At 42.6% G+C, this 68,757-nt stretch overlaps 7 protein-coding genes and 3 non-coding genes across 18 annotated transcripts in view; 1 reads left to right on the forward strand and 9 right to left on the reverse strand.

The window, feature by feature from the left end:
• Positions 1-3,757: 3,757 nt before the first annotated feature.
• Positions 3,758-17,674, reverse strand: timp2a (TIMP metallopeptidase inhibitor 2a). The gene is made up of 5 exons (XM_030077710.1): positions 17,183-17,674; positions 12,230-12,330; positions 11,957-12,065; positions 8,747-8,871; positions 3,758-6,094 (listed from the first exon to the last, which is right to left on the reverse strand). The coding sequence occupies exons 1-5, from the start codon at positions 17,310-17,312 to the stop codon at positions 5,897-5,899; spliced, it is 663 nt and encodes a 220-aa protein (XP_029933570.1). The 5' UTR covers positions 17,313-17,674; the 3' UTR covers positions 3,758-5,896.
• A 1,789-nt stretch (positions 17,675-19,463) lies between these two features.
• sfxn2 (sideroflexin 2) lies at positions 19,464-27,369 on the reverse strand. 2 transcript variants are annotated; one of them, XM_030077161.1, is made up of 12 exons: positions 27,288-27,369; positions 25,132-25,421; positions 24,392-24,562; positions 24,161-24,259; positions 23,482-23,557; positions 22,417-22,502; positions 21,250-21,310; positions 21,050-21,116; positions 20,870-20,919; positions 20,728-20,777; positions 20,586-20,633; positions 20,357-20,456 (listed from the first exon to the last, which is right to left on the reverse strand). In XM_030077161.1, the coding sequence occupies exons 2-12, from the start codon at positions 25,284-25,286 to the stop codon at positions 20,357-20,359; spliced, it is 963 nt and encodes a 320-aa protein (XP_029933021.1). In that variant the 5' UTR covers positions 25,287-25,421; positions 27,288-27,369. The 2 variants fall into 2 exon arrangements, with proteins under 2 accessions (XP_029933020.1, XP_029933021.1); XM_030077160.1 differs by lacking the exon at positions 27,288-27,369 and having other exon boundaries at positions 19,464-20,456; positions 25,132-25,286.
• Positions 27,370-28,152: 783 nt separating this feature from the next.
• arl3b (ADP ribosylation factor like GTPase 3b) lies at positions 28,153-31,844 on the forward strand. Its single transcript, XM_030077162.1, has 6 exons — positions 28,153-28,248; positions 28,826-28,969; positions 29,113-29,229; positions 30,198-30,248; positions 30,357-30,542; positions 30,656-31,844. The coding sequence occupies exons 1-6, from the start codon at positions 28,246-28,248 to the stop codon at positions 30,701-30,703; spliced, it is 549 nt and encodes a 182-aa protein (XP_029933022.1). The 5' UTR covers positions 28,153-28,245; the 3' UTR covers positions 30,704-31,844.
• Positions 31,845-35,401: 3,557 nt separating this feature from the next.
• Positions 35,402-44,151, reverse strand: trim8b (tripartite motif containing 8b). 2 transcript variants are annotated; one of them, XM_030077159.1, is made up of 6 exons: positions 42,667-44,151; positions 41,399-42,126; positions 38,447-38,542; positions 38,072-38,337; positions 37,819-37,934; positions 35,402-37,657 (listed from the first exon to the last, which is right to left on the reverse strand). In XM_030077159.1, exons 2-6 carry the CDS (start codon positions 42,002-42,004, stop codon positions 36,960-36,962), a joined length of 1,782 nt encoding a protein of 593 aa, XP_029933019.1. In that variant the 5' UTR covers positions 42,005-42,126; positions 42,667-44,151; the 3' UTR covers positions 35,402-36,959. The 2 variants fall into 2 exon arrangements, with proteins under 2 accessions (XP_029933019.1, XP_029933018.1); XM_030077158.1 differs by having other exon boundaries at positions 41,399-44,151.
• A 4,650-nt stretch (positions 44,152-48,801) lies between these two features.
• On the reverse strand, positions 48,802-48,918 carry LOC115378454 (U5 spliceosomal RNA). The gene has a single exon (XR_003930128.1). It is a non-coding gene; the product is annotated as a U5 spliceosomal RNA (small nuclear RNA).
• A 2,154-nt stretch (positions 48,919-51,072) lies between these two features.
• On the reverse strand, positions 51,073-51,187 carry LOC115378453 (U5 spliceosomal RNA). The gene has a single exon (XR_003930127.1). It is a non-coding gene; the product is annotated as a U5 spliceosomal RNA (small nuclear RNA).
• Positions 51,188-51,992: 805 nt separating this feature from the next.
• LOC115378450 (U5 spliceosomal RNA) lies at positions 51,993-52,107 on the reverse strand. Its single transcript, XR_003930124.1, has one exon. It is a non-coding gene; the product is annotated as a U5 spliceosomal RNA (small nuclear RNA).
• Positions 52,108-55,511: 3,404 nt separating this feature from the next.
• LOC115377613 (alpha-N-acetylgalactosaminide alpha-2,6-sialyltransferase 1-like) lies at positions 55,512-59,928 on the reverse strand. The gene is made up of 8 exons (XM_030077475.1): positions 59,806-59,928; positions 59,350-59,512; positions 59,069-59,231; positions 57,532-57,670; positions 57,277-57,380; positions 57,008-57,091; positions 56,792-56,891; positions 55,512-55,907 (listed from the first exon to the last, which is right to left on the reverse strand). The coding sequence occupies exons 1-8, from the start codon at positions 59,893-59,895 to the stop codon at positions 55,695-55,697; spliced, it is 1,056 nt and encodes a 351-aa protein (XP_029933335.1). The 5' UTR covers positions 59,896-59,928; the 3' UTR covers positions 55,512-55,694.
• A 704-nt stretch (positions 59,929-60,632) lies between these two features.
• mxra7 (matrix-remodelling associated 7) lies at positions 60,633-65,535 on the reverse strand. Of its 3 annotated transcripts, XM_030077477.1 has the most exons (5): positions 64,776-65,535; positions 63,941-64,181; positions 63,720-63,828; positions 63,010-63,083; positions 60,633-61,258 (listed from the first exon to the last, which is right to left on the reverse strand). In XM_030077477.1, exons 1-4 carry the CDS (start codon positions 65,040-65,042, stop codon positions 63,050-63,052), a joined length of 651 nt encoding a protein of 216 aa, XP_029933337.1. In that variant the 5' UTR covers positions 65,043-65,535; the 3' UTR covers positions 60,633-61,258; positions 63,010-63,049. The 3 variants fall into 3 exon arrangements, with proteins under 3 accessions (XP_029933337.1, XP_029933336.1, XP_029933338.1); XM_030077476.1 differs by lacking the exon at positions 63,010-63,083 and having other exon boundaries at positions 64,776-65,511; XM_030077478.1 differs by lacking the exon at positions 63,010-63,083 and having other exon boundaries at positions 63,941-63,974; positions 64,776-65,507.
• Positions 65,536-66,287: 752 nt separating this feature from the next.
• Positions 66,288-68,757, reverse strand: part of srsf2a (serine and arginine rich splicing factor 2a) — a 4,096-nt gene continuing 1,626 nt past the window's right edge. For 2 of the 5 annotated variants that reach the window (XM_030077481.1, XM_030077480.1), the window contains exons 2-3: positions 68,365-68,683; positions 66,288-67,388 (exon numbers count right to left, since the gene is read on the reverse strand). In XM_030077481.1, coding sequence (XP_029933341.1) covers positions 68,389-68,683 — 295 coding nt within the window. In that variant the 3' untranslated portion in view covers positions 66,288-67,388; positions 68,365-68,388. Of the gene's footprint in view, positions 67,389-67,677; positions 67,981-68,364; positions 68,684-68,757 lie in introns of all 5 variants that reach the window. The other 3 variants (XR_003930060.1, XR_003930059.1, XR_003930058.1) reach the window with 3 other exon arrangements.

Consider the following 68,757-nt stretch of genomic DNA (forward strand, 5'->3'; position numbering starts at 1 on the left):
CAGAAGGTGCAACGACAGTCCTTTCTCCTGCTTGTAGGTAAGAGACAAGAGTGTGCCATGTAACACGTTTTAATGATCATTCAGCGGCGCTCCTCTTGCTTGTTAAGGACTGTGACTCTCTTGCTGCGTGTCTCTGACTTTGTGGAGGAGAAAATTAGTCCACAGTCACTTGAAGAGCTCAGGCAAATGACTGAGTCCAGCTTGAAAATGTCAGAGGAGCCAGTGTACTCACTTGTATATGCAACTTAAATTATCTATGTGATTGTAGAGGCTCTAGGTGATGTGGGTGCAGTGATGCAACCCTTACTGTCTCTTACAACGTACACAACAGTCAGACTCTCTGTCTTAAAAGAGTGAAAGTTGAACCCACATTAGCTGGAAACTTCAAATGATGGTAGCCGATTATTTCTGTAACAGTTATATTTAGGGGGTGTGATGATATGGTGGCAAAACCAAAAACCGTGATCCTGTAGTCCTCAGTCAACAAAACCAATATATGTATGGTGAACCTGATTTTCAAAGACGATTTCGATATTCAGCAGCATCAGCCCTTAATTAACTTTTTTACAAGCTGCATACAAAGGCCTTCAGCTGGTACATTGCACAGTCCCATTCGACATTTTGGGTTGAATTCTTGAAATATGTAGAAATAGATCATTCCTGGACACTCGTCTCTTACTCCAGATACAAGTTTTTTCCATTGCGTTGAACTTGTTCCTACACATCTGTGAAAAAAGAGCAGGTGTGTGAATATAATCTCATGTTGCATGTGTTTAAATGAAAAAGGAAGAACTTGAATGATGAGTTCATTTCTGACTCATTTCATTTTGGTTAATTTGTTATAGCCAAAATGAACAAGGGGCTAAAAACCATGGCACAAACTGAACAGTGGAAAAAAATGAGCCATAATCTTTATTTATCATATAACACCCCACAGGAATAACTGTATTTACTCTTTAAATCTCTAGGAAGCAAACTGGATATATAGCCACTGTAGTATTAAGCTCAAGGAAAAGCAATTTCTACTTCAAGTTTGCAGTCATCCATGTCAAAGGCTTTATTATTTGTGCTTGTGGTGTTAAGATGTAAACTATAACAATTAACATTCAGCATGATATTTTTACAAACTCATTCAAGATTTTTTTAAAGCTATGATTCAGGATAAAGTTAAAGGGTTAAAGTTACTGCACAACAAACCTCAGCTTGCTCTGCTCCTCTGCAGGGTAATGACAGACTGCTGTAACCACTGGCCGCCACTGGGTGGCATCACAACTTCAGTGCAGTGCACTGGAGTCCATGTTAAGTATACTGCATTTGAAAATCTGTGAATTATCTGAGATAACAGGTATGTGACAAAATGTAATCACATTAATAAATACATTTGAAATTCAATTTAATTTGTGAATTTGGATTTGTGACTGTTTTCTGGACCTTCAGTCAGTCAGATTCCAGTAAGGGACATGTTGTGATTTTGCCCCATCAGATAAGAAAGACATGTTTTGTATCATAACTGTGATACATCAGATTTTATCAGAGGAGTGTGAAATCATGCGGCTGCTCCTTTGGTGGTACGTACTGAGAAACTGAGACACTAGGCAGCTGGAGGGTTTGTAAAAGAGTTTGTAAAAAAAAAAAAAAAAAACATGAGAACCAGGCCAAATCTTGACTTCTGAGGCCTCCTTTGAAATAGGCCATTTTGTTCTCTGGAAACCCTTTTTCTTTTGGCCTGCTTGTATGTGTATGTCTGTCTATCTTGTTTAACTGGGGATGTGGAGCGGTGGTTTCAACATCAGCCGTTTCACAAGAGCTACCCAGTGGGCTTCAAACACTCAGACAGAGGTCAGCAGCAGAGGTAGGCTCAAGAGAGCGGATCGAGGACAGAAAGCACATCCTTTGGCTTCAAATGGCTGGCTTTGCATCGGTCCACTTCATCCAAGTCCAGCCTCGACCGATTCCTCAGCCTCCCCTTGTGAGCGATAAGCAAATCTCACAGGGGTTTGAATGTACAAGTAAAAGATATGCAGAGGAAGAAATTAAATCACCTCTGACACCGAGTGAATATTATGATCCTGTTTGGCATTATTTAGAAGAGAGAGCAAAGAGATGAAAAAACCACTCGGTCTGGGCTCAGTCTGCACATTTCTCAAATATTTTCCTAGCTGAGTCGATCACCACATCTATTTAAGCGTATTTGTCTGCCCCTCGTCCGACACAGACTCTCAGCCACTCTCTCACAAACACAGCATCAAAGTCACACACACACACACACACACACACACACACACAGGCAATCCAGGTGGGAAATTAACACCAGTCAGCATGAAAGGGATCTGCTTACCGCACCAGCAAAACAACCTTTAGGAGGTTCTTTTCTGCTTTAAAGGGGAACTACGCAAAATTTAGACCCACGTGGAATGAGTGCATAATTTTGATGGTTAAATAATTCACCAGTGGGCTCGAGCAAATACTCAGAATAATGTGCAAACCACTGGCCCAAAGCTACAGTCACTAAAGGTGCATTACACGCAATTATAGAGGGCTGGTGTAAGTGAGAACCTTTAGGCTCAGCTGACACAAAAAAAAAAGTCTGCAATTTTGTAGTTGAGTCTACATGGTTCTCATCATAGGCATGGGTTCTTTACCAGTTGAGTCTAAAGGGTTCTCACCTTAAACCAGCCATTTTGCATGGCACACACATAAATAAGGTTGTATGTAAATATATAAATACAAATAAATGAAGGTTGTGCACACTTCTCCATGCAAAGTAGGCTATTTATATCAGGATTTAATTTTTTATTTTTTTTCCATTGAGTGAGTGAAGGTCAAAATACATTACATTTATATTCCCACAAATTACACACTCATTTTGTCTTTGATAAGTCAAATTTCATACATTTTCCCTTTTTGAGGTGCTTGTCCTGTACAGTTACAATTGTCTCTCCACACACACACACACACACACACACACACACACACACACACACACAGACAAGGATAACATATACCTATTCCTGTCTCTCACACACACACAGATGCACCATTACCCAACCAGGCAGACAGACATTGACTATTGATTTATTTGAAGTATAAATATTTTGTATTTATTTGTTTTATAGACTTTACTGTAACCAAGTTACAGTAAAGTCATTTCAGTGTATGGTGGTTAATTTTTGTCTTTATAAATATTTTAGGATTTATTTTCATGGACAACAGTGTGCAACCTTATTTAATTATTGAGTGAGCATGGTTTCCATCACCTACCAGACTCACTGATTCATCATCAGATGATTCACTCACTTAACAGGCAGGTTTACATAGTAGCCCTTTTAAAAATCAGTCCATTGGAAAGAATTATAAAACATCCTTCCAAATAATCTGCTCTGGGATTAGAAATTGAATGCATCTCACAGTAATTCTCTATTAAACACACTTGCGGTGGTTCAGTTGGCTGTCAGGCACTCCCGGCACCTGAAACATGACAGGATTAAATCCAGCTCAGGACCGCATTGTTTCACGGCTCAGGCATCTGTCAAACTGTGCGAGGTTATATTGCACATTGTTATAAAATATGCACTATTATGGGCATGAAATTGTAACATAAAGTGTGGAGCGGGATGCCAAGTATGACAGTCGTATCAAAGCGATCTCTTCTGTTGGTGGGAAAGGCCGCCAGCCGCCAGCACCACATATCATCAGGACCGCCAGCCAAACTCCTATCAGCAGCTGCCTCCAGCCAAATAACTCACACAAGACAGGGTTTATTCTTTCAAACGTTTGGTTTTTATTTGATAATACTGAATATTCTGTCCTTTGCCTGGACTTACACAAAGCATCAAACACATGCACAGTCCTCTATTCACACAAGGTTCCCATTTCTCAATCTCTACTGTGTCTCCAATGGATTAATCTCTCTCACTCTCACGTTACTCCAGCGCAAGAGGACCTTCTCGACTCAACACTACAGCTAGACATCATAGACGAAGACAGCGAAAACACACACAAAAAAATAAATCATGACAGATAATAACACTGAAAAAATACAAAGTAATGGAAAATGGAAAGAGTTTACTTTTAAATTATGCCTCTAATACTCCATCATATCTTAACTCGTTAATGTAGCTTGAGGTGTATAAAACAGCACTGTAAACTTCAGTCGAGTAACTTGCTTTCTAGGACAGCTATAAAGCTTTCGTTAATAACTGGAAGGGACAGGAAAGACGAGTCAAAAAGCAGTACGCTAACGTTAAGCATGTAAGGACCCGAGAAAGGAACGGCCCGCGAGAATATATTGGCAAAAATCGTGAAGTCGCTGTTTGCATTTACAATCAGAGTTTGACAGATAATACAAAGACACTGAATAACATCCCATAAGCTCTTTTTGTATCTCTTTCACACACAATTTCTGAAAAAAAAAAATCCCTCATATCCCTCTCACACACCACTGTTTTTTTTTATAATTTTTTTTCATCTTTTCTTCTTTTTTTCTTAAACTGAAACTACTACTTTGTCTCTGCTATGACAAAGATAGCGCGAATAAGCTTAGCAATGCGTTTATGGGTAATTATGGATCACCAACAGCACTCAAATAGGCAAAATCTGCACCTGAGGTGGATCTGTCATTCTGGGGGAACGATTATAAGCATCACATCCGAGTGTTCAGGCTCTGTCTTTACTGGAACTCATCCTCAAAAAGTGCAATTCTAGTTCTAATGCAGTAAATAATAATTATCAAATAACAACAAAAGTATATGCATAGGTACTGTACAGCTACATAGTATGGATAGACGAGGGTGGGGCTAAGAGAGGCGTAGAGGAGGAATGGAGAATGGAGGGGTGGAAGGGAGGCGGAGGAGGCAGGAACTGGGATGTTTTCGGATCGGGGTGGGGTGCAGGGGTGTCGTCTTACCTGCACGGGCAGGTTCAAATTTAGATAGCTCATCTTCACTTTCACACAGCATAGACTGGTCCAGTGAGACCCGACGGTCAAATCTAGCTTTACAGACTGCAAGAAAGGATTTTCAACCAATGAAACACATTTGCTTGTTTTTGTTTTTTCCCCAAGACAAGATGAGCCATGTAAGATGAATCAAAACAAGCAGGTAAGGGAGCATGTCTTACAACTACCATGGGTGTCCCACCTCACCAGGGGCCTAATGGTTCCCAGCAGAAAAAGATGTGAGAAGCAGTTTCTAACAATATTGAACTTGTTCAGATAGACAGAGAGAGAGACGGAGGGAAAGAGAGAGGGAGGCGATCATAAAAAAGGCAACTTGGAATTTGGCTTTGGAATAAAAATGGAGAATGAGGTAATAAAATATAGTATAAACACGATGGGTAACGAATGATCATCCATAGATCAGAGATCGATTGGTGTAGTCTGAGAGCAGAGCCAAGAGCGTTGCGGGGCAGGAAGTGCTCTGTCTCTTTGAGTTTTTCCACATCCTCCTGACGCCAGCCTCAGGAGGAAGTTACATCATCACTTGACCAGTCTATGTCTCATGATGCTATTTTTATTTATTTATTCATTTATTTTTTACAGAGACGAGCTGTGTCTGAGAACAAGCGCGGGGCCTTTCCTCTTATCAAACTCTGGATCAAGCGGCACATGTTGAGCAATACGGCCAAGGTTCTCCAAACCCCACTGGAAGTTGTGGGTTCAAAGCCCCCCCCCATATTGCCTCATCGGACTGAAATGCTCATTGACAACAAATACAAAAAGAGGAAGGCTGAAGGTTGTTCTCAGACCAGCAGTAAAATTTCACTCAGCTTTGCCTTTTATCAAAAATTTCTTTGCCTGTTCACACAGATGTTGTTAAACTTAATTTTAATGGAATCGTTTACATTTATTCTCATCTGGCTGTGCAGTGGGCAGTCAGGCATGTGGCCGGCCGAGTGACTAGGGGTCCTCCGCGTCCAGGAACTCCTTCTTGGGTGGCGCGACGCCGCGGTACCAGGAGCAGGAGCCATCCGCCCGCTTGACGCAGGCGTAATGGTTGGCCTGGCGTCCGTAGACCTGCTTCTCTATCATCAGGTCTGTCCACAGACACTCCTCTGGAGCGGAGATCTCACAGGGCAGAGAGGGGCAGCGCACGATCTGCAAACACACACACAGCACAGTTTGACTGAGTGACGGACTGAAACATGACCCAGACCCTCTTGTTGATTTACTGACACCTCCTAAACTCATCACAGAAATCATACTAGTAATGGTAATAATACCAGTAAATAAAGTAGCCATAATGATAGTCGTGTAATTTACAACATATATTAGGGATGTAACAATCAATGACGATTTATTGTACTGATGCAGTGATTATAAATTTTGCTAATACAACTGCATGAAACAGAATAAATAGTAATTTAGTCCTGAATCAGTTGGAAAAGTTTTCATTCGTGAGTTTCAAAAAATAAATAATAAATAAAAATTGCTTTTTTATTTAATCAATATAAAATGTGGGATAATCACACTGAAATCAATAATGACAGTCTTGGTTTATAAACTCAAATTAAATTGAACTGTTCCAAAGAAGAAAAGAGAGGTCACAGTATCGGGTCTGATCCAAACGTAACTCACGGATCGGATATCGGACTGACGTTACCGATCCACGTACCAATGCGTGACAGACACACACACACACACAACATCGCCTGCAGTATTCCTATAATATTTTTAATAATACGATTATACAACTATTACCAACAAAATAAAATGTATAATCAAAATGTGTCCATACTGTGGGCATTTCGCTCTCAAAATATAAATGTTTTTTGCTAGTATTCTCTCCGTTTCAGCAGAAATACATGAGATCTGACGTTAACTAGTCCTAGTCAGCCAGCCAACTTGGGCTTATCATGTTTTCTAGACATCGTGATTTCCCAAAACTGAATAAATACCACACATAGCAACACAAAACTGCTTTGCTAGCTCAGTCATGTTGTAACTAGAATATCCGCTGGAAAAAAATATTTTTTTCATGGACTGATAGTTATACTTCTGCCGACTTCTCAGTCATTTTTAACCTAACAGGTGCCGTGACAACGACTCACCAGCACAGCTGATCTGTACCTACAACCAACTCATATTAACAGTTATATTTAAATATAGGCTACTGCTTTCCAGTGTCGGTGCCAGAAAAAAAACATCTATTTTTTAATAAACTCACTGGCAGATGTTTTATTTCAGCTGGGGGTGTGTCACTCCAAGTTAACGTCAGCTCCAATTAATGTTGCTAAGCAGCAAAAGTAACAACAGTAAGCAGTCACATTAAGGCTGAACAGAGTTGTATAATTTCAACCCCACCTTTCGGAGCTTTTGCTAATCACCTTTTCGGGCTGTTATCAATTTACCTCTGAAATAAAGACGACAGTTTTCACAGATGCATTGATTTATTAAATGTTCATTTCAATGTACAGATGTAAACAAATTGACAAATTAATTAAATCAATGGCCCAGGAAAATCATAAAGACTAAATAAATTATTAACGATTAACAGGCTAATTAATAACTGATAACATTAACACATTAATTAACAAGAACAAAGTTATAGCCTGCACATCTCGGTGGAAAATCTTACAGGTACTGTCCGTAGTGCTGAATCTGCCTCAGCAGGAACTGTCCGTGGTGCTGACTCTGCCTCAGCAGGTACTGTCCGTGGTGATGAGTCTTCTGAGGCATTTCATTATCTTTATTATAAAAATTAAAGCTCAATAAAATTCATGGAGGATCTTGTTTAGCTCTTATTTACTTAGAGTTGAGAAATCAGCTGTTTGCCCGGTGTTTTTCAGGTAGTCTTGTAGACATTTGACGGCCCAAGACGTTGACCGGACAGCATTGGCTTCATTTCCTGACCTCTCCAGCTGATCCAGCTCTTCACTCGTCACTCTCGCGTATCTCGGCTTTTTCTCTTCTGTCTTGTCTTCCTCGTAAAGCCATTTATCCAAACTTAGGCAACAACAAAACGGTCCATTGTCAACAAAGTTGACAGCGGCTTTTGATGCGGGTTCAGTGAAATGTTTCGTGGTGCCATGGAAACCACACAGACTTGAGCAGTAAGATATAGGCGGAGTAATATTTTCAGTGATGAGTTATTTTTCATTTGAGCACCGCTAGCCGTGCTGTCATGCTCATTTGAGCACATTCTACACGTCTGATTGACCAATCAGATTGCTCTTTTGGATCTACGTGTTGTATAACTGTAGTTAATCTACTGCTACTGCCTCCACAACAGTCTGTTAGCCAGGCTGTATCTAGTGAACAAAAAGGTTTTCTTCTTCCTTCCCGGGATGCATTGTGCTGATTACACTATAGCGCCACAGTGGAGGGTGCCGGTACTGCAGGCAAATTCTGAAATTCTACTGTAGCGGTCATTACCAGGAGCTACATCTACAAATCTACTGTAAGCACTGATAAAGCATTGCTGTGCACTTGATTAGTTAAAGTTTCTCAAAACATGATAGGAGTTGTTGTAGCAGTTTGCACTCATAATAAGACTTTTAATAAGACATTTTGAGTATTTAACTACAGCCTCATGTAACTTTGCACATGATACCAACAACAACATTAATGATAATAATCATCATCAAGAAACAAGAACTCTGGTATCGAATTGATATTCGGAATTAGATTGGAACTGAAAAGGCATGGATCGGTCCATGCCTAGTTTTTATCCCAAGAAAAGAGTAGCTGCTGTGTTTTTTTCTGGAGCTCAGATAAACAAACCAATGGGACAGGCCTCCATCACCTCACCTTGCAGTCACAGCCCATCTGGTAGCGCTGGCTAAGGCTCTTCCTCTGGGTGGGGCTCATGGAGTCCCAGGGCATGATGTAATCGCACAGGGTCACATGCATGCGCCCGCCGGCCTCCGCCTTGCCTGTAACAGCAGCCAGACGGACAGATAAGAGTTTAGCAATGACAGACATTTGACAGAAAATCCATGTGACTCGAAGACGACGAGCTCTACGGAGATTGTTCCCGCAGATAGGTGAAATATGTAGATGCAGGAACACACCGATACCCCAAATAAATTATCTCAGTGTAAATAAGGTCATCTACTCCAAGCAGGGCAGAAAACAGACAAAACAGATAAAGCCGTCTGTTACTCTCTGGACTGGCACATGGACAGAGGGACCGATGCAGACCACCCGTCCATGTGAAAACCAGAGTTTATGTTTTCCGCGCCGGTGGCACCAGTCAAAACAAGGACATATTTCAAGTTCAGTTTACAGATCTGCTGAGGCTGCGTTCTCATCACGTATCCATTATCTGTCTGTGGAGCAAACCTCAACATGTCGGGAGTCTTATCTCCTCCCAGACGAGACTGACTCACGCTTGGCTTGGCTGTAACCCGTCCCAACTGTGCACTCCTGAAAATTAAAAACACAGGAGAAATGCAGCAGGAAGGGCTGAACTGTTTTTTTTTTTTTTTGTTTTTTTTAATGCCCCGAATGGCAGAAAGCAGATTCTTCCCCTCTCTCTCTCTCTCGCTCGCTCACTCTCTCTCTCATCTTCAACAAAATCTGGAGTCCCGGAGAAGGGAAATGCTGTCTTCAGCAGTTACAACTCTCTGTAATTAAGGGCGAGTGTTTGCGGGTCCATCTCTGTCTGCAATGGGGAAACCAGAGCATGCATGAGATCATGATCCTCTGAGTCTCTTCTACTCGCTCTAATGTGTCTCTCTTTTCTGCTACTGACTGATTGTTGTGCTTTCGCTCCCAACACACCCCGGATTTAGCACACAGCTGTGAGGGTTTCCAGTCTTTAAAAAATGACGATAAAGGCTTACGCAACCAACTACACAGCGGTGGAAGCAGGATGACATACTTTAGCCAGATAAACAAAACACAAACTTGAAATTTTGGACTGAATTTGTGAGACTAAAACTGAATCACTGAACACTAAAGGTTAGTATTTATTTATTTTGTATTTTGTATTCAATAATCTGTGCATTCAAATAGTACTAGAATATGCTCCATTCAGGGTGCTGGCATTAAAAGTAAAATCTCCTTGCGTTTTCCTTTGCGATCACCTGAGAACAGAGAACGAGATCCACAGTTTCCCGTTCTCAAATGCTCAAGCTGTACAAGAAAAGGCAGATAAGGTCACTCCCAGTCTCCGCAGGGCTTAGTCAGCAGCATATCATTACTCATAATAACATAAACAGTTAATCCTCCAACACACGAAATGGCCTGCCTGTCTGTCTGTCGATCCACCTTCGTGCTTGTCTGCCCCTGTTGTTTACGCCCTAACCTGATGTTTCTGAGTCTGTCGACCTGCACTGATGCACGCCTTGTTTGTCTACTTGGATTTTTTTTTTTTTTTTTTTGAGAAATGAGAGTTGTTTAAGGTATAGGAAGGATCCACCAAAAATAAACTTCTCCTAAAATTACTCTCATTCTTTTTTTAAATTACCAAGACATGTAATTAAAATCCCCATTATACACTGTGTAAATAGCACAGCTTTGGAGCTGCTTTAAAGTTTATTTTTTCACTTTGACGGAGCCAGGCTAACAACTCCCACAGAATTCAAGTCTTTGTGCTAAGCTAACATGGAATGCTACCCATAGGAACCAAACTACTGGACGTACATTATTGAACAGCTCGTCTCAGTCTGGGTAAATCAGAAGGTGTATTTTGCCCAAAACATTTAAGTATTCCTTAAACGCGACCTTAATTTATCCAGGTTTGTCCTGTTTAGACTGTAGATCTCTTTAACAAGGGACACTTAGCGAAGACAGCAGCAGTATATTTAAAAGGAATACACCAAGTTTCGATGAAACTAGCCTGATAAGGCGCAAGAACAAAATCCAAAATAATTCAGGCAGATACTCGGCATGCTCTCGATCTCAATAAATTACTATCACAATATATTAACCACAATAACGATGATATTGCGATACAGGCAATTTTGTGATATGCAATATATTGTAAAATAATCCGGTATGATACATCACGACATCTGTTACTGAAGAAGAAAAAAACACATTGGAAAAGACAAAATAAATTTTCACAATGCAGGAATCAATCAGTATTTAATATGCATAGTGAGTGCAACATGAACGTGACAGAAAAGGTCCTCTGAAAGGGAGCAAATCAGCCTCACAGGAACTCACATGTTGCAACAAGGCCTTCCGATTGCACCTTCATTGCACTATTGTGGACATGGAGTTTTTTTTTTGTTTTTTTTTATGTCACCAGTGATTTGTGTTGCAATGCAGAGAGTGTTTTTACTGGAAAACAATTTCCCCATGCGGATGGTAAAGATTCTTACCAATGTGCTACTTATGCAAATTAAGTTGAAAAGTCAAATTTCGAAACCTTGCACAAGTGTATCAATAAAGTCTCACAAAAGGACGTATCGAAATACACTGCATTATTGATTTGTTCCAGAAAACTGACCCGCTTATTATCCTGCAGCATGAAGATTCATACTGTTTTGAAGTGTGATTAATTCAACACAGCTGATGTAGCCAGGCTTATTTTTGGAGCTCTTTCTGATGAGTAACTGTGTACTCATCTGCTGCACAACATGTTCACCGCCTACAGATAAAGGGGAAGTACTCTCTGGTAGCTCAAAACAATTATTTTTATACTAAATTTCATGGTAATGTTAGCAAGCTGAAACAAGTTCTTATTTTCTTACTTTAGGGATAATGCTAGTTGCCTCCGATCAGTTATGGAAAGACAGGCGGTTTTATTGGACGGGAGGGGCAGGAATGTTGGTGGCTACTTCGGCTGTTTTTTTTTTGTTTTTTTTTTAATTCTTGCCTTCTGGTTCATCTTTAGGTCAAAGTTCACAATACACTGTTTTCCAGGAAGTACAGATGATGCCGTTGCTTTGCCTTGTCACTCCATTGCGACTTTAAAATGGACAAGCTCGCAGAATCTTGGTGTATTCCTTTAATCACAGGGAGGAATAAAAATAAAACCTCATGAGTCATTTCATTAGTGATACTGACCTGAGATCAAGTACTCCTTCTTGCCACTGGTATCCAGGGTAACACCACACACAGCAGACACGGGGGCAGTGAAGACGGCCTCGATGTCCTGGTTGGGCCCCTTGAACATCTGGAACAAAACCACAGCGAGGGGTCAAAGGTCAGCACGAAGAGGCCGGGGTCTGTGCACCAGACCTCTTCTCACTTAAGTGATGAGAGGTACCCGGTGTGTATTTTGCCCTACAGATGAGTGAAGAGTGAAGCGTTCAGATGTATTGATCAGTGCATTCTAACCTTTATCTGTTTGATCTCATACTGGATCCTCTTGATGGGGTTCCCATAGATATCATTCCCAGAATCCACCTCTTTCTCTCCCACCACCTTTGCTCGGATCACTGTTGGGGAAAGACATGAACGTGGCGTCAGAATCTGGCACACAGGCGCACAAAACAAGGGGCAACAAAACAGAAAACCATTGCAAAAGATGCATGGATGCTTGGGGAGAAAGTGCTGCTAGGCAGGTAGGTAGTCATGGATATGATGAATGAATGCCATTATAAAATTCACTCCCAAAAAACACATGAACCAAGGCCACTTGTGAAAAAGCCTGTTTTTTTTAGGCAGTCTATCTGAAAATCAACACCAAATAAGACCCTGTGAGTGTCTTTTTTTTGTCTGGACGAGGTGCAATACAAAGCACGTTTTCTGAAAACACAATAAAGAACAGCAAAACCAACAAATGCACATTAATATCCTTCAGCACCGAGCTTCTGTTTTTAATTCCCTCGCTCCTCCACATCGCAGGCTCGCAGACTGCAGATGGAGCGTGGCCAGAACAGCCTCTACAGATGCCTCCAGTCTCGAGTGCGCATACCACATCTAGGCACTCTCTCTGCAACAATACGAGCCACGGCAGCCAAACCCAGCTCGGCTTCAGCGTCTAGCCCAGTCAATGGAAAGCCCACCATGCCAATACTGTGTATGGACCAGACACATTAACTGACTTGGCTTGCTGCGCTGACCTATGTGGTTCCGCTGAGGGAAACATGAGAAGGAAAACTTCAAAGTAGCAGGAATGGATTAAGGACACGACGAATACAACAACAACTTCAAAGCAGATATGAGAGAAAGTGCAGGCCAGATGCAGGTTTCTCACAGTGTGTGTGTGTGTGTGCGTGTGTGTAGTGTGTTTTAATGGCCTGACTGTCGACATCAACCTTCAGCTATGCTCAGGGCATTTATTCAGAATGGAAAATATGAGCAATTCACAAAAAAACATAAAATAACCAGGAACAGAGGACACGTACACATAGATAAAACCCGCACGGGCGTGCACACGCACACATACACACCACCATGGGTAACTGCTATTGCTCTTACACCCTTGGGTTCATTTTATGGCTTGGAGCAGACACAAATATGGGAGTTCACGGCTCCCGGAGTTAACAACGTCTCTCGTTCTCCTGCTCCCTCCCTCTCCACCTCCCATTCCCCCGTCTCGTTCTCTCTCTCCGGTCCAAGGCACATGCTTTTCTGCACATGTAACCACATCGTAGCATTTATCACCGGGAAAACGACTCGGATCTGTCTGTGGCGGTAGCATCCTATAGAGTTCTCTGCAAAGTCATTTATCAGAGCTCTACAGAATGCAAACCCAGCTCCCCACAAGCAAACTTATGCATTTTCGTTCCCTTCTGATGTTTGCACAAATATGCATGAGCAGCCAGAGTACACACATAAACAAATACACACACACACACACACACACACACACACACACACACACACACACACACACACACACACACAGCAGTATACCTGGCTGGCGCTCTCTCCTGCATTCCTTTCAGTTTTTCCGCTCTCATTTCCTGACCTCATTCTGAGCCACAAACTAATGAGCAAAGAATCAGCAACAGGACACAATACTCAGGGAAATTACCCTGTTATTCAGAATGGATTGCTATTATGGGAGCTTATCTGTCTCTCTGTCGTCGGTTTCTGCAGACATGTTTACTTCTCTGTTCTTTCCCTGCAATAAAATAAGGCAAGGCAGACGAGCCTTTGCAGTCTAAACAGTGTCTTGTGTAGGAAGCAAGACTGCACAGCGTGATGCTCAAACCGGTAAACAGCTCCGCAGCCGGGCCAGCTGTCGGGCCAGATACGCTGCAGATTGATGCCGCAGTCGCCTGATGACCAGCAGTCCATCAGAAGACAAGACTCCCCCCTCTTCCTCCGAGTAAACCACCAGCTGACCCACATTTCGACTGTTCCCTTACCCTCCCGTCCAGCGCGTCGCTTAATGACTTATACATGCGTATCAGTTGCACTACGCAATGTTTTCCATGCAAACCCCATATGAACACATCACCACATCCTAAGTACCCCCCATTCAATCCACCGCATGACGAGCCATTTTCTTTTTTCATACTCCAGTGACCACCAAAGTCATCCCTGACTTTCCTCATGTGGTTTATTCAGCTGCTCACTGTCCAGCCACATGAGGGCCTTCTCCTAACCTGTCACTCTCAAAGCAAGACGACCCACCCTGACACAGAATTCACCCAATAATAGTTAATGATACTTCACATTGTTGGCAATCAGTTGTAGACACATTGACTGTGATTGTAAGTGATAAAAGCTGAAATATCCTCCTGATCTCTGATTCAGTGTCCATTTTTCTAGTGTTGAGTCTTTCATGTTGATAAAAACTGAATGATCTAAGCTATTTCCTATTTTCAGGTGATTTTTGGACAAAGTCACATCTTTTAGAGGACAAGTGGACATTTCATCAAGGAAGCTTTTGTATAACCCCACAAAGGGACGTGGGTCCAATCTTTCCCACATCAGTCAGCATGTCCTGTTGCATGTCCAGTGGCGCTGGTCTGCAGACAGGAGGGCGACTCTGGTCTCCCATTAGCCAGCCTCGGGACAGTCTGGCAGGGCAGGGCAAGCTGGGGAAGTTCCCTTTGTGGGCAACTGACTGCATGAAAAGGGGATGTTTGTGTGTGAGTGTGTGTATGCACGTCTATGTATATGTATGTGTGTGAGGTAGGTGCATGACACTGCTTCATTCTTCTGGCTTGCGGTCTGGCCTACAGCATCATTTAGCACGGAAAACAGAAGGTGACTACACACTGCTGGTGCCTGCGTGTGTGTGTGTGTCAGCATGCAACTGTGACTGGGATGCGTCCTCATCAGGTTCAACCATCAACTGGCAGACCACACACACACACACACTTACCATCACCAAATTACAATGCCACTTTGTTATGATTGCCTACGTGGGACATTCTGGGCAACTACACAACAATCTCTTCTGATTCCCTCTTTTTTTTCCCAGTCTGCAACCTCATTTTGACCCTTCATTTGTTTTCTCCACTGTCCTTCCTTCACCTCTGGCTCTGCAGTGTCGTATCTGGGTGTTTCTCCCAGTGGGTGACATGGGGGTGGGGGGTGGACCAAGCAAACGGACACTGAGACAGCCACAAAAAAAGAGGACACTGTTGCCGTTCAGTATCCAGCAGCCGTTTTAAACAAGCATCCTCACCCATCTGCGAGGGTTAACAAAAGGCATTTTGACTCACACACCCTTAAAAACAACATGAGCAAAAACCGAATGCAAATACACCTCTCTCTCCTCTCCTGTGTCTCCTCTCCTGTGACACATCCTGTCCCTGAGACTCACCAGCCCGGCACAGAGACTGAGTCACACCTGAAAATAGAGCTGTCATTTAGAAATAAGAAATTACACAGGGATACATTTCTCCCGCTGCATGCGTGTGTGTATGTGCGTGTGTGTGTGTGCAAAGCAACAGAATAATAGTGGGAAAAGGAGACGCTCTGGAGCCAAAGGAGAGCAGTCTAGTAAGTGTTTTGAGCCATTCTCAAGGATACCATGCATATTTTAGAGAGGGCCATGACTTTTATTGCTTTTTCCCTCAGAGCACACCCTAAACTGACAGCCAGATGTCATGTGCAGCCAAGGGTGTGTTTGTGTGTGTGTGTGTGTGTGTGTGTGTGTGTGTATAAGAGAGAGAGAACTCAGTCGACCAGTGCAGCAGGCCTAATGTTTCCTATGTAGGGCTGTGTGTGTGTGTGCGTTGTGTGTGTCCCAGTGTTACACCGGAGCGAAGTTGGGAAAACCCCAGCAGCATTCCTATAATTCCTCCCAGCACCACCCCTCACAGGGAGAAACAGGGGAGCAATGGAAGGGACGGGATGGAAAGAAAGAGAGAAAAGCTGGTGGTGTGACATATTCTGCGGTTGAGATTCAATCCCCCCTCATTTCTCCGCGCAGACAGGCCCCGCTACTCTACTCTCCCTCTGCCTCCTCTCCCCTCGTCATCCTCGTCTCCCCTCTATCTCTCCTTGGAGCCGTGTGTCTCCTCTCTTGTGCCACGTTGTCCTGCGAGGCTAGGCAACACTGCTTCGTACCGGAGCCACTGAATGCTGAAGCTTTGGTAAACACACTCTCTGCCCTCGGGCCGAGACATTATGTACTCACACTATGATGATCCATAGTCTCCTCCCAGCATTTTGGACAGATTCACACAGACCTATAGTCTTTCTATGCCTGGCACCACAGTTAAGACCTACCCTACTTATGAAAAGGAACTATAGTGGTGATATAGTGCAGTGGGTTGCAACACAGCAAATATCACAGCAAAACTCACTCCCTGTGACAATATTACAGGGTATAAACACCAGTATAAACACTATAAGTGTCTATAGGAATATTAAAAAGGCTATTCATGAGGGCAGGCTCCTCTAAATGAAAGGTCAAGAGGGAGCATGGAAAGAGAGCTGGGTGTGTGTGTTTATATGAGTGTGTGTGTGTGTGTGTGTGTGTGTGTGTGTGTTTATTTGTCTCCCTCAAGACTGGATCATTTATTATAATTTTCCTGTGATTTCCAAATGGCCACCTGGTGGCTGGAAGTCTACGCCTACCAACAAAATGACAGATCATCATGAGACGTGTATGCGGATGTAATTTAAAACAAACAAACAACAAACAAACAAAAACAAGTCTGCAGTCTGAATGCAATTCAAGTATGCAGGCTTCACACTGTCGGGCCATGGCCTGGAGGAGCAACACCCTTTACCTTGTCCTCCGAGACTAAAAACCACTCAGCGGGTCAGTGAGCGGCTATGCGGCTGCAGCTGCTGCTGGCGGCCGGATCATACCGTGCAGGAGCCTGGTGCAACAAGGTAAACAACAACAACAGTCCCAGACCGTGCTGCACTCACCTACATCGGCGTTGCAGAACGCCTGTTGCGGATGTACCGGAGCGCAGCTGCACGCTTCCGCGAGCTCCTCCGCCCGCCACAGGATCAACACCGCGAGCGTGCAAAGGATGCCGTTAACGGAAAACGGCATTTTGATGCAGCTATACCCCCGATGTGCGATATCTTTCAGCCTCGTCGTTGCCGTAGCCCGTGCGGTGCGCAGATGCGTTGTGGTCTAGATCCGGTGGCGGCGGTGGCGGAGGCGGCGGCGGCGGCGGGAGCGTCCCTCCGTCTTCACCGAGAGAGAGACCTGGCGATGTCAACAAAAACGGCGGGGCGGATGGTGCTCGGTAAGCTCCGTCTCGGGCGGTCAGCTGGGGGTTTGGAGACGCGACACAACGGGAGAACAGCCGGTGGTCCTGCTTATATCTTGGCCGGTGTCGGCAGCTGTCTTTCGGGAGTGTTTTTGTTGCTGGGATCAAGGCGTTTTTATAAAGCTGCCCGTCCGACTCCTCCCCCGCGGCATCAGCTTGGCCAGAAGGGGTCGCTCGTTCCCCCAGCTTTCTTCTGCCTTATCCCGTGGGCCAGTGGGTCTTTTCTCCTGTTTTAGGGTCTCACTTTTGGACCCCAGACTACTTGACTGCACTTATGGCAGTCATTCATATTTTAATTTCTGCCTTCTAGTCTTATTTTGAGAAAAAGTGTGTGTATTTCAGCCTTGATAAAGCATACAACTGTTAAAATGGAAAAAAACTAAAAATAAAAGAGGTGACATTATGCAGCATTTAAACATATGTGGGCTTTTATTTCAGAGATCTTGCTCTACATTTGGACATTAGAAGTGATCTTGACCTGAAAATGGTTGGGCTGAAATGTGCCACACAGTCCTCTATCTGTAAATATTTGCAATGCATATCAGCACCTCACTCATATGAGTACATGTTGCATTCATGTGGACCTTTCAATTCTGTCCCTGTACAACGGCTGCACATATTACTGCACATATCATAACCATTACTAACTATCTGTGTTACACTGTCAGAAGCAGGGGCCCATTTCTGTCCTCTAAGTCAGAGTCAATACAAATGTACCCCCTCAGACTAATTATTGGACCTCAAGGTAATCATGTGGTACAAATTTGCACCGTTTCCTCTAAATGTTACGGTAAAATGTCGGGGCAGAGCATTTGTTAGGCCAAATAAAATGAATAAATGGATATATAAATGACTAAATGTATAAATAAATACCTAAAGTGATAAATAAACAAGGTAAAATATTAATTTAAGGTAGATCTTAACTTGTAGGCCATGGTTGGGTAGCCTTGAAATGAAATAGGATTTGTGCATATGAAAAATAGGTAATACAATTCTCCAGTTGTTATTGTTTATTGTTTATTGTTTATTAGGATCCCCATTAGCTACAGCATGGCTGCAGCTATTCTTCCTGTGGTCCGTCAACGAGTAGTTATAGTACAGGAACAAGACCAATATCTATGAGCTACAATGGGACAAATTAGTTCCTGGTGTCAAGGGTACAAAAGCTGCACCTTAGAGGCCCTGGTGACAAGCTGCTGTACCCCTAAAGGTGCAATTATGTTTATTTTCTGAGAGTGTACTGCACATGTGATGCTCCACCTGTACATTTTTACAAGGTGATGCACATCTGCATGTTCTTTTCACATTTCTGTGTATCTCGCCTCCATCTGTAGATCAGATCATGTGAATCGGTGCTTTGCAAACTTGGATGGCTGGACACACTTTTGTGCCTTATGTGCAAAGTGTGTAAAAGGAATATACATTTTTTATAAATAAAAATGTGAAAAAGGGGCTTCATAAGTTGCAATGTATGTAGTCAGTGGTGCATCTGGAAATAGGTAAAATATTAAATAATAGTGGTTTAAAAATGTAGATTAAATGTGTCAGTAGTCTTACTTTTGAAATATTCAGTGTGTTACTCCAAGAGAACCCCTGATGATGTGAATAGTTACCAATGCACATTTGCTAACACCCACTTAAAACATGTAAATCTGTCAGCCAGTTTGCTCTAGTTATTAATTTGCTGCACTGCTCTCATTGTATTTGCCTGTTGCTGCCTCCTCGTTGCTCTCATTCTCATTCACATCCTACTCCGCTCCGCTGAGATGACCCACTTTCTCCACGGGGTTCATTAAAGTTTGATGTAATCCATTATAAAAATCTAAAAACCTGACAATCCATCCATTCATGTGTACACGTGGGTGTTTTGCCAAAAAATTACACAAGGGCATTTTAACACATGTACATTCATACAGCAAAACCAGGAGTTTGTGTTTCACATGTTCTTTTTAATTCCAGCTTAAACCACTGAGGACTGTGGCACAAGTCTGAGTTTACAGTGAAATGATCCAAAACCGATCTGATTATTTAAAAAAAAAAAAAAAAAATCATGCAACCTTGTCATATCTCTGCCTCTGGTCTGACTGAAGAGGGCAGTGTCCCTCCACCTTTTATCCAAATAGTCCACATCTGACTTTTCTGACACACATCACTACTTAAGAGGGTTAAGGATTGACGGTTCTGTTTGCCTAAACTCACGTCATACAAACCCGTGCATCTGGCTTCACAGTTAAACCAACATCTGTTTAAAACACAAAATGTAGCACCAGCAGCAACACTGCTTCTGTCACTGCGCAGAAAGGCACTGATTTAAGGGCATCTGGCAGGCCAGAACAGCGACATACTGTATTAAGAGCATTTTATAACACTGAGACACTTCACTAACAGCAGCCAATGAGCGGGACTACAGGCGAGTCACACCACGAAGGACAAACTATTACAGCAAACTGAATTAATCTGGCAAAGTAACGTGCTGTTCCTGAGATGAGATCATTTGGTTTCTCTGCAGGAGCACACAGTGCCCCTTGTATCTGCAACACTTTAAAAAAAAAAAAAAAAAAAAAAAAAGGAACACAGACGGGAATCACTTGGTTGGTCAAAGTCAGCGACCGACAGCTAGATCTGATAAAAACATGATAAGCCTAACATGAATCAAATGTCCCATAGGAAGTCTCCATTAAAACTGATTTAAAAATAAAAAAAAGACACAAAGGTATTTCGCCCATCCACCACAATTAGAAAATAAAGACAATTTACATTATAGCATAGATAAATTCTGTACCATGTGTTGTGGTGATAATGCTAATCAGGCCTCTCAGCCTCAGAGGCCTTTGTTGAAGTAGACATGTTGCACGCTCTCGCCGTAACGAGACATGATCGAGTCTCTCAGCTCAGGCTCCAGCTTCGACACAGCCATGGAGCTGTGAAACACACAGAAAACACACAGAGGGAAAACACGGTCAGCATTTTCTTTATTTATAATGAGAATCTGATACAGCCTGTTTGGCTAGAGTGTAAACACTCTCAGCTGGAAGAGAAAGTGCAGTTACCATCTCTGAGGGAACAGGGAGCAGGCGGCAGGCACCATGAAGACCAGACTGAAAATAAAACAAAGATGGCTTAGTTCAGCGCAGCCGCTTTAATTCAGTGAAATGACTCTGACCCCGTAACCCTCCGGGCCGTCCTACTTACAACACTCCCACCATCATCACTTGGATTGGGCCGTGAAGATACGTGATCCTCTGCGAAAAAGAGAGAAAATGCACGATGACAGATCAACCCATTCACATTAGGAGCTGCAGCAGAGGAATGGTGAAGTTGGCAAAGGTCAAACCTGCATGAACTTGTACTTTTCCAGCCTCTGCATGATGATGGGGAGGATGACTGGGAACAGGAAAGGAAGGGGATAGAGTGCAATTAATAAGTTTGCTTGAGTCATTGTAATTACCTTAACAGTAGTTTTCCTCTTTGATGCTGTACTAATTTGAGATATAGGTGTAACTTCTTTGCATACTCATTCCTGGTGCTGCCATGGTGATCCGAGAGATGACCACTTGTGTGATGCCTTTTCTTGCTGCTTTCTAAAGAGGAAATAAAAGTTCATGGAGAGTTTATGAAAAGTGCAGGGGAGGAGTTTTTTTGTTTGTTTGTTTGTTTTTTTTAAAAAAAAAAACATTTCTCAAATATCCAAAACATGGCACCTGAAGCTCTTACCTTAGAGTGTCCCAGCTTGTTGCCATTCTCATCTGTGACTGCAATGCCATTCAGGATTTCCCTAAAGCAGAGAAAATAAACTGAAACTGAGAATATGAAGGACTGTGATTTGGTCATCACCATTGATAGGCTTGGGAAATATAAAAAATCGGATACCAAGATACCGTCCTGTCAAAATATTGTGATATTATCGCTGCGGTGGGGTGGGGTGGAGGTCATTCTTGTTTTAAAATCCCCTAAATTAAATGTTTTTTTGTGTACATGGATACCATATTGGTACCCATGTCAAAATTGTCATTACCACACCATCACTGTTACTCTGTGCATTTGTTCAACAATTTAACAAACCTTTTTTTTTGTTTTGTTTATCAAATAGAAGTTAAATAAAACACCCAAACTGCATATAAATGCTACAGAGTTGCCTTGAATAGTCACTCTGCTTTGGTCTGGCTGGTTGGGCTGCAGCCTGGGAATGGGGGGGGGGGTCTGATATTGTAGATTACACTGAATGTGGCCACAAATATTGCATTATTTGATATTATCAGATATTGGCCCAAGATTGAGTGCTTATCATTAAACCACGATGCTACTTTTGGTGGTGTGTGTTGTGAAAGCAGGAGTAACTTCAGGGTTAAGTTTTTGTGTTTAAGCAAACAAAGAAAAGGAGGAGGGATGTTCAGCAGCAAAAGACTGTAATGTCTTTTAAATGTACGCCAGTGAAATGTGCACAAGCCTGATCACTGAAAAATACACGAGAAGGGGAAACATTAATTTGTTTACATTCAAAATCAGTGTGCACGCAGCAAAACCGCCTTCAAAACATGTTGGAGACAGGACAAAAACTTTTGACCTGAGCGGGCCTGACAAAGGGCTGCAGTCAGGGTGAAACACTGCCCTGTCTGAGACAAGTTTGTCTTGCCTCTAATCAAATTTCTCTGAGCAGCAATGAGGCGTGCAGGGCTCCTTTGAACATGGAGCACAGGAAAAGCGGTGATTTGCCCCAACCGGCCTTCTTCAAATGCTCACTCTGACAGAGGCACGGCACATGCTGAACTTTCAACACACCTCAGCACTAAAATCTGCACGACACACCGTAATTCCTGCCACGTCATATGTTTTATTATATTTTTCTTGAGTGGTCCTGGGTGTAGCACAAGAGAGACTCACTGCTGCCTCATCATAGGAATGTTAACACAGTTGGCCGCCGCCACAGCTGCAAACGGGACCCAGCGAGCCACCAGAGGAGGGGCTTTCTGCAAGAGAACACAAAAAAAACAACAACCAAACAAGTCAGATATCATCATGACTCCATGTGCTGATTATTTTTTATTGTTTATTATGGGCTCCTCATTAACTAAAGCTGTAGCTATGGCTAGAGTTTTCCTGGCCTCCTTAATTACCCAATTTCCCCATCTATTAAGAATTTCTGATTCTGATTCTGGGTATGATAAAAATTCACTGTATTACTTTTTTTTTTTTTTTTTTTTTTTTAAATCTTCAGAATAAGAATCAGAAATACTTTACTGATCCCTGAGGGGTAATCGGGTCAGCTGCAGTTGCTCAAATTCTCAATAGAAGACTATTATAAGTGAAATTACAAGAAACACACACACACACACAAAAGAAATATAAAAATGTTCATTAGAAATCTGTATAAAAGTTCATTATGTGAATTATGTGCAGTAATCCTTCAAAAATATTATGACAATATATACAAAAATAAGAAACTGAGCATATGTAAAAAAGTAAACCTATATACACTGTTGAATTATTGTAAAGTTGTACAAGTATAAATTAAATTATTATACAGTTAAATGGTTAAATAAACAACTATTGGCTGTAAATAAATGAATCTTAGTTTGCTTTTAGCTTTTTCTATAAAGCAATTTGTACCTTTGGTGCCATATACATAATGTTATTCATACCAATGTAACATTTAAATAATACTGATTAACTTTCATGATCAAGATGATTTCAGCTTCATTTGGCTTCGCAGAGGATAAGAGAGTCAAACTACAAACATCTCGGTTCATTTTGCCGAACCACCAACCAATTAACACTAACTTTACTGCTAATAACGTCAGCCAGATCATGTTTTCAAACTGCTGAGGAAACGAGCATAAATAATGAATCACTACAGAAGGGGAAGCAGGCACAGTCAATAGTCACTCTGCAGAGCCGTGTGTGTGTGTGTGTGTGTTTGTGTGTGTGTGTGTTTTTCTGTGTTAGCACCTTGGTGTACAGGTTGAGTCCCACCGCTGTTGCGAGAGCCGTGCCGGTCGCCGTGACGTAGGCGACTCCGATCTGCCTGCGACACAAAACAGTGACACAAGGTTAGAAAGTTTCCTGCAGCCACCAGCACCCACTGCATGTCAGCGGTGAGATTAACATGCACTGTAAGAAACAGGAGTCCATTTCTCCCCTAAGGCACAATCAACACAAAGGTTCCCCCTATAGGACCTCAAGGTAACTATGTGAACCTTCTCCAGAGCCAAAAAGGTACAGATACGTTCCCAAGCAGTAAAAGATAGATACATGTACCGCTTCCTCTACATGTTAAGATACAATATCAGGAAAAAGTGTCTTATAGGCCAAATACAATGAATTAATAAATAAATAAACTAGGTAAAATATTAACTTATGGTAGACTTTGACTTGTAGGTTGAGTAGTTCCTCAAAATGAAATGTAGATTTGTGGATATGAAAAATAGGTGATACAATTCTCCAGCTGATATTGTAGTGATAATATAGGAACAAGACTGCTCTCTATAAGGTACCAACCACAAGGGAACAAATAATTTGTTCCGTTGACAAGGGGACAAAAGCTGCACCTTGAAGGCTCCAGTGACAAGCTGCTGGACCCTTAAAGGTGCAATTATGTGCTTTATTTTCGGAGAGTGCAGGGACGTACTTGGGGGTGATGGGCGAGGCGGCGTTGCGGTTGGTGTAGTTGACCAGGGCATTGAAGGACTGATTCACCCATTGCCAGAACACCACAGCAGGAACTGTCCTGCAGAGAGAGGGAGAGAAAAAGAGAGAGAGAGACAGAGACAGAGAGTTTAGAAACCTGCAGTGTTTCCTTGATCAGGCCTCAGGCTGCGGTGACATCACTTTTCCGGTTTGGTGCGTGCTTCTGCAGCACCTGTAGAACTGCAGCATGGCGCCGGTGATGGCCATGCCTCCCGGGACCTGGAACGACATGCGTCCAATGAGGTTCATACGATCTCCCGTGTCCGGGTGGAAGGCCGAGTCGTACAGCTTCTTAGCGTAGTGGAGCTGCTCCTCTGTGGTGCCGGGAGGGATCGATCCGGCCCTGCGGAGAACCAGAGGACACTGAACACCAAACCGTAGAAAAACAAACAGGTCAACACACAATACACCCTACAATGTGCAGTGTAATTAACGAATATATTGGTAGCATTTTTATGTTTGGTTGAAACCGCCTAAGTAGACTTTTGCCTTTGAAAGAATACCTGTTGATTTTTTGCAAATAAGACAAACTACAGAAAACATTAGGAATGTTAGTTTGTTTTTTCTGCCTGATGTTCAAAACAAACCAAATCGAAACTGTGGCCCAAAAGCTGCAACACATACCAAACTCTGGGTTTATTGAACCATTAGACTAGTACTGAACACGCTCACTGACACAAGAGGAGGACATCACTGCATATTTACATGCCAGTAACATTAAAGTCAAAAAATCCTGCACAAACTGAATTTGAGTTGTGGCTTTATTTGAAACTGGCAGCTGCTGGTTTTGTAAAATGTCAAGAAATTAACATCATATTGTTTGACTTTACATGACAAGACTTACAGCCTGTGTTTTCAGTTTTTTTTTTTTTTTTTTTTTTTTTTTTTTGTCCATCTGTGTGTGATAGTTACCTGCAGCTCTCTACTAATAGTTTGGCCTCGTCCAAGCGCGAGTCGGGCAGTAGTGCTGTCGTGCAATCAGTAATGTTGAAGAAGTGTTTCAGTCGGCCCATAAATGTGGACTGATCCCACCGTGGTGCATCGATGTCGAACGTGCTCACAGCCATTTTTTCTCTTTAAGCTTCACAGGGTAAAAAAAAAAAAAATAAAATAATAATTTAAAAAATTGAAATATCAGTCCTGGCTTGTGTTGAGAAGCTGCTGAGTCCTGACAGAGGCTCCTCAGCAGCTGCAGTCCAACCCTGGAAAAAAACAAAAGCAAATGTATGTTCAGCAAAATAACACAAATGGTGAGATGACAAACAGAAAAATTCTTCATCTGAGCTGTAACCTTTCTTAACAACTGCCAGAGACCGAGAGCGTCCCAGCTGCAGCTGCGGCTGAAACACAAACCCATCGGCTGAACGCTGAATTATTCCTGTTAAAAGCAAACAGCTCCTCTGAGTTCATCGGGGGTCACCCTGCCTCCTAACCAGTCAGGCCTAGTTGGAGCTGATGTAATATTAACAGATTTTTTAGCTCAGTGGGTCAGACACAGCCAGGCTCTATCACCTTTGAACTCTGCCCCAAATTTCCAACAGGGCTGCCCATGCACACACACTGCCAAGGACAAGACGTTTTAGCCCCCTATAAATTCTGATGGGACAAATAATCACCAGAGAACTGACCATCCAACGGGAAAATGGTCGCACAGGTTTCTTGGGGTTTTGCAGCTGCAGCTATCTCCTCTCCATTTCACAATCAGACCAGCTGGAACCAGAATCTGTCCAAACCTCCCTTGGTCCACCTCGTCTACCCACGGCAATAAAAAACAAACAAACAAACAAACAAAAAAAAACTCACACACTGGGCAGGTAACTGAGGATCTGAAAGTGTGTCCTGTGCTGTGACACCTGAGTGTTTCTGGGTTTGTTTGTTTGTTTGAAAAGCCGGGTCAGAGTTTGCTGTGCCATGTGGCAGACAGTGGAAAAAAAATCCAGAAAAAGTAATGGTGGCCCATGTATCGCGGTGCAAAACATACAAACACAACAACAGCATTAGATAAGTGTGATTAGATGAAATTTAGATCATGACCATGGGGAAACCGGGTCATTACAACAGCAGGGAACAAATTAACATCTACGATATTATCATGATACTTGCATCACAAAATATTAGTGCGATGTTAAAGATTTTGCAATATGCTGAGTATTGCGATACACCTATATTGCGATTTATTACCTTTTCTTTGCCAACTTCTGTTTTATCTAATAAAATAAAGTCCTTCCTCTGCTCATCTCCAATCATTTTTAATGTAGCCAAATGGGATCGTCAGGCATACAGACTGACCAACTGTGTCATAAATGTTGCATCGATTCAATATCGATATATGGCCACACAAAATATCTCAATACTATGCTGTATAGTTTTTTTTCTTCCCATCCCTATTAGATAAGACAAACAGAAGCAGAGGGGGGCAGAAGATGACACGAAAATAAACAAATTAAGAATAAAACTAACAAATGAGTGTCTTCATTGACAGTGTTGACAGTGTGCAGATGTTCTGCTGTGTACAAATCAAATCTACAACTGGCGCTGTGGATTAAATCAATGCATGACTTGATAAAGGAAAATAAAACAGGAAGAATAAGTCTGAGCAGCCCAGTTGAAGTGCATAAAAAGGAAAATGGTACAGCTGAGGCAGGCGTGGAGGCCGTACAACATTATTGAGATTTCTTATCCAACCAAGCCCAGGCTGGATAAACTGGCTCTGCAGGCCGGAACAACCAGGTACATTTTCTGACAACAGCAACAACTGGCTGCGGCTGAAGCGACGTGAGCTGCGGCCTGACGCTCAACTAAAACACACCGACAGCTGGAGTGTATAAAAACTATCAATGAAAGAATCACACTCATGGAGACATCTGGTGTGTTTTTCCTCTTGATTCCGGGTGTTTCGGACATGCAGGCTGTTCGGGTCGCAGCATAGCGAGTGATGCAACTTGCAGCCCGAGTTACAGGCAGGGTCCTCCGGGCACAGCGAGGACCACCGAGACAACCGAGCTGCGGGACCGACCCAAACTCTGCGACCCCCCTACCCCCAACACGCACACGAACAGAGAACATACCTGCGTGGGATCCCGCACAATAACTTGCCAAGTGATCAAAGGCAGTCGTGTGCTATAGTGAGGAGCACATGCACGTGGCACTTCGTCCTCCAATCAGGATCCGGGGCAGCTCCCTACGTTAAAATCCGCCCCCCTCCTTTTTTTTTTTTTTTTTTTTTTTAATCAAAATGTGTACAAATGCATGTTATTATTATTACTATTATTATTATTATTATTATTATTATTATTATTATTATTTTATTTTTTACCACTACCTATAATGCGAGCTGTCTTTTTGTCTCTTACGTGGTGATTAATTGTCACATCCGCAGAAAATAACAAAAATAAAATCTGTTAGAATTTGCAGACATTTTTTTTATCTGAAAGAAGTGTATTCGTCCGGTCATCCTCATATCTTCTTCCTCTTTGAAAATCTTGATGTTAAGTCATAAAGCAAATAACAACATCGCTTACAAACAGACGAGGCATTGAGACATTAAAACATAAAGTCGTGCAAAAGAGAGAAATACAGCAAATCCGAAACAAACCTAAAAAAAAAAAAAAAATAAACTCACTAAAAGACTTTGAACATATTGCATGCATTCATAGTTTTGATAGCTTTTTTATTTTGTGAGGAAGAAGCCTCGCATAATTAATTTCCCTCATGAATACAAAGAATTGAGTTTTTTTTTTTTTTTTTTTTTTTTTTTTTCTTTTTTGGTAAATTTGACATTTGTGAAGTAAAAACTGAATTAATAAGAAGAAAATGCATTATCACATATACATTGTTTCTGTAGAAAACGATTAAAATCTGAGAAAATGCCGTAAACTGTAAAGTTATTAACACCTTTCCTTGGCTCCATATGTAATAATCCTCGCTTCTTGTTGTGTTGTTTCTCGGGCTGGGTACGTAAGCGTGCGTCTTACGTCACTCCCCTTAGTAACGCTCAGCGGCGTCTCGGGGAGATAAAGCAACAAGATGGTGAGTTTAATTTATTGTCATAATTAGCCCATTACAACAGACATCAAGCACCAAATCCGAGCCGACTAGCATCAACTAGTGCTCGTCTATATTCGTTAGTAGTTGAATTTGCTGCTGTGTTTAATTTGTGGGGGAAAAACAAGGATTTTACCGGAAAAGCTGCCCTGTTTCTGCGTTCATTTATAACGGGAGATTAGCTTAGCACGGTAGCTAGGAAGCTATGTTTAGCAGCGATTTTCCTGCTGTAAGCTAGCAAGCGCTCCCCTCAACCAGCCAGCCAATAATACTGTATACAAATGAAATTACATGATAATTAGCCAATTAGCCACACAAGCTGTTGTTCTGTGTGTGTCGGTCGTTTTAATAGAGTAAGTAGCGCATCCTCCAAGGCGAGGAGGAGGCTGGGAGTCCACTGGCACGGCCTGCAGCGAGGAGCCGTGTGGAGCCAAAAGGGATGCCATTCCGCAAATTAGCTAATGGTGGCTTACTGTTACAATGCTGCCCCTGTCCCGCTCGGCTGGCATCATCACATGCTTGTTGTTGTTGTTGTTTGTGGCTGTGATGCGGCCGGTTGCAGGGGTTGCTGTCGATCCTGCGCAAGTTAAAGAGCACACCAGACCAGGAGGTCCGGATTCTGTTGCTGGGTCTGGACAACGGGGGGAAGACCACGCTGCTCAAACAGCTGGCCTCCGAGGACATCAGCCACATCACCCCCACACAGGTACACACACACGTTACGGGCTTTGTGCCGAGCAGTTTGTGTGTTCAGATGGTGTGCTTATGGCCGGCCTTTTGAACCAACCTGAGGTTTGTATGGCATTATTATTATTATTATTATTATTATTATTATTATTATTTTCTCAGGGATTCAACATCAAGAGCGTCCAGTCTCAGGGCTTTAAACTGAATGTTTGGGACATCGGAGGCCAGAGGAAGATCAGGCCCTATTGGAGAAACTACTTTGAGAACACTGATGTGCTGGTGAGTGAATCTCGACAAGGGCTGGGTGATACAGACATCATCAAATACCTCGATTTCAATATTGTGATGATATTGTGGGGATGACTGTCAGTGCTTTAGGTATTAAGATATTAAGCTCTTAAGATATTTAAACACATGGGTTCTTTGCTCAAGATTCATTAGTAATATGGATATTATGGCTTAACAGGCAGAGACAAATAAAACAGCTGGAACACTCTAACAAGTTCAGAGAATTGCTTCTTTCACTGTAATGTTGTCTTTAAAACCAGGAAAAAAAACAGCACTTACGCTATATCACGATATCACAATATCTGAAATCCCAAAACAATATCTCATTTCATTGATAGAATATTGATATGGGTGAGTCTGCAGCCCTACTGCAGAGTCACCTATAGCAGTTTATTTTTTATGTAAACTCAAAATAAAATAGATATTTTCCCACTTAATCCTGTAGTGTAGCCTGTGCATCCAGATAGTTTCTGTGTGATGGCAAGTTTTTTCCTGTGGAGCTCTAACTGTCAAAAAATGACATGTAAAAAAAAAACTCAACAGCTCTTTCCAAATAACAGTTACACAGAATCTGGAGGCAGGAGTTTCATTAGGGACTACTTCCTGCCGAAGAACGCCGGTAAACTATCTATCTGGACAGAATTCATGCTCATCACAGGCGGACAGATGCAGTTTTCCAGTGTTCTTCAAAAAGAAATGAAATGCTGATGAAATGCTTTGCTCCTGAGGGCTGTGGATTCTGTCGGGTGTCTGGCACTCTGTTTGGAAAGGGCTGCTTGAGGTTCAGTTTTTCACTTTTGAAAGCTATTTGAATTAATTTCACTAGGGGTAAGTGAGAAAATTATATTTTTAGTATTTTTGGTGAACTGTCCCTTTAATCTCTGTATCCTGAATGAAACCAGTGCCTATCATACAGTTCCTGCAGCACAGTGCTAACCAAATTTATCTTCATGTTTCAGATTTATGTCATCGACAGCGCTGACAGGAAGAGATTTGAGGAAACAGGCCAGGTATTTATAGTAACAGTTAACACCTGTAACTATATGCTTACTACACACCGTATTACCTGTTTCTGTGTGTGTAACCCACACATGCTTGTGTGTGTGTGTGTGTTGCAGGAGCTGGCTGAGCTGCTGGATGAGGAGAAGCTGAGTGGTGTTCCACTGCTGATCTTCGCTAATAAACAAGACCTGCTGACGGCGGCGCCGGCCTCCGAGATCGCTGAGGGTCTCAACCTGCACACCATCCGGGATCGCGTGTGGCAGATCCAGTCCTGCTCCGCCCTCACCGGTGAGGGGATACAGGTGAGCTGTCCAGTCCAGTTGTAATGCCACAACAGAATTTTTATTCATTTTTCCTTTTTTTTGTATTTGTCTTTAGTCTCTAACCTGCTGCTTTTGCTCCGTCCTCTTTTCAGGAGGGCATGAACTGGGTGTGCAAGAGTGTCAACGCAAAGAAAAAGTAGCTCCGCTTCTAGTCGTCTGCTCAGGAGGAGCAGCAGTAAAACACACGCATACACACAGACACACACACACATACATACATACATAGAGACACACACATGCACCCTCATGAGCCCCTCATAAGATGGGATATACCTGTGAATGTACACACACTACTAATCCAACATGGACTTGAAGAGAGTTTTTAAACCCCCCGTGTCCCCGTACCGCGGACCTTTTCTAATCTCAACACGAGCACGGTGTTCGCTCCAACAAACGGGGAGGGCGGTGTTGCCTTCAAAGGGAACCAACCCCAGGAAAAACAGCCCGCACCAACCACCCCCCCACACCCACCACCACCACCCCACCCTACCATCAGAGTCAAAGCCATTCCCAGCCTCCGTCCGTCCCCACGGCGCAACCTCAAACATTCCTGCTGTCTTTCATTGGAATACCAGTCCGTTCGTTAAACACCTTTTTACATGGTGTCCGGGAAACCGCCACCCCCCCCCTCCATCTGCTTCGTCATCCCTCTTTCTTACAGGCCGATACGTGTAATTTTTTTTTTTTAAATCATTCCACGATGGCTGTACGCGCTTTTTCTTGCTATGGCTCTGTTTGAAGTGAGGTATATTTTTGTAATTGTTTATTTATGGTGAAGTAGAATGTAGGATGCTTTCAAACAACAACTGGTATGTCTGTATGTGTGTGTGTGTGTGTACGTGTGTGTGTGTGTGTGTGTGTGTGTGGTTTCTAGGACTTTGGAGAGAAATCATCTACTGTGTTTTAACTCCCCCTGTAAAAGGATGATACATGTTAATATGTATAAAAACAGAACACTATGAAATAAAATGGTTAAGAGACACTACATTTTTTTTGGATTGTCAGTTGTAAATAGCTCGGCCCCATGTTCATATGTTACATTATGCACATGTTATAGAGTATTTGTTACCCAGCTGTACTTTGTAGTCTATAATGTTTGCATAGCTAATATATGCTGGCAGATTTTTAACAGAGGTACATGTATGCTGCAATGCATTTCGTCTGTGTGTTTTTTGGGGTTAGCGAAGGGGGATTCCCTCTTAGACATTTCCTTTTGATATTCTTGAATGTAATCAGTCCAAGGATTGAAGGTACGTGAATAAAGAAAAAAAAAAAAAAAAGTTGTGAGCATAAACGTGTCCTTTTGTTCGGGAACCAATCAAAACGTCTCTCTCTGCTGCACTTTTGTTTTCTCAGCTCGGTTTTTGTTTTAATCCTGCCAGGCTCCAGCGCTGAACTGCAGACGCTCTGGCACGTACACACCCGCGGCAGGTGGGGTCAGCTGGTGATGACAGGTAGAAAGCCTGTTTGCAGAGGAAGAATCAAGGCTCTGGGTGTGAATCTCCCTGGCTACAGTGTTCAACTCAGCTGCACCCCGTCCCGTTTGTGCATTTGTGTTAAAATTTCAAGTTTAAAGGGGCTTAAAGCAGTGCACAGTTGTTGAAGTGTAAACAAACGGGGCATCAGAGAGAGGAAAGGTGGTCTTATTTGATGAATAGGCTGCTCAATAATACGTGATGGAACTGGTAGTCATTTTTATGTAAGCCCACTGGCACACCATGGTATCATTAACCCCTTGAACTTTTTTCCTTTTCCCTTCAGGAGCTTCTAAGCTGTAAAAAAGGAAAGCTGCATCACACTTAAACTGAGCGAAGTATATTAAATAGAAAATATGGACATGTCTCGTTCATCAGTTTCCACACATTTCCCTGTAATTCAGCAGGATGAATTTAATATCTATGGAAAGCTGGGGATTTCCACCAGAATTTAAAATAAAGCTCTGTGGGTTTTTTTTTTTTTTTTTTTTTTTTTTTTTTGAAGAAGCGTGGCTGCGCAGGATGCATTTTTAATGGTGAGCCCACCAATGAGATCAGCAGGGGTGATTAAAGATGCATGTTTCCCCTGAAATATAAGTAAAGGGATTTTGATTTAAAGAAGCACATCGGGCATTTATTCTCAATTTGATATAAATGGAAAATTCGACAAGGTGGAAATTCATGTTCATTGGTGACTTCTGAGACGTGGGGGCGACTGTGTTTGAAGATGTTAATATCCCCTACAGGCCTACTGTCTGAACTACATTCAGGCCATGAATTATTGCTGAGAGGACAGTAGGAGGTATTGCGTTTCTCGGTGTGCGGCGGCCGCGTGAACAGTGTGCCGTTCATGGAGAAACGTGTGTCTCCAGGAGAGGGTGTGACTGATTCAGAGGGCCTCCGAGACTTTTTTAAAATTGCCTCTCTTGTCTCTCACAAAGATTCTCATTGTCCGATCTTCCTCTAACACTCAGGCGTAGAGTGTGCTTGTATTGTTCCTCACTTTGGGTACTTCACTCGCTGTTACATTAAACCCTGACAAAGCATTATGGAAAGTGTGATACATTCAAGGAGTGAATCATATTTAGACACACAAAGGCATTTTATGGATTAGTGCTTTGAGGATAATGAAAAAAATAAATATTTTACTGGCTGAATTAACTAAAAAAAAAAAAAAAAAAATCAAAGAGTCAATTTTCCTTTAGGCAGAGTCTATTTAGTGTTTTATCTACAGGCGTCTGTTGAAACCTCTGAAGGAGAGAACACAAAGTTCTGTGGTTGTTTTATCAGTGAATAAAAGCGTTTTTTCCCCCCACAGTGTGTGGGTGAGTTAAAGGAGCCAGACAGGGTATGTGTGTGTGTGAGAGAGATACATATCACTGAGACGTAGGCGATGGGATTACTGCCTCTCTCTCCTCATGGATCAGACAGCTGTTCAGCAGCTGTGTGTGCAAGTGTGAGAAAATGTGAGTGTCAGAGAGCGAGGAGGAGGGGGGAGTGTTTGTGAGAGAGAGATAGAAAACTAGTCCTATAATTTATGCTGCACCTCTGACACAGTTCTTGGCTCCGTCTTTCTCTGCTGAGGTTTGCTGACGTGAGACACGCAGCACATCAGAAATCTCATTCCACCGACTCGAGGGGAAAGAGGTGGGAGCTGCTGCGAAGTTGAAGTGGCGCGGAACAGGAAGCAGAATGTTTTAAAATGATAATGGTGTCACGTACGTGCAAGTTAAGTGCTCTGATTGTGGCCGGCGTGACAGAAATGACACCATTAACTCCTGTTTCGTCAAACCCTCACTTCGTGTTCACATAGACCTCAGCCTTGAGGAAAAGCTCTATTTTTTCCTTTTCGTTCCCCTTTTATTTACATGGAGTGGGTCATTGCTCTTGTTTGAAGGGGACTGAACCCCAAAGTGCTGGGTAGGTGAAAGCTTAAAGGGACAGTTCACCCATTTTCAAAAAAAAAAAAAAAAATTTTATTATATTTACTTCTAGCTGCTAGGAAAGTAGTGGTGCTACATCTTGTGCTGGATACTGACCGGATGCTCCAAATGCTAACCGACTTCTACCTGGTTATTGAAAAATAACTGCCTTAATCCACTCAAACTGTTAAATAGATAAAGTCTGAGTTTGATGATGTGTAGTATAATTTCTGTCATAAAAAATGTTGATTGCTTAAAAAAAGAAACAAAAAGATCAAGGGTAGAACTGTTTTCTTGTCTGAGCTCTCTGTGCCGGTCCCCAGTTGCAACGGCGGCTGGCAGGTGCTTGAAATGTTCATTTTTGTACCTTAACATGCATACGTGTGTTCAGTGAAGAAAGCAAACGATGGCAAACTCAGTCTACCTCCGTCTCTGTGGTGGCTGCTGATCCTATGACGCGGACTGATACAGAAAGTGCAAAAGTTACCTGATCTTTCTGGATGTTTGTAACAGGAAAAATAGAGTTAGAAACTATTGTCCGTGCGCATTCGGTAGTCATGTGTACATTTTAGCTCCCGAAAAGAAGTCCACCTAAATGGCAGGAGGCTAACATTTGGAGCATCCAGCCAGTGTCCAGCACTCAGTAACAATGACAGGAAGGTGTAGCATCACCACTGTCCTATATAACAGCCAGGGGAGGAAGTGAAAGAAGTTCAAATTATTCAAAATGGGTGAACTACCCCTTTAACACAGCAGCTTAATTAGGCTGAGGGGAACAAACCTACACACACACACACACACATGCACACACGCACACAAAGTCTCTCTGTTTGAATGACAACTCATCTTGAGACTGCTCTTCTCCATCCTGTTTTCTCTGCAGGCTCTCACCCACCCACATGCACACACGCACACACGCACACACACACACACACACACACACACACACACACACACACACACACACACACACACACACACACACACACACACACACACTCATAGGCCCTGTGTGTACTGGCTGCACACAGATGCATTTAAAGCTGACTTGCGGTTTGATGGGCCCATCCTTCTATTCATGTTTTGTGCAAGATAAATAAACACAAATAAATGAGCTGAGGAAGAGACAGGAAGCCCAGCACATCATTTGCATTTGCTGTATATGTAGTAACAGCAAAGAGGAGGCCTGGGACTTTAATGACTTTATGTTGGTGGGGGTGCAGTGGGAGGACAGTGGTTTCTCTTGGGTCATCTGTAGAGTACACAGATGACTGTATGCCAATATGTCATGTTAGTATGTCAGCTACTAGTGAGGGGGCACATGGAAAAACCTGAGTTACATACAGACCTTGAGACTGTATTTTCTTATAGAAGTGAGAAATATTAAGCCAGCGTGAGAAAACAAGGGATTTGTGCACACAGAGTTAACAGGAGAGGCTGGTTTAGATTTGTTGATTTTATTTGGGACCCTCCTCCAAATGACATGTCTGTAATTTTTCCATTTCACAAAATATTTACAAAAAAGATACTTTTCTGTTTTGTTTTTTTTTTCTGTATGTTGACTGTGTTGTAACAACTCTTTTTTTTAGATGATGACCATTGCTTACATCAAGCAGTCCAGTCTCTTTCTTTAGAAAAAGTTCATGAAAAAAAATCCTCCCACCCTTCTTTCATACACTCTTAAAACTGCATACAGTTTTCCCATTGTTCTTTTTTTGAGTGCTTATAAAACTCTTCCCCGCATGCTTACAGCTGCAAACAGGAAGCCAGGAGCTAGTGTGCTTGTTGAGAGGAAGTGACATCTTTGCCCTGCAGGAAGTACAATTACATCATCGTCAATCCTCCAGATGCTCACCTTGATTGGTTTGGTCTGTCCAGTCTGTCTCTCCTGTCTCTACGAGTCAAAGAGTCTCTCTAGACAAACATGAAACCTACAGATGTAGCAAATAACACAAAGTCATAGTAACTATTAAATGGAAACAGTCTCTTTCAGAAGAAGGTGTTCTGTCCTACTGGAAGCCTGGCAGCAGGAAGGGGGATTGGATCCCCTCTCCAGAAAGGGAATGCTAGGAACAGGAGCTGGATTCCCAAAACTCGGAGGATTAAGTCAGGGTCGACTAGCCCCTCAGATGCAGCTCCGTCCCGCTGGCATCTGTAGTCCAGGCATAACAAGGCGTCCACAAGTGCATTGTGGGTGTTCCACACAGCGGGGGAACATGGAAGAGCGTTTTGTGTTCAAGCCGTACGATACATCCCTGAACTCAGCAAAGAAAGGAGGCTTAAGTGCAGCAACAAAATCAAGAGACTCAAAGGGGCCGCTGTCCTCTTAAAGGATCTATCAAACATAGTCCGGGCAGAGAAAAATATGATGGTAATAACATAAGGCAATTGACCTCAGTACAACTGGGAGGGATAATATCGCAGGGAAACGTCAGACGCTAAGGGGGCTAAAACCAGAAAGCTCAGCACTGCATGGTATTATCCCGATTCCCTTTAGCCTCAGCCTCTGCTTATGTGAAGCCTTTGAGAGGCATGAGGAGATTAAAAAAAGTTTCCTTTCTATCAATCTGTCTTTTGCTCTATAAATAAAATGGTGCATCTTATCCTCTCGCTCTAGGCCCCTGGTGCAGGGCTCTGTCAAGTCTGTGACCGGTCAGTGTTGGTATGTGTAAAATGCGACGCTGAGCTGAAGTGTGCCAGATTGAATAGCTGCAGTTTATGCACTGACACTTAATGTATTATATACTACATGAGTCACTGACAGAAAAAAACAAAGAAATTAAACACTAAGAGAATAAACCCTGCCCCCGAAAGAGTGTACATGTTGTAGATCTGTGTGTGTGTGTGTGTGTATAAACAATTATTTACGTGTGTGCATATAACTGCATTAAATCTGAGTACGTTCATGTGTACTATCCTGTCAATAAAGCCTGTAAGGGTGCAGTATTTGTTTCTGTATGTAAGTGTGTATGTGTGTGTACACTGTGTGTTTGTCTATGTTAACTGGTGACGTAGTGCTTTGCAGAGGGCTGTCCATAGAGCCCATAGAAGTCTGCATGTCTGTGTGTCTGTGAGGCATCTATCCAGTCCCTCACTGCCAGGCCCTGCATGGACGGACCCCCGGAGGCCAGGCCTGGGGGAGGTGGGTAGTCCTGGGCGCTGACCCAGGGGAAGGAGCCCGAGCGCGGGTACGGGGGATGGCTGCGGTGGCCTGACACAGAGGGCACCCCAGAGCAGTAGCAGTTATCCATCGTACACACCAGGATCTTACGGCCGCCGTACTGAGGCAGCACTGCCTGCTGGGAGGAATGGGAGGAGCTGCTGCCTCCAGGCGGGAAGTGGGAGGAGCTGAACACGGAGCCTGAATGGTGGTTAGTCAGCGAACCGCTGCCGCTTCCTGTCCCACCGCCCTCGCTGATGTGGGAGGGGCCGCAGGGACCGAGAGGCTGTTGATTGGTGGACTGGCCCTCTCCAGAGGTGGAGCTGGAACCCAGGTAGGGCTGCTTGGCCAACGATGAGGAAGAAGAGGAGGAAGAGGAGGAGTCTTTGAAACCGGGAGCACCGCTTTTCCCCACGTTCCCATTTCCGTCCGGGAATGCAGTGGAGTGTTTCCGCTTCTCTGCTCCAGAGCCAGAACTCTGACCACTAGGATAAGCAGGAACAGACTGCAGGAAGGTCGAGGGAGGGGTGAGGGGAGCTGAGGAGAGGGAGGGCGGAGGGGGTGGGGGTGGGGTGATGAGAGACAGAAAAAAAAAATACAGGTCATAAAACAACTATAAAAATAATCTGCTGCAATTTTGACACAATGATGACAGTCATAGCCACAATTCAAACTTGGTACGTTGCTTGAGCTCCTACCTTCCAGCGTTCTCCTCAAGCTCTTCTCTCTCTTTGAGATTTCAGAAAGGAACAGCTTTGAATTTAGACTCCCCACTTTGTAAGGGGGGAGGGTGCTGCCCACACATGCCTGAGACCTGCAACAAGCACCACAGGGAAAAACTCAAGGTAAGAGGTCTGTGAAAAAGCATCACCTGTAAGTTAAACTGCCAGGTCTAACAAGTAAAATACAATATCCATGTTCCAAATGCAAGTAGCCCACAAGGAGGCTCACCTGTCCATGAGGATTCTGACAGGCTTTGTGTTTTTCATGAAGCTGAGTTCCTCTGCCTTGCTGAAGGCTGTCTGGATGGAGCTCAGCATCTTCTGGGCCTCATGGCGCTGCTCCCCCAAGGCCAGAACCTGGGCGGCGTTCTCTTGGCAGAACCGCGACTGGGCCCGGTCCAGAGCCTCCAGTGTCCGACCGAGATCCTCTTCCAAGAGCTGATGCATTCGCTGGTACTGCAAACGCACCTCCTCTTTCAGCTCACACACTCTGTCCTGTAGAGGACAAACATGCCCCCACACATACACACACACACCTTGTGAGATCTTTATAAAAATTGGTGTAATTGTGTATTTGCCCACAGTACAGGGGTGCCAACCATACCTCCACTACGCATTTATCAGAGTCGAGTTTACAAAGCTGCTCTTCGATGTCCTGCACTCTCTCCTCCACTCGCTCCTGCTGTCTCAACAGGCTTTGCTATGGAGAAAGAAAGAAACAAATAAACAAACACAAAGAAAAAAAGAAAGAAAAAGAAAGAAAGAAAGAAGGAAAGAAAATAAAGAAAAAGAAAAAAGGTTTGGTGAGCAGTGACCTAAGCTAGCCACTAGCATCCCCTCCCCATGCCTGAGATATTAGAAGCCGGGGAACTGGCTAATTTAGTCTCCATCCAACACAATCCCTGTGGGGGAGGAGGGAGGGGGACGCTGTCATAGCAACCAACAGCTATTTTGTGTTTGCATGAGTGAGTGAGGAATAATGGTGGGGGAGCTGGAGGGTGCAAGCAGAGATGGATAAATGGGCATAAGGAGGCAGAAAAAGCTACAGCAGCTCTGCTCTCCCAGAATTCCTCTCTCGCCCTGTGCTCTACTCTCTCCCCACTGCTCCTCTCAACCATTGCAGCTCCTCCCTTGCTCCTCTCCCACTTTTCTTCTCTCTAAAAGAGGGGAAGAATATTGAACCTGATCTGTGAGCTACGGCAATGTTGTGACAACAACACTCGTTATTTCTGGGACGATGATGGCATGTGAATAACAGAGGCCTGCTTGGGCCATACCGAGATCCTCTGGTGCCTCAGCTGATGGCAAAAAAAGCTAAACATGGATGGGCACCGTGCTATTTCAACCGTCCTTTACATCACTCACTGTAATGCATTAGTTGAGGGTCTGATAGTAGGGGGGGGGGCTGATCCTTCATGTTATTAATATTTTGATCTTCAATTTAAAATATGAATAATCCTAGCTTGGTATTATAGACTGAGGCTTGGGTAACATTTTAGTGATAGCAATGTGGTCTGATGAACTAAGTACAATCTGCAAAAATATTGTACTGCTAATGTGATCCAAATTCAGAATAAATAAATAAATAAATAAAAATCAACATGGGGGATTACAGGGAACATCTCAGTCTCTGCGGTTGTCAGTCATTAGTCCTACAGGTCAATGCACCTCGATCAGTGATTCTCCAGCGTGTGCCATCGAGCCCCAAAGCGCATGCAGCTTTTCATTCCAACCAAACCGCAACTGATTTCACTGATTAGTTCCCCCTCTGTGGTTGAAGGTGCTAATCAGTGTAATCAGCTGCTGTAGTGTTTGGTAGGAATGAAAACCTGTATACTCTTGGGCCTTGATGACACATGGTTGGGAATCATTGCCCTAGATCTCTCTCTCCCTCTCTCTCACACTCACACTCACACACACACACACCACAGTTGGCATGGTTAGATCCAGGGCTGTGACCTGGTTGTGCTGATTGATTGAGTTAGGCTTCCAGCAGAAGCCAGGGGAATAACAGGGTCGGAGGAGCCGAAGGTCCCCAAAGGGCATAGCAACAGAGTGTGTGGGGTATCTCTTGGGGGAGGGGGGTGGGAGGTGTCAGGAGGGGAGGGCTCTATTTAGCTGTCATTTCAACATAGTGTCTTTTCCATCAGAGGCACCGGAGCAGGAGAGTAGGGCCAGAGGGAAGGTCAGTCCTTGCCTGGAGTGGCTGATGGATCGTGTGAGTTAGTGAGGTGAATATGGTGGAGGCTTATGGTGAACAGTTAGAAAGTGGCCAGGGTGTGTGTCTGTGTGTGTGTGTTTGGGGGGGAGGTCACTCTGCATTCCTTCTGATACCTCACATTCAACATGGAGGTCACAAGGGCTTAGCACCAGGAGGACGAGCATCCTTTCAAAAACAACATGTTTTGTTGCCACATAGGAGTATGTGCACATGTAAAAGATTAGATTAATGCAGATACAAATCTAGGGCAAGGCTTAACCTGTGGCCCTACCTCTGCCCCAAGAAAACTATAAACTATACATACGCTGAGTCATAGCGTTATCATCAGGAAATACACCCCAGCTTACACAGTTGACACCCAACCTGGGCGTTGGGTGTACTATCTGAGTCAATGCTGAAGCCTTCGAGGTTCTCTCACTGACTAAGCTCAGTCTCTTGCACCTACCCAAAACACCCACTGTTGAGCAAAAACAGAGGGGCAAACCATCCGACTTCCGCTGCATGCGTTGACAGCATGCCACACCAAACCCCCAGGAAGAGAAGAGGTTCATATAAACGCCCGAGGAAACCGCAGAATCAAGTGACGAATCACTTTAATATGCCCCCAAAGCCTTTCCCCCTCCTCCACTCCCACCCCCCCACACACGCCTCTCCTCACAACTGGCGATCCCTTAGCTAGGATGCACCTGTGCTGGGGAGATAAGGCCCACTGAGAGCCTCTTATTGTTCCGCCCTCGACTGCATTGTTTGTCATTCCAACAGATGAGAATGGGTTGGAATGGATCACAATTGAAAAATGCATGGACGTGAAGATAGACACACACAGGCACTAAAAACCACTCTAATTTCAACAGTTTCTCAAAAAAAAAAAAAAAAAAAATGTTTCAACTGAATACACTGTTTTGGTAAATACATAAACTGTTGGTGGTAGTTCATAATAGCCCTGTACCCTTATTTAATGAAAGATCTCCACTCAACTGTTATGCAGCCAGGAATGACATTAAAATACATCCTTTGTTCTGGTTATTTTTTCTATCTTAATGTCATGACAACTGCAAAGAGGATGGGAAAACACATACACTCAATGACTTGGATGATGCAGTTAGGAAAGCACAAAGCTACAGGGGAGTACTCGAGTGGAAACTTCACCAAATATAATGTTCTCATTGACTGATGACAATTTGTAAGGGGTCTGTCTGGTCTAGCCATGATATTTGCTCTTATGATAGGCCAGTGATGGGCTGGAGGCAGAATATACACACATATATACACACATACAGGTTTTCATTGATTTATGCATGCATGTATAGGCCGACAGAAGTGAATTCTCCTTACTCTTATGTCGTTGCGTCGTAGCTCCACATCAGTGACGGCGTGGCCGTGGCTTGGGTGGCAGCGGGCGAAGCAGCAGTACTGACAGACAGCCGTCTGCTCGGCCTCGCAGTGGTACAGCCTGTACTCGTCATGCTGCGGGCAGGTCCAGGCCTTCACAGCCTCCGCCTCCACCAACAGGTGCCCGAGGGCTGAGCATGGCTGCTGCAGGTGTGTCTGGACATGGGACTGGCAGCAAGGAGCGTTGCAGCGCAGGCAGACTTTCACCGCAGGGAGTGGCGGGCCGCGACGGCACAGGATGCACTGCAACGCCGGTGTGGCTGCCTTCTCAACGCTCAGGGCATTGTACTTCTCCACTATGTTGGACAGTTTGTGGTTCTTCTCTAAGCTGGGCTTCTGAGAGTAAGCGTGGTTGCACTCGGGGCAGCGGGCCAGCGAGGAGTCTTTGGCCCAGGCCTCGCTGATGCAGCCCCGGCAGAAGTTGTGCTTGCAGGGCAGCTGAATGGGGTCTGAGAAAACGTGCAGGCAGATGGGGCAGATGAGCTCCTCCTCGAAACAGTTCCTCCACGTCTCAGCCATATCAGAGGCCATCATGGTCCGGGCAGGCATACACTAATGTCTGTTCTCCACTTCTGACAGACCACTAGGTCTCTGTAATTACCTTCCTGTATCTCTATCCTCAGCAAAAGAAAATCTGACACTGGCACTCTCACACTGAGTCCTGAGAGTCACTGAGAGAGATGAAAACAGAACTGTTACCGTCCCAAAATATCACTTCATATACTTCAATCTTTTTGACCAAACAAGTCCACGGTCTGTAAAAAACAGACAAGACAGGCTCCCTGACAGATGATTAGTATTGCTTATTGCTGGGACATGAAGGCAAATTCCAGAAATTGCCCAGAGAAGGCTTCAAGCAAGGATGACAACACCTTTGTGATTACAACACACAGCAGGGGTTGACGTTATGCAGATTACAGTAAATGGTGCTTTCCTTTCCTCTAAATCACACACACTGGGCCTGCTTTCACACTTCAGTTTGTGTGTGTGTGTGTGTGTATACATATATATATAGGCCTACAGGAAGCTAAAGCCTACATTCTTGTCAGCTACAGGTAAACTGAAATAAAAACAAGGCACAGAGAACGAACTATGTTACTAGGTTTTTAATTTAATATCTACACACATACCTACTCATATGATTACTACACCGACCAATGCCAACGTGAATCAATCTCTATATAGCAAATGAAAGACACTTGATCGCTCACCTTTTCTCCTGTCAGCTTGGGCCTTTACCTTGAGGTTAATGAGCTTGCCTGACTTCAGCGTCGGATTATGATTGATCGGAGACCAATTCACACCAAGAAACGAACCATGAAAGCCAAAAGAAAAGCCTGTTTCCCGACTGCCTTCAATCCACACCCTGAATAATATTTATACAGCGCCTTTGAACCTGAATCTGTTATCAGGACCTCAAGGACGCCTTATTCCCACAATAATCACAATGCAGCGCAATGCTTTTGTCCACTGAATCATAAATAAGGCTATTTGTGGAGCCTTCGCTAGCAATTCAATTACGCCGATTAACGGCGAGGTTATTTGGCAGTCCGGTGAAATACAAGAAATACTCATTTACAGATCAGATTCATGTGACAAGTATCTTCAGTAAACGGACTTTGACACAATAGCGACATAACATTGCCTTTTCTATTTTAGGAATAACGCCTGCTATGTGGCACAGGCAACGCTCGCATATCTGTACACAAGGCCTCGGCTTTTCTACTGATAGTCAGTTTTCTGTCGACAACAAAGGCCTTATAATCTCATTAAATAGAAAATCATACCCAGGCCATCATTTCAAGGCTATGTACTGCATAGTTAATCGTTTTAATAGCCGAGTCCAGTTCCTGCGCACAAAACAAAGGGTTTTAGGATCCGCAGGAATGTTGGCTGCTGTTGCAGAGCCTTTGGTTTCCCCCGACACATCTATCAAATGTCTCCTGACCCAAAGATTATTATGCTCTGGCCTCTTTACTTTGGTCGTTTCTCCACCAATTCACGCATTTGACGCTCAGCCTTTAGCCAACAACATATTTATCCACTTCCTTAGCTCGATTAAATCGCGTAAATTACCTCAGACGTCACCTCACCATTTTCTACCAAAGCACAGGTATAAATAAACACTAGATTTGTAATGTTTTCCATAAAAGACCGGTAGTCACTAACATACATCGTCATTATTTATCACCGCCATTATTATGTATAATTGATAGAAATACAAATATATACCCTTCTAATCTTAAAGGGGACGTCGCTATTCTGTCCTTGTTAGGGGTAGCTGTCATCAGCCATCTTGCAAAATCCTCATTTAAAAGAGAAAAAAAAGAAAGAAAAAAAGAAACAAGAAGAAAGATATTCGCCGTGGAAAGGCTGTTGGTTCTTTCCCCCGAAGCTGATTTTCGATTGCTGACCTATACAGGCACATCGGCGAAAACTCCCGTCATTATAAAACACGCCTTTTCATTATTGTAGGTCCAAAGGTGTAGCCTAGACGTGGTTATTTGCGAAGCCTGGTCTGGTCATTTTGTCCGATGTAAGGCGCCTCAGTGGTACATAAAGTCCAATACGATTCTGGGTAATTATTTGCGTTTTCCCCCCCTTTCTTTCTCTCGCTCTGTCTCTGTCGGGCAGGCTTTAGGGAGAGGAGGAATGCAGGCGAGCTGGACTGGTCTCGGTAAAACAGTCAAGTTAGCCATAATACAAAACTGACTTCCGGTAAAAAATTTCCAAATAAAGCACTTCATGGCGCATATGCTGCATGTTTGATGTGGGCTGGGATTTGAGTTGAATGATAAGCAAACTATCAAATAATACCACTTTGAAATCAAAGAATATAGTTATAGAGTAACGCAACTGTAATAAATTACCATTTCCTCCCTGACTTTTCCAGTGTCTAGCCTATACACTATACAAGATGCATCGTGCTCCCAAAAATGCACAAGCAACCTGACTCTGACAACTTCAAGCAATATCTTTCTTTTTGATAGCATAGTTTTACCTTTTAACTTTATCTCTTTGATAGGTCTACTTATATGGCTCTTTACACAGTCTGGAGGCCTACCAGACAAAGCATGTCACTGCATGTTGTACAGGGAGAAATGCTGTGTGACACATAAATGCTCTTAAGTATCAGGCCATTGCTGTAACACAAACCAGGACTAAGAAATTATCTACCTGGTGTTATTTCAGTCAAACAGGATGTCACTGAATAGCCTTGTACTTGCTCACCAGTATGGTCAGTGATACAGAAAAATGCAAAAACAATACAGTTACTGATTCATTCACTTTAACTGATTAATCTGCCTCATGCACACACACCCAGTGGGGAGAAGTTATGGGAATACTTGTGTAAGTCACCAGACCATCACAGGGCTAACAAAAACAGACAAACACACAATGTCAAATCTGATAACAATTTTTCAGCCCCTTGTTGACATGATTGTGTTACCTTCAACTGCTAGAGTTAAGCCAAAGAAAATCTACATGTGCACAGGGAGACCATCCATGCAACTGCATACAAAAAGGACCTGGAACAAATATCAAACTCAAATCCCTCGTTGCTTCTTGGTGTGGCTTGACAGTGCTCACCACTGAACAATCATCAACAACACATTAACGCCTATTTTTATTTCATGCTTTTATTTTGAAGCTAAATCGTCAAGCTTCCTGTGTTTTCCAAGCTATCACTTGCCAACTTGACCACAGCATCTCGGTAACATCAGCCCCCCGCCCCCCCTTCCGGATCAACGCTCCGACCGTCACGTGACCTGTCACACAACCGATGTGTGTCACGTTTTAACCGGGAGGAGTTGAGAGACGAACCGGGGAGGAGGGGGAGGGAATCACATTTAAAGGGCTTACTGCATTTGTTAATGGCGTGGACGTTCATTATATTCCGCTGAGACTGCCGGGGCAATACTGCATCAAAATGTATGAGTGCGCGCGCCCCTGCGTGTGTGAGCCCCTGGCGTGTCTTAGTGCAGGCTGGTGTTGCAGGAGAGCAGAACTACTGCCCCAACGAAAAAAAATCACTACAATATTCCTCTAATATTCCTACAGGGACTAACAGTGTAGAGCAGCAGAGGCAAACTTGCTTAGCAGGGATGAGGTCAGTTTGTGGTCACAAAATGCTAGAAAAACATGAACAGGACAAATATGAAATCCTGAAAAACATGAAAAAGCACATTCTTCCATGTAAACTGGCATCTTCCCAAAACTGCAGGTCAGCTCTTGAGTCTGACAGTTCTCATTATATACAGCATAGTCTTAATAATCAGAATCAGAAATACTTGATATTGATCCCCAACAGGAAAATTGGGTCAGCTGCAGTTGCTCAAATTCTCAAGAGAATAATTAAATTATAAGAAATAGAAAATTATATAAAATATAAAATAAATATAAAAAATATGTGCCTTAGAAATTGGGGGGATTGGGTATGGGCATTATTTCTAAATATGTGAATTAATCCTACTTGTGCATTAATCATAGCTGAAAAAAAGTATGTGCATTATGTCTAAATATGTGCACTGATGCTGCAAAATATTACAATAAATACAGAAATAAGAAGATTGTGCATGTGTTAAAAAGTCTATCTATATACACACCATGCCTACACAGGGATATTGCACTGTTGTATTGCTGTCAAGTCCTACAGGTATAAATTATTGCACAGTTAAATGGTTAAATAAACAGTTAAATAGTGTACAGTTATGCAGTCCATTAACTCAGGCTATCTGACCTGAAGATAATAAATTTGTCTAAGTGCCCCTACAGTACATAATGAGAATTAGGATGTTTAAATTATAAGTATGTATCAAATGTATGGTTTACATTTAGAGGAAACTTGTCTTTAACCCAAAACAGGGGTGCCTGTTGTTAAACATGCTGGTGGAGCTGCAGCTATATTGCTAGTGATCTTGTGGGAGTCATCGGGTCCAGTGGCTGGTCTACAAGATTGCATGAAGGCCAAGGAATATGAAGTTACTTGCGCATGATGGCGCACTCTATGGCCCTCGTGATGCTACCATATTACAAGATGACAGTGGCCCCGTACACACTATTAAACTCGGTAGCTTCATGAGTCAGATGCCTTCCATGGCCTCCCACATGTAGACAGCACTGAACCACAATTCTGGCACACAGAACTGCAAAATACATTTATAACTCATTCATCGTCCTAGAACTGGACGTTCCCCTTCTTGCAGAAAGGTCAAACAGCCCACGACACACAGTTTAGGACTTGTATATCAGCATTCCAGGGAGGAGTAAATCTGCAGGAAAAGAGTCTACTTATACACTTCTGAGTCATGGTAATGGTTACATGTTTATATATACATGAAAACATTTAACCATAAGCTTGCTGCATGGGACTGCCCTTTGCTACCAAGCACACCATAAGCTTATTAACACAGTGCACCTAATCTGAACATGGAATCTAATCAACCATTTCTTTTAGTATAAGTAAAATTACCAATGTACAAATCCTTAACGAGTCATAAGCTAATTTAAAATGTATGCAGAAACACTGAGTTACTTGGAGGTGCTTCAGTGCAATAATGAAACCAGACAGTGTTCAATATGTGATTTTACACATACAGACCACAGCGTTGTGTAAATGGCTCAATCACAATCATGTCTTAATTTCTGACTATATTCATACTATTCTGTGCATGTAAACAATGTGCTAATGCTTTCTACTGCTACCCAGTTGTCTAGCAAGGCTAACAAGCTAGCTAGACAATGACAATGCAAACAGCAAAAAAAAAAAAAAAAAAAAAAAAAAAAAGAGAACGCTGCAACTGTCTTGTTGTCTGTTTACAGCTACACAATGCTAGCTAGGAAACTGAGCACATAGCAGGAAAGCTTTATTTATATTGTAAAAAAAAAAAAAAAGAACTGCCTTTGCCACTAAGGCTGCATGATATGGACAAAATTTCACAAAATATCTTGATAGAAATACGATGTACGAAATGATTAAGGGTTCACATTTATTTGAAATTTTAAGTGTAGAAACAATGAAAACTGAGCATTCTTCAAAAACAGCATAATAATACCAACTAGATGTGGAAAATGCAATTACTGCACAAAATATTTTTTATGAGAACAGACCAATCACTGTCTTAGGCTAACCCTAAATTTGATATTTTCCATATCATTGCCTTTTGAGGTATTGATATCTTGCATGTTTGTATCTAGATAATGATATGGTAACGATATATCCTTCTGCCCTATTTGCCATCTCATCAGGTTTGTTCATACTTTGTTTTTGACCTGTAGCCTGTATTGCCTGATGGTAGGTTGACAACAGCCTGAGGTAATCTTTGGAGCACATAACTACAATGTGTTGAATACATAAATCCAAAATATAACTACCACAGAAGAACATAATCACAGTAACCGTCAGCGGGTAGACTGTGAAATCATCAGAAAGTCTGAAAGCATTTGCATTGCTGTTACACATTGTGTCAGCTGGGAAATCCCTGAAACACCCAAATATACTTACACATTGAGTTTCTTTTAGTAAGTCAGGCCTGGCATAGAAAGTGAAAGATATTCTGCATTCTGATGAACAATGTGATGTATAAGGCCAAAAACAGTGAGAACAATATCTGTTAGTTATGAGAATCAAAACAACACAAATATCCTAAAGCATACCCCAGATTATTTAGCAAATCAACCGTTTAATCCGAACTGAAAATATAAATATATCAGTGAAAAAAAAAAAAAAAAAATCAGCATGCTGTGATCACACAGATAGATATCAACTGGGGATCACTTAAAACATATAGGTTAACTTATCAGCATTTTAACAAAAGTAATGTAGTAATTGATGATTCCAGTGGTGAACACAAGATAGGATAGCCTACCTAACAAAATCTGTTCACCGTTTACCTACAGCTGAGCAGTTTTACAATAACACTACGAGGGAAACCCTACTTAAGGTAATTATTTGATAAATGACACACTTTTTTTCCTATGTGTAAGTAGGCCTACAGTGTAGCTTTGATGAAAGATTAAATGCAGTCTATAGAATAAATGCACCACTGAATGAATAGTGGGTTATGAGAGATTCTGCATCAATTACTTGCAGGCAAAATACAATTTACTTTTACCATCTCAGAGAAGCCCCACCATGTGGCAGGACATCAAAACCATGTGATTAATAAAGGGTGTAATAATAGCGTGGGAAATCCAGAACGGCCACTGTGTTGGAGATTATATTACAGACTAGGAAGTAAAACGCAACGGTTTGTTAGTACCACTCCTTGACAAACCGTGGACCCTGGAATAAACATACTAATTGTTTCTAGGTAATTTCTTTGATGTTTTTTACATTGCAACGAAGCCCCACAAAAATCGCAGGGCATCAAAAAATTAACCAATACTCGTAATGCTCCTCTCCACGGAAATCTTTAGTAAAAGGCGAAAGATTTATACGATCTGAAGAGAAACAAGAGCGTACTAACACGTCAATTCCGACACACCGAGCAGCTTGACGGCGACACACACCAACGTGCTGGTTCAATTTAAAAGGCATTTAAAAACACGACACAGAGACAGAGAACTCGTGCTGTCTGTGTGCCACAAACACGGATGGAAGAGAGAGTTTGTGTTAGTAATGCAGCAGGAAAAAAAACACCTTCAATTCGTCTATTTTTTCCCATGTTATGACACAATGCATCACGGGAGTACAGGATTCACTTCCGGTTTTTTTTTTTTTTTTTTTTTTTTTTTTTTTTTGCTCCATTCTTATTTTGTTACTGACTTCTAATTTAACAACACACACACACCACCTGGGAAAACCTTTTTGATCCTGCAGTCATAAAATCAAACTGTAAAGCAGAACCGCCGTCTAAGCATGTGTAATGTAAGGTAAAATAATACAAAGATGCACCTTCAGATAATTCACCTTTTATCTGGACCCTCCAAATTCAATTGCAGGTTTTACTTCATACACAGCATTAGCCAGTAGGTAAAACAACACAACAGATACAGCTTAACAACAACGACAACATGTGATTAAATGAATTAAGAGACACTGGAGATAAGCTACTAAAAATATGTCAACATGACGCCAGAAGATGAAACTATTTTCATTTTAAATTCAGACATAACCGCCCCGCCAACAAGACATTCAGTGATACACACCAAGGATATCTTCAGTAAAGGCGAATGATTTAATCTATTTTACCAGAAACCAGAGCAAGAAAAACAAATTAAAACAAGATAGCCTGCAGAGCAGGTTGTTGAAATCGATCTGAGGAGAAACGGGTGTGAATAACAACTCGACAGCAACACACCGACCAGGCTGGTATATTTAATAGCTAGTTAACCATAAAACGCAGTAAAAACAAAAGTAAAACGACAAATAACTAACTAATATCGTGTGCGTTCATACGCACTGTGAAATATTTTATGCTGGTAAATGGAAAGGTGAACAACATCGGCCTACTTGTCTTGTCGTGAATCCCAGGGGTCCCGGGGGCCCATGTGGAGGCCCCACAGAGCCCCTTGAAATACAGGCTCGCTGTGATTTCACTCATACCAAGTTGGCCCACTGGGGAAATCTGGGGATTTCACAGAGATTATTGACCCGGGGTTTCACTTTCTGTTAGCTCCACACCGGGGGCACACAGCCCGGCATGTCCTCTGGACTAGGCCACCGCTGGAGCCCATGGCATACGGTGCTCGGTGTTTTGTTTGTTTGTTTGTTTTTTACTAATCATACAGAACAACGACTCCACGTGCGTGTTTGGGCTGTTGCACATACAGTCACTTCCCGCTCGTGCATCATTTGAACATATAGTGACACGCGACATAAAGCTAACACTGCGACCAGATTAAAATAAATCATACATAAGTACATATCTGACCAGCCGCGCAGTTTAGGCAGGAGTGGCAACGTGTGACTCTTACTGACAGTAATGACTGAAAAAATACGACTGGTGCGACTCGCAGAGAAGACGAGGGAAAGGGAGATACGGACAATAACAATAAGAATAATGTATGATCTAAAATGCAACGAGTCTGGAATGGAAAAGTCAACATTTAGGTGATAAAGTACAATATAGTGCACATCAATCGTTTGGTGAACAGACCTGCCGAACAGAGGATATAATAACGTGAGAATCACGGAATGGGCACTATGTTGGAGAAGCATACAGAGAAAATTATATTCCATACTACAATGTAAAACACCACGGCTATTTACCAACAATACTGGACAAAAAGGAGCACAATCTTACTCATTCCCCATTATCAAACGCCCTGTAACTATAGACTTCAGGCTTTTTATTGTCATTCAACCATGAAACATGAGTGAATGCAACACAATTACCCAGGTCTCGGTGTGTGTGCAGCGGAATATAAGAATAAAAAGTAAATAAATAAATAAGATATACCAATAAACATCTGGCTATGAGTACAGTATTGCACATGTAGCAGCAACACAGTGCAGAGACAGCAAATGAGTGCAAAAAAAAAAAAACTAAAACTAAAAACTAAAACAGTAAGCAGCCAACAACAGCATAGTCAAAGTGCAGATTATTTAAGTGGACAAACAGTGTATGTGAACGTGCTTCTTCAGATTCATTATTCTTAAACAGTTCAAAGGAAGCCCCACAAATCGCAGGGCATCAAAAAATTAATCAATACTCATAATGCTCCTCTCCACGGAAATCTTTAGTAAAAGGCGAAAGATTTATACGATCTGAAGAGAAACAAGAGCGATCTGACTTCCGCCTGCCGACATACCGAACAGCTTAACGGCGACACACACCAAAGTGCTGGTTCAATGTAAAATGCATTAAAAGCACGACACAGAGACAGAGAACTCGTGCTGTCTGTGTGCCACAAACACGGATGGAAGAGAGAGTTTGCGTAAGTAATGCAGCAGGGAAAAAACACCTTCAATTCGTCTATTTTGTTCCATGTTATGACCCGATGCATCACGGGAGTACGGGATTCACTTCCGATTTTTTTTTTTTTTTTTTTTGCTCCATTCTTGTTTTGTTACTGTCTTCTAATTTAACAAGACACACACCACCTGCGAAAACCTTTTTGATCCTGCAGTCATAAAATTAAACTGTAAAGCAGAACCGCCGTCTAAGCATGTGTAATGTAAGGTAAAATAATACAAAGATGCAGCTTCTATTTTTGAGCAAGACCCTCCAAATTCAATACGAGGGAAAGAGAAATACTGAGAATAAAAATAATATATGATACAAAATGCAAAGAGTCAAGAATGGAAAAGTCAACATTTAGGTAATATAGTACAATGTAGTGCAAATTAGTCGTTTGGTGAATAGACCGACGGAACAGAGGACATAATAACGTGAGAAACTCGGAATTGGCACAATGTTGGAGATGCTTACAAGCGAAATTGTAGTTCCAAAAACAATGTATAACACCACGGCTGTTTACATATACTACTGGGCAGAGAGTCATACAGTAACCCTATCCTGCCACAGATAAATGTCATTTCAATAAGTCTATAACAAACTTCATTTTAAGTTTTCTTTAACATAGCTTAGGAAGCCCCGCGTAACGCAGGGCATCAAAAAATTAGTTTATACTCATAATGTTCCTCTCCACGGAAATCTTTAGTAAAAGGCGAAAGATTTATACGATCTGAAGAGAAACAAGAGTGTACTGCCTCTGTCTCTGCGCCACGCCGAAGGCACCAGCGGCGACACACATCTGGGTGATGGTTTACTGTTAACAAGATCCACACCCATAAAAAGGACCGATAATTCAACATGTGCAGGTTACAACAGCTCTAATGGGAGAGTGTTTTCTGATAGCAAAGACAATACGCTGCAAAACGATATATTTATATTCTGGTTACGGTGCGAGGCATGTTGGGAGTAGAGGCATTCACTTCCGGGTGGCTGTCGCCTAGGTTTAATCTCCGGGTTAACCCAGCCCAAGTTAAAAGCCTCACCTGAGCTGCTCTTATAAATTATTGAGTGCATTTAACACAAGCAACCCTTACAACACACAAACATTCTACATTCACCAATATTTTTCCAGCTGTAAAATGCTAACATGTAAATCTTCAGAGAGAGAGAGAGAGAGAGAGGGGGGGGGGGGGGGGGGGGGGCATTCAGTGAGAGCTGCGATTAATTCAAACAGGAAAAATATCGTACGTCTGCCGGAAATACCAGAATAAATAACCTCATGAAAGACTTTACTCGCAACTCATGAAAAACTTAAATAAAAATGGGATCTGTGGTCTGTAGAGATGCAGTCCATTTACCGATCGTCTGTTTTTGCGGTCTGTAGTCATGGAGAGGAGCCGTGATTGTTAAAAGCCACATGCAGAACAACGCCCCCCCGTGGGTGTGTGAGCTGCACACACAGGTGAGGCCACCCATCCTGCAAACCACTCAATTTTGCTTCTTGAGATTATAAAACCTAAATCCCACAGCGCGACCACGACAGGAGAAACCGTGCAAACTTCTACAATGACAGACAACAAGCTTTTTGTTTTTAACAACACTGCAGTAATTATGGATACGGTGCTAGAGAAGTAATCTAATTGTTCACCACCTAAACTCGGTTTAGTGCACATCATGTCAGACTAGTGTATTCAACTGGTTTCCAACGTGGGGTCCGGGGACCCCCACAAGGGCCTCTGAAAGGCTTCTATGAAGTCCTCAACATTTCACTAGAATTAATCTGACTAGAAATTGTTAAAGTACAAAAAAGAAGTATGAAGGATTAATTTTTACTCTCAGTCTGCTGTTTAGATATATTAATTAACCACTTCTGTAACTACTTCAGCAAGCACTGCATCAATGTGTCAACTGACGTCTTCTGTAGCTACTTCAGCGAGCGCGTGAAGAAATGTATCGTTGGAATCAGATTGTAACGTTGTTGTAGCGGGAAGGGTTAGGGTTAGGGTTAGGGAATATCTAAATCTTACCAGGATACAGCAATGCTATTTTCTGATTGGCTGTTCAGTAGCTATATTCTTTTTATTTGATTAGTTGGTACGTGGCAGGGCCTTCTGAACTCTACCTGGAACCGGAGCCCGTCTACGACTATATGCTATATTAGACATTCTCTGCCGGAACTCACTCGATTCCTCTACCTGTTCCACTGTTATAAAAAAATAAATAAATAAATAAAAAAAACAGCGGCGCAACTTGGTGGGCGTTATCCCGGTAATTTCTCTGCGCGAGAAATACCCTACAAGGTGTGGCGTGTGTGCGTGTGAACGTGTTGAAATGCGTGTGACTCACGCCTAATGCGCGAGACTTTAGAGCTTTGTATCAAATATGATAGTTTATACAGGTTAGAAAGCTTAGAAACACTTACCTTCGACACGACCTTGGCTAGTCCAGCGAAGCTTGTACGTTACTTCTTCTTCTTCTACGATTTTCCAGGCGCATCAACTGGACTGCAAAATCAGCGGCCCGAAAATCATCTGGCCACCGCGGAAAAAACACAACAGGACAACCAAACGAGCTCTGACAGTTTTAACTAACTAACACTAACTAACTAGCTAACCAACTAATATAGAAATAATAGAGAAAATATAAACGAGTTTAGAAATACTTAACTGCTAAACAACCTTGACCGATCCAATGAAGCTTGTAGGCTACGTTATTTTTTCTTCTTCTACGATTTTCCAGCTGCATCAACTGGACCGCAAAAACAACCATTTAACCAGCTCTAACTAACTAACTAACTAACTAACCAACTAACTAACTAACTAACTAACTAACTAACTAACTAACTAACTAACTAACTAAGCAAATAAATAAATAAAATAAGCAGATAAATAAATATTTGGTCCTCTTCCACACATAAATTTCTTCAGTTACTGTGTAGAATAACTCAGAATGAACTCAAAATCTGATGCAGTATAGTGGTTTATTATATCTCCTTAGAGTACAATAAACCGAGTTGCACCATGAAGCAACTGACTCAAAATTCTGTATCTCACCTGCTTTTGTACCTTTTATTAGACTTATATAATGGTGTCTTGGATTTGCACCCCCTATACTAAAAAATAATAAAGAATGAATACATCATCAGGTTACATATCATATGCTACCTATGAATTTAATATATTTGATAATGTGAAGTTGAGTTGATCCTTAGCTCGAATGGGCTCATTATTCCCAACATGCATATCCTGTGCTGTCAAATGATATATTTTCATGGTAGCTGCCGATGCAAATTCACATTTTCCCCCTCACATTTTCTGTCTATACCTTGTAATGGTTGCATGAGGTTAATACATCTGCCTGTTCTGTAATTTAATCATTGCAACCTCCTGCTCTCCTGCTGCTGCAGTGTGACCCAGTTTCCCCATTGGGATCACTGAGGTATCATCCAGTCTGAGGAGTGAAAATGTGTTGGCCACCTCTCAACACCCTGCTAGCACCACTTGGTCTACTCAGAGGAAGTTTAGACAGTCTTTTGCCAATAATGACAATATTTATATCTTTTTAATTGCAATGAGAACCCATTACAAAGCATGAAACACAACATATTATAAGAGATTATGTGTTTTGTTCAGCCTTAAGTTTTAAGCCCGAGTGAAACTGAATAACATACATGAAAACAACATGTATAACCCATTTCAAACTAATATCTAAGATAGCACAAGGAAATGTAACAACAACAAAAAGAGTGATTTTCACACATTTGTGGATAATGAACATTTTAGGCTCACTTATCACAATTCAGAAATACATTCAAAAGTGTCTAATATTCATTGCTTGCATGAATATAACATAGTTGGAGCTGTGTAATTTGTGACCGTCCACATAATCTGATGACCCTTCATTAATCCACAGAGGTAAATTCTTCTTCTTTTGATTGCCTGAGGTCTGGCTCGACTGAATCCCCGGATCACTGCAGTGTCTTGCTCAAAGGCACCTCAGCAAAGTGAATATTTGCAGACATAAAGGCTTGAATGAAGGTACTCTGCCTTAAGGTCATGCCCCAGTACCTACCATTTGCTCAGAGCAGCTTTTAACAAATGTCTTTGACAACGCTGCACATGTAATTTGTGGCACAAAACCAGATTGAGGACCAGACTTTACCCAACCAGGACAATTCAGATGGCGCCACAGAAGCCGTCGGTCACAGAAAAGTGCCAAGTATGTTCATGTGAATGTCGAAATGTTCTTCCAACTTATTGTTTTGTTCTCCAAGAAGAAGCGGGCCTGATGCCATTATGTCCTCACAGCGTCGTGTCCTCACAGCATAGTACTTTGTTTCAGTTTCTGGTGGTGTTGTTTGCCAGGTCTCCTCCTGAGTCCAGCCTTTGATAAAGACTGATGATTTTATTGTCATGCAGTTTTTTCCAGGTTTTCATTTCTAGGATGTGGTCGTGGTTGGCATAGAAGACGACTCTGCTTTTGAAATCCCTGTGAGCGTAGTAGTTGGGGTATTTTTTGTAGTCTTCTGTAATGAATCCATATATATTCACCTGAGCAAGAGTGAAAGACGAAAGTGCACATAAAACACACACACTGGTACATCTTTATATATAAGGCAATTATTGGTGTGCTCAAACACTACCTATGTGTTTAGTACCAGAGAGTACTCTTTGATTTTTCAGGACTTATTTATGTTTTCTGTGCCAAATGATATTTGTATATTCTGCACCCTCGGCATTGGAATATGTTGCAGAATGAATTGAAAGTGAACAAATGAATCTTGTTAAAAGTTTTTAAATCCTAAACTAATTAACCCTTTGGTGCATAGCGGTCACTACAGTAGACAGCTGTTTAAAAGTCATTTCTCCTAAATGCAATGGTTTCTATGGTGGAATTGCATATCAGCTGTTAGAATGCTCTCTGCTGCTCCCCTCCATCGAGGTTTATGCAGAGACTGTCAATTGCTGAACACATATTAATATTAGTATGATGACATGATAATACCAGTCCTGCATCCTTAAAGAAGTATGGAGACTCACAAAAATGTTCATGCCCTAAGAAGAAAAAAATCTTGACTCAGGCTTTTATAATTCATGCATCAAAGGGTTAATTAGAGGGAGATTCCTTAGGATGTCAATGTTTTTAATTTACCTGTTTAGGTAACTGACTCATAAAATTAATATTTTCTTTTTTGAAAAGTGAGTTCCCATGCTTGTTTTTTTTTTTTTTTTTTTTTAATGTTTGTCTCCTTTTGTGTTTCCTATTTGTATGTGTTTTTTATTTATGCTGCTGCCTGTCTTGGCCTGTCAGTGGGACTTTTCCTGGTTAAACAAAGGTTAATTAAATGAGTAATAAGTATAATAAGTATAATGTAGAGTCTTTGGCATACAAGAATGCATTCACACATAACAAACTGCATGCTGAGTGATATTACCACGTCACAGGTGTGCAGAGCCAGGAAGATGGCGAACGCTCCATTGGTGGGTCTGACAATGGCCCAGTTTGATGAATTAAGGCGACGAGACAGCAAGAACCTGCAGCCAATGAACAGTCACAGTTATACACACACACACGCACACTTACTGAACCACCTTGTGCACACAAACCTTTGTGCATAGTTGGAAGAGGATTAAATGTAAAAGAGGTTCACCTGTTCCGCACATATCTGAGAAAGTCCGGGTGCAGAACATAGAAGCGGCTTTCGTTGAACTTCCCAGCGTAGTATGTCACTGGCCTGGAAGGTAAAAACACAACCGGCAATAGTAAATTAATGAGACATTATTGATAAATAGGTGGTATATAACATGAGACAGGGTGTAGTATCTGTTCGAGATACAGGGAAAAAATGCTTATCTGTGGCAAAGTGTGGGTAAGTATGTTACTGCCTCGGCTAATAACGTGTAGGGTGTTCATGTTCACCGGATGTTGTGGTATTGGCCACGAGAAACTCTATTGCTGGTAAGAAGACCCTCCAACCACTGGTAGTCCCTCATACCCTCAGGAATCATCACATACTTTATACCCTGCAAGAGGAAAACAAAAAACCTGGTGAAAATTGAGAAAAACCTCAAACTTCAAAAATTCAGGTTTATTTAGAGCCCAGTATCCCTGCTCACAGGCTCACATGTTGCACCAGCTGTTGTCGTTTGATTTGACTGATTTGTCTGTGTGTACCTCATCATGAGGAATCTCTTTGAATCCGTACTTCTTGAAAAAATAGGGTGATGCCGTGATGGAGTGGGCCGTGTGAACGTAAACCGATGTTCTGTCTCCTACATCGTCCTCGAAACCAGTTATGACCGCACCATTCATCCTGCCAGAGGAAAAAAAAAATTCTGAGTATCAAAATTACTTTGAGACACGTGCGATACCTTTGACCGTATTATTCACGTTATTTTTAAACCAAAATATGGATGCAGACACTTCATTTTTTTTTTTTTTTTTTGTGCAAGACTGTTCACTTCTGCATTCCAAAATAAGGTGGCCACCCTCTTTGTTTGCACTCAAGCACACCTCCCACGCCACACTACAGAGCAGTGTCACATGTTTGACCTGGGCCTTTATTTGATTGATCACCTTGGATTATGGCATGTCCTGTGGATTGATGATTGTTTTCAGTGCCTGTTATCAATAAGGCGACTGGCAGCTACAGAAGGACCCAGTTAAAGTCTGTAAAGGAAGCTGACAGGAGGAAGTAGACTTTATGGTTAGGCAACTTGTGACAGCAGAATCCACAACTAACTCCTTTTCAGTGATGAACAAGAATAGAATAGAATTGGCTGATGATTTGCTCTCAGCTTTGGCAACTGTAGAATCAAGGTGCATTGTGGGTAACATTGTGCAGTCATCTTTCATCTGTGTCTTTACAATATTGAAGTGCAGGTTATAAAGAGGAGTACCGATGACAGTGTGTATTGTATAGTGGTGTTGTTGGTAGCCAGTGGTGCAAAACTACAAATGGCTGCTCAGGTAGAAGTACTGTCATTTTGCTGATGTTTTACTGCAGTAGAAGTAGAAGTACTGTCATTTTGCTGATGTTTTACTGCAGTAGAAGTAGAAGTACTGTCACTTTGCTGATGTTTTACTGCAGTAGAAATAGAAGTTGTGCAGTAAAAATCTACTGCAATAAAAGTAAAAAGTGTCAAATTTTTTTTTTGCCAGTTGAGTCTCAATGGTCCTCGTTTTCATCGACCAAGGGCGGTTTTGCATTTGTACAAGCTGTCATGTGAAATGTCTGTCTGGCCCAACAAGTTTCCCATATGCACACATGGATAGCCATCAGATGAGAACAAAACACTCTTCATGTTCGTCACAAAGCACACACGTTTTTTTTTTTTTTTTTTCTGGTGGGTCTTCTTGGGAAACTTTGCATTATCTATAATAATGTTTGTTGTACAATGGTTGAAATAACACAATTAATCGCTTGCAGTGGAATGGCTGACCGTACTTTTACAGTTTCTGTGTTCATGAATGACTGTTTCTATACAAGGTTCTTACAGGATCCCCACCATTGACAAATATTGCCTTGTTTGACAGACAATATTTGATGTTATATTTATTAATATGATGTATGTCCTTCACAAACTTTGTTCATCAGGCATGGCAAAGCTGAGAGACAGTGGTTAAATTACTTTGGCATGTGTATTGCAAGATTTAGGAGGTGACTACATCATGACTTGGCAGTTTTCCCTCCCTTGCTTCAGTATCTTACCGAAACACATAATCATGGGCGTCTATCTCTTTCCCCTTGCCAGAGCCGTAGAGGATTCCAGCCGTGCCCACCACAGCGCAGCGCACACAGCCGTCACCCTCTGTTTTGGGAGGCAGGAGTGGCTCCTGTGCCTTTGGGATCAAATCCAAAATGGGCTTCATCTCTGCGAAGCCCAGCACAAAATGCAACACTTTTAAAGAACTCAAGTATTGCAACCCTGCCATTCCCACACATTCTATCTATCAATCGTGCACACACAGAACAAGCACACACACACCTACCGCTATAGTTGGCCTGCATGAAACCAAAGGGGTTGTTGAAATGGGAAAGTCTGTTCCACTCGCTTATGTTGATGTCGCCTTTGTACATAAATAAACGTATGTTGGGAATGAAAGCCTTCGTAAAGCTCTCATCTTCTGACTTCCGCAGAGACTGGGCACAGGTCTGGCAGTGAAAAAAAATACTACATTACTAAAACAAACGGCATGGCTGATCATACAGACAAACAAGAGAAGAGAGGGGTGGGTCACTCAGTACACAAATCAAGTTTACTGACCCAAGCTTGAGGAAATGATTCTAGCAGGAGATAAGAGAGGAAACAAAGAGAATGTTCACACCACAGTCACACACCTAAGAAACCTGGCAGAAGATAAGAGTAATGTTTACCCACTCCCAGAAAGGTACTGATTTCATACAAGCAGAAATGGTGATCTAACCTATCATGTTAGTCTGCTTACTGTATGCACGGGTTGGGCATCCTGGATATAAACATCATCAAAATCCCACCGGGGCATTTTTTTGAAGTCTTTCCTGAAGAGCATGGGCATGACGGTCTGCCTGAGGGGGCCTACAGCTCCGAGTGTGGTGATGCCCCTCGTGACCACGCGCTCAGTTGTTGGCTGTGTGGTCAGGTCTGTTGTCATTGCATTAGAAACACTCGGACTTGGTGAGGTAACGCTGTCGATTTTACCCCAGAACACTGACACGTCAACAACCACCAACTCATCTTTGCCTGTATTCCTGGTTCTGCTTGAGATAAAACTCCAGCTGAATTGCAAACAACAGATGCAAAATAGCAGTATCAACTGTAAATATGAGGCTGATTCACTCAATTTTTCAATAAAAGATTATCAGTATTCGCTGATTCACCAGAAATTGTCAGTGATTGAAAATGTGACCTCCTGTTTAAATGCCATCACATTTCCTTCATTAATTAATTACCCTTTTCCTTGTATGCAAATTCTTGTATGAAAATCTTTCAACTTACCTGACATGATATTCCCTGGATAGTCTATAAATCATGATGCCAACTGAAAATGCCACCAGCAAGGGGAAAATCCTCTGGAAATGTTGCACTGCCATGCCTGACGGTGAGAGGCCCTACCTGCTCAACTGCACGTTTGTTTGCGTTTGGAGAAGTGAGTTTCCAGTTAAGAGCAAGTGCTTTCAAGAACTTGAGTTGTCCACACCTTGTAAAGGGGAGTATCTTTGTGAGGCAGGGCTTTAGCACAAATGTGCTTGATGGGAAAGTGAATAACATCCATACACCAGGACAGAAGTGGAATATCTAACCAGGAGAGTTGAAACGGTTTATTTCAGCTGGTTGTTAATACAGAAGCAGCTTTACAATACCTGTCATATACTGAGCCTTTAGGAAGACACAAGATGGAAAAAAAATCATGTAATAAATAAATACTTTTTCTTTCTTTCTTTCTTTCTTTTTTTTTTTTTTTTGCTTTTATTAGCCCTCTGAGAACCGAGCAGTTTTCTGGGAGTGTTTTTTGCTCCAGTCACATTTTCACAGTCCTCAATACCCTTTAGATCCTTATTTCCAAAAAAGGGACAGCTAGTAATAACCTGCTCCGGTTCTGATATTTGAATGACAGGTGGACGGAACAAAAATAAACAAACAAAACAAAGGAAAAAATATGAAACATGATTGTGGGTGGTTGATGGTACGTCTTGAAAGTTGTCGAGCGTATGTATGTTTGCATGTACGATGTTTATACTGACAATGGATAATAGTCCTTGAGTATAGTGCACAGTCAGAAAATGTATCCCAGTAAGGAAAAGCGTCAGATGGAATAGAGTTTGAGCTGCTCCTCTATGTCTCCCTCAGACACCTCCCCAAACGTCTCCTTATTGTCTTGCAGCAGCTGGAAGATGGCGGCCAGCTGCTCACGTTGCACCCTGGCGAGAAAAAAAACAAACAAAAAAAAAACAAATAGGAAACAAATCTTGAGAACCTGCTTGTGTGAGAGATTTTCAAATATTCATATAATTTATATCATGAACTCCTTGAAAGCCTCTGAATGAGTTACAGCCTGCATTGTCTGCACAGGTGTCTTATAGGAGGAGCATTTTGTGCTCGACCCTCGTGATTTCACCTCCTTGGCCTGAACGCTGGAGAGAATGATGCAGAGGGAAATGGGGGGGTGACAGATTTGGGATATTGGTGATACCACAAACATGAAGGCTTAACCAGTGAAAGTTTATTATCTATTAATGGGACAGCAAAACCAAAGAAAAGCCATGCAACATCCAGCCAAACAACGAATAAGCAGTGAATAGACAAAAGAAGCAGTGCTAAAGGAATATTTCACCTGTAATGCATTCATTTTTGTATTGCTTTACCTGCAAACCTTCATGGTAAACTCGAAATACTCCAACCATCTCTGATCCAATCCAATTTGGTTTTGAGATTGCTCGGGTTTTTGGATCATGAGTTTACCATGAAGTCTGAAACTGTCTTTGTCAGAGGCAGTGTTCATTTTGACTGGGGTTTAATTTTTAGTTCGAGCCTCAGTCATCTCTTGTTTTAGTCAGATTTTTGAGACTCAGTCAAGTTTTAGCCTGAGGCACTTCAAATAATCTCCGTCACAGTCATTTTAGTCATTTTAGTCCAACAACAAAACACTATCCTAAAAATACTGTTGCATTTTCTGAGCTTCCTTCGCTTATTTTTTATCAGTCCCCTCTGTTTGCATTAAGGTGGTGTAGCTTTTGCTCCTAATAAATATTTTATGAGTGACTTTTTTTTTTTTTTATTTTTTTTTTTACACATTTTACACAACACTAAAGCTGCATAAATAAACACTACGACATGCTCTCTCCTTGACTAATGTGATTGTTAGAGATTCAATACCTTGCAGGCAAGTTTACATCAGTGATTACAATGACATGAGTCGAAGCTTGCAACTAGCGTTACTTGCAAAAAAAAGGTGACACACCTGGTGTGCCCTGTCCTGAAACGGTTTACACCAATGAGATTGGACAAGGTGGTGTATCGTCTCCATAGCGAAGATTCTCTTTATGTGTTCTCAGTGTTTCTGTCAGCTCAGGAAAATGGACACTCCCTTCAGAGTTTCTTCCTCTTGAAAATTTTATTTCTTCCGAGGTTTAAGCTGTGAAGTGTGTTTAGAAAGTTAAAAGACTGATTTTCCGCTGTCAGACTTCCCGTGAAAGCAGTGCAGTTGTCTTATATTTTGCACTGCTGCTCTAAAATGTTCCCAGCTGAATGCCTCGCTACACAAAAGAGGCTGTTTACCTTTTCTAAGTGCAAAAACTTGCTTTAGCCCCTCCCTGCAGTGGCGAAATGTAGGAGCATCCTCTGAGGATTAACTAGCACTCCTCTGACCCTTAAGTCAGAGGTGGCAAGCTGAAAACACAATCAACACCTCCACACACCTGAGGCACACCTGCATGACACCTGAGAGATAAACATCTAAGGTGGAGTGATGGGACCAGACAAGCAGGAGGTGGGTAGGTGGGATCAGATAAGCACGACAGCACAGTGTGTTGGTCGCTTCATGGCCACTTTAGGATTTGGGACTCAACTGGCGGGCTGTGCCAGGGAGCACAGCGCTGGATTAGTTTCCATATAATGGCCAGAAAGTGACACCCATGGGGGTAATGGGTGAGAATGACAACTCATACTTTACCACGTTTGCTCCACTCTCCCTGCCTGCCTGTCCAAGAGGCTTACAGAGAGGTAAAGTCTGTGGTGAGCTCTATCCTGCAATGATAAGAGCAGGCAGGAGATGCATTACAGAAAAGAAACCTCCATTAATTTGTGTGGTTATTTGGTTGCTCCTCTGCCCATTTTGTCCTCTCTTCTCTGATCTGATCCATCGACTTAACGAATAAAAGTTAATTTAATCAAAAACATTCCCTGAAGCAGCCACTGAGTGTTTCGATTGGTCTCCTTAAGTCTCTGTACACATCGTTCAGTCTCAAACCAAATGCTTGGCATGGACTCAATCTCGCCTTACTTAGTCTAGCCAAAAGCTGCAGTGGCTAAACGAGGAAGACAGTCGATGACATGCCAGCAACGCACATACACACGTGGAGAGGGGGTAGACAAGGTTAGACGGAGGCAGGGGGAGAAGTTGACGCTGGGAAATTAGGGAAATCCATAACAAGTTGTGACATAACTAAGGTAAATCAAATTATAACACATTTACAGTAAACTTTAAACAGACCGTTTGGGCAAAAACTCAATTTCGTCATATTTATGGGGCATATACACAAGGTAAATTCAAACAGACTGGGAAAGTGCGTCCCAAATTGTATCTAGGAGTATTAATGATCTGGATTTTTGTTCAGTTGTGACACAGTGTGACACAGGAGAAGCCCGGGCCTTGGCACTGACCTCCTCTCCTCCTCCAGCTCCTGTCTGGACATCATCGTCTCCAGATGGCTGGTTCGCGCCTTCCCGGGGATGTACCTCAAGGAGTTATTTGCCGCCGATTCCACCTTATCTGGTGAAATGAGAGTCAAGCTCTGATTAGAAAGTGACATCCAAGTTTTTTTTTTTTTAACTTTCATCGTGTGATCTTAATGCTGAAACTGAGGTGCAGAGGCGGTGCTCACCATTGCTCACCGGGCTCTCTGTGGCTCCTTCAGTCTGGGGGTGAGAGAAAGCACACTTTAGGAGCTCCTTATCAGAGAGCCCAATGAATGACCTACGGCTCCGCCCTGACGAGGCCTCGGATGACGAGTCTACGTCTAAGCTCATTTCCCTAGACGGAGGCCTGTCGCTGGACGGGCTAGATGTTGAGCGCTCTACTGATGCTGCCACTTCTTCAGTAGGAGGGTGGGCATGTGTCTCCTCCTGTCAGAGAATTAAGGGTTGTCATCTGAGGGGTATAACATCATCCTTATAAAGATTTCGTGCAAGCCTCAATGCTATAAATAATGTTTAAACCTTGCAAACAGGCCAGGGATTATATATATAAGTGGCGAACAAATCGAATGAACATCTCGTGTTACCTTGATTCCTCATCTCCCCTGGATGCTGATCTGGTCTAAGTTCCCCACGTGTCACCTCACCGATGGGAAAAGCCAAGGTCACCCCTCCGTACCTCTCTCTCTCCCCCTTTAGGTGCTGATTTGACACCTCCCCTCCCCGCCTGCTCTGCCCACACTGATGCTCCTCTACTCTCAGTGTTAGTAGCAATGGCAGCCATCCACACATGCTCAATGACTAATAGTAAAACTATTAGAGGCTAATTTAAAAAAGGAGGTGGGGAGATTCATCCTAGCTGAGTGGGATGTAGTTTGCAAAAGCAAGTTGGAGTGGATTGGAAATGTGTTGGTATGTTTATGTGTGACTGAGTGAGTTACTACGGCAAAGCAGACAGTCCAAAAAAATATAAAAGCGAGAAAAAACAAAAACAATGTGGGCACTGTATGGCAGACTACTTACTGAGAGCACAGATTTCACCACATCCCAGTGGTCGTGTGAACCGGTGAGCTCACTCCAGTCGTCCACCGCATTCTTCTTGTCCGGTAGATGGCCGTTTTGCTTCGGGGCAGATTTACCTAATCCCCCTCCCGCTTTCCCGTCTCCTTTGTGTCCAAAATAACCCATTGCAAAGTCGGCCGAAGACGTCGAACCATTAAATAGCGACGTCGCCACAACAATCGCGAGCAAAGTGAAAATAATGGCTGATAATATAAAAGTTAGATCCATCGTTGCAATGCGCCTGTTGGGCCTATAATAATGATACTTTAAAATAAAGCTAAATGAGGTTTTAAACAGATGTCCCACAGTGCGACCTGATTCGCTTTGTCTTTTGTCTCGCCTCTCTTGACTTTTGCAGGCATTCAGGCGCTGCTGGCCATCCTGCGGTGTGTAATCTCCTCACATCAGCGTTAACGACCAGTGATTTACGGTGCACGGTACAATCTCCCCTTACGTGCTGGACGTCACATCCTCTGGTGCCGCCCCCTCCCCGGCCTGCAGAGTCTGCACAGCGGATCAGACCAGGTAGGCTGGCACGGCCCCCTGCAACGTGTTGGGACGCGCTAATCCCATCAGCGGTGTGTTGGCTGTGTGCTGCAGAAAACCTCATGAGATTCAAATGGTTTGCGACAGGATCCGCACCGCGCCAGCTTGAGGAGAGCCAGGAGAGTTCGTGTTGGGTGCGAAGGCAGCGTGATGTGCTCACCTGAGGACGCACCTCAGCACCTGCCAATCCGCCGGCCCGTGCTAGGGGATTACTTGACTGCAGCCAACACAATACACACAGTAACACCAACCACACTTGACTTTTAGATGTGTGCGTCGACACTGCTCTCAATGATGCAGCATTATCAGAATTAGAAATACTTTGATTGAAATTGGGTCAGTTGCTCCAATTCGCAGGACAATATATAAGAAGTGAAATTATAAGAAATGGAAAAAGAAAGAAATATATTCATTATGAATGAATGTAGATTAATACCACAAATTCCATCAGTAAATAGAGAAAGACCAGTAAGAACTTGTTTAGAATAAAAGTTGCACAAAATGAAAACACCCAAATTATTTTACACTAAAGCAGACTATCAGTTTAAGTGATTTAATTTTATGATTTTGATTAAAATAAATTCTTTCAGGACCTCTAGAAGCCCCTCCAGGATTCTATTGATAGAAATAAAAGTATTCCCTCAGAGTGGGATTTGTTGCATAAAGAACCATTTTATTGAGCTTTTATCAATAAAGTTCTTCTTTAGGTTATAAGTGTTGCTGGAAGTTTGATCTGTACTTTCTCTCCGTGCACCTTCGTAGCATGTGAAGTTGTGCCAGAAACTTTTACTCTTCCTTCACAGGAGCACCAAGGTCTGGAGGCAGAGTGAAATCATGTGTTTTGGTGTTTAATTGGCAAACACTATTATGCAATACTTAAATAGGAGACATGATAAACAACGAGCTTTAGACAAGTCACAGGAAAACTTATTTACCACAAAAGATTTTTATTAGCATTCACCTGAAGCATTTACAAGACATTTGAAAGGTTCACATAGGAATGCAATACACAAAATTTATTAAAGCAGCTGGAACTGCACTCTCAACCCTTCACTGGGAGTCATACTGGACCCCCTTTTTTTTTTCCAGAAGCAAGCAACACCAGCATTAGCAGTGGATAAACCACAGAGGAAAGGGAGAGAGGCTAGGGAGAGGAGGAGAGGGAGGAGTAGGAGAGGAGTATTTGTACAACACATGGAAGGGAAGGAGGTCACAAGACAGGAGAAGATGGATGATCTGCCACACCTGTGATCTTACAAACCGGCAAACGGCAGCGGAGGGTCGAGCCCCGGAAAAAGCGCCGGGCACTCAGCACCGCAACACGCCACACCATCTCACCACCGCACTGCACCGCATCTTAACAGCTAACCAGCATTACTCAACTGCTACACAACTGCGCCTAGTGCACAAAAGATACACAAGAAAGAGGGTTAGAGTCACAGGAAAGCAAATTTAACCAGACAGAAAAAGAAATTTGACAGAGAGAAAAAGAAAATGCTATGCTGTCAGATTAGCAGAGTTAAAATGGGTAGCACTGATGGTTTCTTTAACATTTTGCTGTTACTGTACATTATGCCACATTTATTCCCTAGAACAGTGGTATACATTTAAGGATCTACATGTCCAACATGACACCACTTTCTACATCAACGCCGCAAATAAAACAGTAATACATCTTGGAAGAGAATTAAACAAAAAAGGATTTGACGAATCTACAAATCTACGCAATTCAAAAAAGAAAATTTATTAACAAGGAGGTACAAATTCAATTTGCAATAAAATTTCACTCAAAGGGAGAAAACCACCTGACAAATCCCTTTCAATACGCTCACCTAAATGAACACTTATCATGTACACAACAATACAGAATTTGTTTGGGCAAATTAAATCAAATGAATCAATTAAAACATTGTAGACCAAATTCCAAATAACCTTTGGGTCTGTATTCAGTGGGTGTATGTTGGGAGTCCACTTGCTCAGTGTTTGGCTCTTCCTGATGTCCGCAGCAAAGACTCAATCCTATGAGATCTGGAACAAAAGACGGTACAGTGTTAAACCAACGCAAAACAACTATCTCACTTAACTTCTGAAGCTCACCTGGATATAATAAGTATGATATCCTTTCTTGCTCTCCCCTGTTATTAAGAAATTTCATATAGAGAGGTTTTTCAGGTTGTTGGGTATCCCTCTGGAGCTGTTCCTAACAAATTAAAATTTCATATTTTTTTGACACACCACCTGTGCCCCTCCCCCACATCCCAAGTCTTGGCTCTAACAGACTATAAAACTCACACTCGGGCATATTTGAAAAACAAACCTCGGGATCCATTCCCGTTGTCGCGTGGCCGGGGGGAAACCACAGACACAGACGGTGCAGCGCTCAGTGCGTCTGCCTGTGATCCTGTGAACGTACCTCACCACACCACCTCATACACCACCTGACAGCCCGAACCACCGCCATGACGACCTGCTCCATAGCAACCACCGTTGCCTGGGTGACCTGCTCCTTAGCAACTGCCATCGCCCTCAGCAACAGGCAGATCACATGGGCGGGTCACACACTAACTGCTCTCACACTGCCACACCCCCAACTCCTCTCTTTGCAAACAGGACTCCGCAGCTTGGAGGAAAGAATTCCACATTTAGGTGAACGTTTGAGTGAAGCACCCCCACCCACGCCCCTCCCACATACACACCCATAACTACATTAATCCCCCAATCTTACAATAAATGACACAATACAATTATACCAAATCCCCAATCTGTATGTGCTTTGAAATGGCTGAATGCACAAGCAAAGCACAAACAGAATTGGAGCTAGGGGCAAAAATCTGCCCTGTTCTTCTCTCTTGTTTATAATTTTAAAAAACAACTTATTTCTAAACAGTCAGAATTCTACAGGCTTGGGTGCTTATGAGACTTCAAATGTAGCATCAAGACTGCAGAATACTATCCCCAGTCTAACCACCACATTTAATACGATCCACCCCCTTCCCATGAATACCGTCTCATTGTGTCCAGGTTTGGGTTATGACTCAGTTCCGTTGTCCTCTGGGGATTTGGGCCTGCTCTTGGACCGGGATCTGGATTTGGACCCTCTATTAGAGGGCGGCGTTCGACTGCGGGACTTGGACTTGGAGCGTGACCGTGACCTGGAGGGAGACTTGGTTTTACTCCTGCGGGGGCTTCTGGACTTGGACTTGGACCTGGATCTGGAGTAGGAACGGGACCTGGAGCGGCTGTAGCGGGAACGGCTCCTGGATCGGGAACGGCTTCTGCTCCTGGATCGGCTGCGTCTGCGGCGACGAGGGCTGGCTGACCGGCTGTAAGAAACAAATAATGTTCAATACACAAGACTCAAAAACAGTAAAAATGTCACAGCCAACAAACAACTACA

The sequence above is a fragment of the Myripristis murdjan genome, chromosome 19, assembly GCF_902150065.1.
Source record: "Myripristis murdjan chromosome 19, fMyrMur1.1, whole genome shotgun sequence".
Classification (NCBI taxonomy): Eukaryota; Metazoa; Chordata; class Actinopteri; order Holocentriformes; family Holocentridae; genus Myripristis; species Myripristis murdjan.

Excerpts from the sequence above, each read along its gene's own strand:
- LOC115377613 (XM_030077475.1), bottom strand. The coding sequence starts at position 59,895 with ATGCCCATGCTCTTCAGGAAAGACTTCAAAAAAATGCCCCGGTGGGAT. Across the intron at positions 59,513-59,805 it reads ATGCCCAACCCGTGCATACA|ACCTGTGCCCAGTCTCTGCG; the intron begins GTAAGCAGACTA and ends TTTCACTGCCAG. Across the intron at positions 59,232-59,349 it reads CATGCAGGCCAACTATAGCG|AGATGAAGCCCATTTTGGAT; the intron begins GTAGGTGTGTGT and ends TGGGCTTCGCAG.
- timp2a (XM_030077710.1), bottom strand. The coding sequence starts at position 17,312 with ATGCCGTTTTCCGTTAACGGCATCCTTTGCACGCTCGCGGTGTTGATC. Across the intron at positions 12,331-17,182 it reads GTTCTGCAACGCCGATGTAG|TGATCCGAGCAAAGGTGGTG; the intron begins GTGAGTGCAGCA and ends TTTCCCCAACAG. Across the intron at positions 8,872-11,956 it reads GAAGGAGTACTTGATCTCAG|GCAAGGCGGAGGCCGGCGGG; the intron begins GTCAGTATCACT and ends CTGCTGTTACAG.
- trim8b (XM_030077159.1), bottom strand. The coding sequence starts at position 42,004 with ATGCCTGCCCGGACCATGATGGCCTCTGATATGGCTGAGACGTGGAGG. Across the intron at positions 38,338-38,446 it reads CTGATAAATGCGTAGTGGAG|GACAGAGTGTGTGAGCTGAA; the intron begins GTATGGTTGGCA and ends TGTCCTCTACAG. Across the intron at positions 37,935-38,071 it reads GTCAGAATCCTCATGGACAG|GTCTCAGGCATGTGTGGGCA; the intron begins GTGAGCCTCCTT and ends TGCTTGTTGCAG.
- mxra7 (XM_030077476.1), bottom strand. The coding sequence starts at position 65,042 with ATGGATCTAACTTTTATATTATCAGCCATTATTTTCACTTTGCTCGCG. Across the intron at positions 64,182-64,775 it reads TGGTGAAATCTGTGCTCTCA|GAGGAGACACATGCCCACCC; the intron begins GTAAGTAGTCTG and ends ATTCTCTGACAG. Across the intron at positions 63,829-63,940 it reads AGAGAGCCCGGTGAGCAATG|ATAAGGTGGAATCGGCGGCA; the intron begins GTGAGCACCGCC and ends TCATTTCACCAG.
- arl3b (XM_030077162.1), top strand. Across the intron at positions 28,970-29,112 it reads GCCACATCACCCCCACACAG|GGATTCAACATCAAGAGCGT; the intron begins GTACACACACAC and ends TTATTTTCTCAG. Across the intron at positions 30,543-30,655 it reads TCACCGGTGAGGGGATACAG|GAGGGCATGAACTGGGTGTG; the intron begins GTGAGCTGTCCA and ends TCCTCTTTTCAG.
- sfxn2 (XM_030077160.1), bottom strand. The coding sequence starts at position 25,286 with ATGGCTGTGAGCACGTTCGACATCGATGCACCACGGTGGGATCAGTCC. Across the intron at positions 20,920-21,049 it reads CATGGCAGCACCAGGAATGA|TCATCCTCCCCATCATCATG; the intron begins GTATGCAAAGAA and ends TCCTGTTCCCAG. Across the intron at positions 20,634-20,727 it reads GTGATGATGGTGGGAGTGTT|TCTGGTCTTCATGGTGCCTG; the intron begins GTAAGTAGGACG and ends TTTTATTTTCAG.